General features: G+C 41.2%; 1 protein-coding gene across 1 annotated transcript; it reads right to left on the reverse strand.

The window, feature by feature from the left end:
• Window positions 1-28482: 28482 nt before the first annotated feature.
• Window positions 28483-52486, reverse strand: LOC126092266 (UPF0389 protein CG9231). Its single transcript, XM_049907784.1, has 4 exons — window positions 52308-52486; window positions 46756-46909; window positions 37591-37684; window positions 28483-29594 (listed from the first exon to the last, which is right to left on the reverse strand). The coding sequence occupies exons 2-4, from the start codon at window positions 46907-46909 to the stop codon at window positions 29402-29404; spliced, it is 441 nt and encodes a 146-aa protein (XP_049763741.1). The 5' UTR covers window positions 52308-52486; the 3' UTR covers window positions 28483-29401.
• Between the last annotated feature and the right edge of the window lie 19603 nt (window positions 52487-72089).

Below are 72089 nucleotides of genomic sequence, written 5' to 3' on the forward strand. Positions count from 1 at the left end.
CACTGAACGCTCCGGTGAGCTCAAAAGAAGCAACACACCGCGAAAGACAAGGCGAAAAATACGCCGATAGAAATGAAAAGGTGATCAATGACATTAAACGTTTTAAACTCTTGGAAAAACACTAATCCAGAGCAAAGAATTGTGGTCGTGAATATCTGAACTCAGACCTGTCAATCAAGAAAATGTGGGAGATGTACAACAGAAACGCAGGTACACTACATCTTTTACGGAAGCATTTTCAGCAAACATTTTAACATTGGATTTGGTTCACCTGCTGCAGGCAAGTGTTCTACGTGTGCGAGTTAGGAGTCTCGAATAAGTGTAGAAAAGGATCCGAATGAAAAGAAGAAACTAGAAGCGGAGCTCGTCGTTCATAAAAAAAGAGCCGCTGTTTTTTTATGGAAGGTTGGAAGAAGACGGAGTATTCACTATAAGCTATGATTGCCAAAAGAACGCGCCTCTTCCAAAATTGCCTAATCAAGCCACTTATTTCTCAAGGCAGATGTATCTGTGTAACTTCACAGTTTGCTTCGGCATTTTTCGTGCTCCACAGACTCCGCAAAATGTCTACTCTTTGTGACTTGAGAGCGCCTAAGCAAAGGAGTCAAACCAGATAGCATCTGGTGTGCACAACACAAGGTGCGAATTAAATCTTGACAGCATTCAAAAGGTTCGTTTGTTCGCTGACGGCTGTGGAAATCTTAACAAGAGTAAAACCGTGATTGCAATGATAATGCGCTGGTTTTTAAACAGGACGCATCGTGCCGTGCAAAAGATTGAAATGTTGTTCCTCATTGAAGGCCATGTTTTTCTGTCCCCCGCTAGAGTGTTCGGAATTTTGGAAAAAAAACTCCAAAAAACTGGAAGTTATCGAAAACCCTGACGGGTATATTGAAAGCATGAGAAAAAGCGCGAAGATTGTTCGCTTAGGAGACGATTCAAATGGTTCAAATGGCTCTGAGCACTGTGGGACTCAACTGCTGATGTCATAAGTCCCCTAGAATTTAGAACTACTAAAACCTAACTAACCTAAGGACATCACACACATCCATGCCCGAGGTAGGATTCGAACCTGCGACCGTAGCGGTCGCGCGGTTCCAGACTGTAGCGCCTAGAACCGCTCGGCCACTCAGGCCGGCTAGGAGACGATTTGCGCTGTAAGAGATCGAAAGCAATGGCAGATCATGCCCTTAAAGAAATATATATATGGCATTTTGCATTTCAAAAGATTAAAATTATATGCGTAACAAAAATAAAGAACAAAAAGATTAGTCTTGTACAAGGGCAACGGTTTTATAGAGTCACTAACTAAAAAGCATCCTTTGAAATGGGGAGTCGTTGAAAATTACTGAAAGGCCTGCTCTTGTCCTGAAAGGTGCAGTATTGAAAACTGCTAAAATAAAGAATGTTAAGTCGGCCGCCGTGGCCGAGCGGCTCTAGACGCTTCAGTCCGGAACCGCGCTGCTGCTACGGTCGCAGGTTCGAATCCTGCCTCGGGCATGGATGTTTGTGATGTCCTTAGGTTAGTTAGGTTTAAGTAGTTCTAAGTCTAGGGGTCTGATGATCTCAGATGTAAAGTCCCATAGTGTTTAGAGCCATTTGAACCATTTTAAAGAATGTAAAAGCTTTGCTACGAAAGCATTATTGTGATAACTGGGAACAACACGAAAACCTTAAAGTTTGTGTTTTAGTCTTTCAAGGTCAAGAAGAAGTACAGGTACCTAACGAAAGAGAGGAGGAGATTTCGAGTTAATGTTTGGTGCTTTTCTTGGACCTTTTTTACGTTTAGTAAGGAGCTTCGCTAAAAATATTACTTATTTAACCTTTACTATTTCTTTAATTACTTATTCACCTATTTATTTAATTATTTATTTATTTTATTTAAAACATTTGCATAGCTACAGTACTAGAGCACAAATAAAAGCAATGTTACAAGGTATGAAACTTCCTGGCAGATTAAAACTGTGTGCCCGACCGAGACTCGAACTCGGGACCTTTGCCTTTCGCGGGCAAGTGCTCTACCAACTGAGCTACCGAAGCACGACTCACGCCCAGTACTCACAGCTTTACTTCTGCCAGTACCTCGTCTCCTACCTTCCAAACTTTACAGAAGCTCTCCTGCGAACCATGCAGAACTAGCACTCCTGAAAGAAAGGATATTGCGGAGACATGGCTTAGCCACAGCCTGGGGGATGTTTCCAGAATGTTACAAGGATTTGCAAACAAGAACGGTTTTGCAGAACCTGCTAAAATTGTACGGTTGCAAAACTTACTATACGGAAATTTTATCTCAGAATATTAAAGAGACAGTCAATCTGAGATTATACACATTTCTACACCTGAAGAACGAGTTTTTTCCCAATTTTAAAAAATAGAAGATTTTGTTTATCTCGTAGAAAATACGCTGTCCACGTTTTTCGTGATTTGCTCGGTTTAGCTTATGATTCGTCTAGCTGGTTTTGTAACATATTCATGTTCATTAAGTTTCACTGGCAGGCTGTCAATGGCATCAGAAATCGATGGGTTAGATTCAGACTGTGGAGGTTGCTAATGACTAGGCGCAAGACTGCAAGTACAGCGACGTGTGTGAACAGGGGCTGGAGGATGATACTCCCGCCCCCTCCCCCCCCCCCCCCCCTTTTCTCCACCGAACCAACGCGGCTTCCTTTGGTGCTGACCGGCCGACAGACACTCGTAGTATTTCCAACGGTATGCCAGTCTGCATAGTCAAACAAAATGGTTCAAATGGCTCTGAGCACTATGGGACTCAACATCTTAGGTCATAAGTCCCCTAGAACTTAGAACTACTTAAACCTAACTAACCTAAGGACATCACACACACCCATGCCCGAGGCAGGATTCGAACCTGCGACCGTAGCAGTCCCGCGGTTCCGGACTGCAGCGCCAGAACCGCTAGACCACCGCGGCCGGCAAAATGACATAGTCAAACCAAGTGACACAAGCCATGAGTGCGTCCACGCTACAACATAAGAGTTTGATAAGTGCTGTAAATTTCCATGAAAGAATGGAGCATTTTTGTTGCGTCTTCATGTTTGTTAGCTTGATTATTCGAACGATCGTGTAAAGAATTTCAACAGTGTACAGCCCATTGTTGACAGCCGACCGAATTGGCCAGAGTATCGACTGCGATTGAAAATGAAGAAAACCGAGTTTCATGCTGTTTATAACATTTTCATTTGAAGGGTTGGACTCCAGCACAAATCAATACAGAATTAGATGAAGTTACGCGAACTGTACCCTATCACTGAAGACCGTTTACTTATGGATTAATGAGTTTAAACTTGGTCGGACAAGCATAGAAGACGAAGCACGCTCTGGTAATCCAACTGAGATCACCACGAAACCAATTGAGGTCACCATCAAGTAAACCATTGACAAAATCCATGATGTGGTAACGCAAGACCGCCGAATAAAAATTTATGAGATTGTTGAGACTGTAGGCATATCAACTGAACAAGTGCATAATATCCCGCATGGAGAATTTGCTATGAAGAAGCTGTGTGAGGCGCGTGCCGCAATTCCTCATAGCTGACCATAAGTGCATTTCCAGACAATGTCTGGCGATATTTGGCCCGTTTCACACTAGGACACTGGTAATGGTCGTCAGCGACCGTCACCGACAGAGCTACATTCGTTTGAACTGAAGCATTCACACCGGGACAGTACACCGCCTCACCGAGCAACTGTAACCCAGCAGTGACTCACCCTCGCCACATGTGACCGACACGGTTACTATGTTCACAGCAGTCACCGCCGGACATGCATTAGTTTGAATTGGAGTGTTCACACTGGGACACAGACCACAGACCCAGCGCTGCAGATTTGCCAACAGACAGTGCCGCGAAACATTCATTATATATTATACTGCACACACTGTAGCCGTGAGTTTAGATTTCATTAACACCAAAGATTTTATAAGTGAAGTAGAAAGTCGTCCCACTATTTGGGACGTCAAAAGCGATGACTTTAGCAACAAAGTGGTGGCTACGAGGGTAGTAACCTTCAAGCACATTTGCATCCCTCGCCCCCTTTTCTTCTGTGTCTTAAGGCGTTCCGCTTTATGGTCCAAAAAATTGAGTTAAAATATTATTCTTAATTACAATTATTTACGCATATGTGGCTACTACAATAATGAATTTTATTTATTATTTATTTATTATAATATTATTGAGGTACAAGATCTTGACACACTATAATTTTAATTGTAAGTTCCAATCGGTTCAGTGAATACAATAATGTGACTTCTTACAGTTAACACAGTAATAATTGCACAATGCACACCACAAATACAATGCCAGATGAACAATCAGGCCTACCCACATTAACGTTACGTAACATTTCTAGCAATTACATTTTTTGCTGCTGCCAAGCCACTTCACCTTCAGGGGTAACGAAGTAGTTTGTAAAGTCATCACTGATACTGTTCGCAATATTTCCAACACGGACTAAATGAGGTGACATATCCTGCAACCCCTGAATAGTTAACGTATCCTCAAACGACATAAAGAGTATAAAACAATTCTTTCTCCAGCCTATCATGTTGCAGTGGATGTACGTGTAATAAACGTTTTGTCTTCATTCTCCTCCTTCTCCTCCTTAGAAGTACCAACAAAAGCTCCTCCTCGTTCGAGTCCATTTCAGTAACCAACTAATCAGTTGGCAATACCTGCGGTGTCGGACACTGGTGGTCCAGGAGTGTTCGCCACAATTACGGGTGACCGTCACTGGCGACCGTCACCAATGTCCTAGTGTGAAACGGGCCTTTAATCTCAATCTGCAAGACTTTCTGAGCCGATTTGTGACCGTTGATGAAACCTGGAACCATCATTACACACCAGAGTCAAAACGATAGTCAAAACAATGGAGAAAGAAGGCAAGCTGGTAAGGTGATGGTCACTGATTTTGAGATTTACTTCGTAAAAGGCAGAACAATAATTGGACCCTGTTATGTTTCATTGTTGGATCGTTTCAAACTTGCGTTGACTGAAAAAAGACCAAGGTTAGCACGCAAAAAGTGCTTTTTCACCACGATAATGCACCTACTCACACATCAGCGATAACAATGACGAAAGTGCGTGAATTGGTTCCTCATCCGCTCTATTCAACAGTTTTAACCCCAGCTGACTTCTTACTGTTCCCAAACTTGAAACTTTGGCTTGTGAGAATTTACATCAAATGAGGAAAAGAGAGTTGCAGTTAAAGAGTATTTTGCAAAGTTTGACAAAACCTATTTTTCCCGTCGAATGAAAATGCTGGAGGATAGCTGGACCACCTGTATATCCACTAAAGGAGACTATGTCGAGAAGTAATATGAGTTGTTTATGGAACAAACATTTTTTCTTGCTTTTTTACCATACCTCGTACTTTGGCAGCTGACAAGGCAGACTGGTACAGTGGGGTGTATCGTGGACGCGCCATAACTGAAGCGAAATGGCTAGTGGTCCACCCAGAAGCCAGAGAAGCTGACACTTGAATGACTTACTTGAAAACGGATGCCACTTCAAACTCCTACATAGGAGTGTCTCTGAAAAGTATGGGAAATAAGACAGAGGCACTGAGAGACTGTAGATTCAGTTCGAATCGGGAAGGACGCACGGATGATTCAATTAATCTCGATTTGGAGTGTGGTCAGAAGAACAAGATCGATCTGATAAGAAATTTTTTAAAGCGCACACTGTTTCCAGGGTGTAGGATGATACTGGAAACAACATTTAGGGTGTAACTGTGCCTCATTCTCTGCTATGTCCTCTTCTCCAGGTATATGCAGAACGACCTGTGTGGAGTCTAAAAGTGGGGACAGAGGTATCGCATAACTGAAGCTTTGAATTGGGTCATTAAGCCTGCTTATTTAGCTTGGTTGCTAACATCATTACCCTGACGTGAGTGGGTCTGGGTGTATGTTCCAGTCTGGAATAAAATTTTAATCCGTTAGTAAATTTCAGCTATCTGGTAACTCACCAAAAATTGTTCCTTGAATTTCGGAACCGTAGCGTCTGCTGCATAAATCACAGACAGGTCACAAGGCAAACAAAATATTCATGTTTCAGACAAATCTTTTTGAATCATTGTTCGATTAAATAATAATAATTATAATGTTATGAATAATAATAATAACGGTAATAATGGAAATTGAAGGACTGTCTACACATCAGAGGGACCCAAGAGAGATATGACAGGAACGATCATTCGCAGGAAAAATTTCGAGTAAACATGGGTCCTAAGATTCATACCTGTGTTATGAGCACTTCTTCGTCTTCAATACTTTGAAACAAATCACTTTTTCCATAAGTTCTTTGCTTTCCATATTTTGAGAGGTGGTATTATGGACCAAAACAAGGAACAAATGTCCAGTAAGAATAGGCTCTAAAGTGCATATCTGAAGACATGCAAGTACTTGTTCATGTTTGCTGCATCTTCTACTGATCAAGTGCTCGTACCTCTCTTGCTTATGCATTTTAGAGACCATGCTGACTAGACTTCTTTTTCTTGTTTGATATGTACTAACTCCTCCCATAATATGGAGAGCGAAGAGCTTTCAATAGAAAAGATTTGTTTCAAAATGTCGAAGTTGAAGAAGTACTCATAGCTCTTAAGGCGTGCGTTTTAGAGCCCATGTTTACTGTTATATCCTAGCCAGTAATGCCAACCGAGCCCGCTGCCAAAAGGTTGGCAGCATCAAAGTCCGGACGCCGTCCGCATAAGCAGCGACAGCGATACAGGAAATCGCCGCAAGTCTGCGCGCGCCACCGCTGGCTTCTGGCTTCTTAAGCGCTGGAGTCGCGAGCGCTAGGACAGTTCTGTATTCGCCGCTCAGTTGTATACTCGCCACCGATTTGTGTACTTGCTAGTCAGTTGTGTGTTCATCGCAGCAGAGTTGTTGTTTGTCGTCAGCCGACGCTGACCTAGCCGCTCCGACTCGAACTAGACAGATTTCTGTAGACACGGAGTTCACTACTGTGTTTCTGTATCTTCGTTAATAAAGATAAGTACCGACTTTTATTTAATCAGAGTGTTTGGGTTTTCATCTTTCTGTTCACTGTTCCAGCGGACCGGTCGGCCCGCTATTAAAAGTGTGGCAGTGACTTCGTTAGCCGTTTCCACAGCGAAGGGTTTGTCGCTACGAACGCCGCCACAAAATTTACTACACTTTTTGCTTCGAATGGTAGTTCCTATCATATCTTTCAAAACTGACCATTCCTCGTGGGACACCCTGAAAGCAAGGCCATTTGAAATGACAGTATCGGCTAGGAACTAATAGCAATAACGGCGACATTCCTGCTCTTGGCAGGCACTAGGGACCCTCACACACTGAATATTTACTGCGCATTGCACAATAATACTGACCGTCTGAGAGCGGTATTGACGATTTACGCAAAGTACTAAAGGAGACTGCAGGCTCGCACAATATATCGTACCGTGCAAAGGTGATAATGTGCAGCCCACGACAGTTACTGCCGAGACTTCGTAATGTGGGTTCATGTAAACAACTGATAAAGCGACGCCATATGAATACATAAGGAAGACAGATGTAATGAATCATCTACTCAAGTATGTTCAGGGGAGCAGTTTGATTACATGTTTAATATTTATTCAGTAACTAGCTGAGTATCCAGCGTTGCCCGGGTATATCTTTATTCCAGTCTTCTATTAGCTCGTCTCCTCCTTCCCTCTCCCTCTCTCCCTCTCTCTCTCTCTGTGTTCATCTCAAACAACCCCGCTCTCTGTCCATCTCCTCCTCCCCCCTACCTTTCTCCATCTCCTCCTCCTCCTATCTGAGCTTATCTCCTTCTCCCCCTCACTCTGTCAATCTGTCCCTGCACCCTTTGTCCATGCTCCTTCCCTCCATCCGTCTCCTTTCCTCCTTCTAATTCCATCTCCTCCTCCGCCTCTCTTTGTCAGTCTCCTCCTGCTCTCTCTCTCTGTCCATCTTCTCCTGCCCCATATCTTTCTCCTCCTTCTCCTACCTGAGCCTGTCTTCTGCTTACCCCTTGTTTCTATCCATCTCCTCGTCCTCCCTTCTCTCTCCACGTTATCACACTCTCCCCAATAGGAGGCTGGTGCTTCTTACCCCTACACTATTTCATTACACATTCTAACTAACATGTGTACCAAATTTCGCTGAGACGGTTCCAGGGGATTAGGATGAACCTTTCACGAGTAGCTTAGCTCGCATATGGAGATGTCAAATATACACACATCAAAAAAAGTTTTGCATCACATCAGTTCCGAGGGTTCCGGAACCTGTACAGAAAATTGGAACAGAGATCAACATAAACATCATTTCTGCCATTTTTATTGTTCATTAAAACCACGCACTACATGTTGTACCACCATATGCGACACTCATCGATGAAGAGAACGTGAAGGTAATCCTGAGCGGTCCATTCGGCATGTTGTTGGGCCCATTTGTACCGCGCTGAATGGTGTCGTGGTTACAAAGATTATAACTCCTCCATGTCCGAACTAAATCGCTTTGGTTCACTCCGAGACACCTGGACACTTCCATTGTTGAGAGCCCTTCCTGGCAGAAAGTAACAATGCGGACGCGGTCGAACCGCGGTATTGACCGTCTAGGTATACTTAAACTACAGACAACACGAGCTGTGTACTTCCTTCCTCGTGGGATGACTGTATCTGGTCGGCTGTCGGACCCCCTCCGTCTAACAGGCGCTGCTCATGCTTGGTTGTTTACATCTTTGGGCGGGTTTAGTGACGTTTCGGAGTGAACCAAAGGGATGTTGTTCGGACATGGAGGAGATACAGAGAGACAGGAACTGTCGATGACATGCCTCGCTCAGGCCGCCCAAGGGCTACTACTGCAGTGAATGACCGCTGCCTACGGATTATGGCTCGGAGGAACCCTGACAGCAACGCCACCATGTTGAATAATGGTTTTCGTGCAGCCACAGGACATCGTGTTACGACTCAAACTGTGCGCAACTTCACTCCTCTCGCCCATGGCGAAGTCCACCTTTGCAACCACGACACCATGCAACGCAATGCAGATGGGCCCAAAAACATGCCGAATGGACTGCTCAGAATTGACATCACGTTCTCTTCACCGATGAGTGTCGCAGATGTCTTCACCCAGACAATCGACAGAGACGTATTTGGAGGCAACCTGTTCAGGCTGAACGCCTTAGACACACTGTCCAGCGAGTGCAGCAAGGTGGAGGTTCCCTGCTGTTTTGGGGTGGCATTATGTGGGGCTGACGTTCGCCGCTGGTGGTCATGGAAGGTACCATGACGGCTGTACGATCCTCCGACCCATAGTGCAATCATATCCGCAGAATGTTGGCAAGGCATTCGTCTTCATGGACAACAATTAGCACCCCCATCGTGCACATCTTGTGAATGACTTCCTTCAGGATAACGACATCGCTCGACTAGAGTGGCCACCATGTTCTCCAGCCATGAACCCTATCGAACATGCTTGGGATAGATTAAAAAGGGCTATTTATGGACGTCGTTACCCACCAACCGCTCTGAGGTATCTGTGCCGAATCGCCATTGAGGAGTGAGACAATCTGGACCAACAGTGCCCTGATGAACTTGTGGACAGTATGCCACGACGATTATAGGCACACATTAATGCAAGAGGACGTGCCACTGGGTATTACAGGTACCGGTGTGTACACTAGTCTGGACCATCACCTCTGAGGGTCTCGCTGTATGGTGGTACAATATGCAATGTGCGGTTTTCATGAGCAATGAAAAGGGCGGAAATGATGTTTATGTTGATCTCTGTTCCAATTTTTTGCATGGGTTTCGGAATCCTCGGAACCGAGGTGTTGCAAATCTTTTTTTGATGTGTGTAATAATAATTGTAATAGCAACAGTAGAAAATAAAGACACAAAACTGAGATTTGACGCCGGCTGGAATGGCCGAGCGGTTTTGGGCGCTTCAGTCTGGAACCGCGCGACCGCTACGGCCATTAAAACTGCTACACCAAGAAGAAATGCATATGATAAATGCGTATTCATTGGGCAAATATATTATACTAGAACTGACATGTGATTACATTTTCACGCAATTTGGGTGCATAGATCCTGAGAAATCAGTACCCAGAACAACCACCTCTAGCCGCAATAACGGCCTTGATACGCCTGGGCATTGAGTCAAAACACAGCTTGGATGACGTGTACAGGTACAACTGCCAATGCAGCTTCAACACGATGCCACAATTCATCAAGAATAGTGACTGGCATATTGTGACGAGCCAGTTGCTCGGCCACCACTGACCAGACGTTTTCAATTGGTGAGAGATCTAGAGAATGTGCTGGCCAGGGCAGCAATCGAACATTTTCTGTATCCAGAAAGGCCCGTACAGGACCTGCAACATGCGGCCGTGCATTATCCTGCTGAAATGTAGGGTTTCGTAGGGATCGAATGAAGGGTAGAGCCACGGGTTGTAACACATCTGAAATGTAACGTCCACTGTTCAAAGCGCCGTCAATGCGAACAAGAGGTGACCGAGACGTGTAACCAATGGCACCCCATACCATCACGCCGGGTGATACTCCAGTATGGCGATGACGAATACACGCTTCCAACGTGCGTTCACCGCAATGTCGCCAAACACGGATGCGACCATCATGACGCTGTAAACAGAACCTGGATCCATCCGAAAAAATGACGTTTTGCCATTCGTGCACCCAGGTTCGTCGTTGAGTACACCATCGCAGGCGCTCCTATCTGTGATGCAGCGTCAAGGGTAACCGCAGCCATGGTCTCCGAGCTGATAGTCCATGCTGCTGCAAACGTCGTCGAACTGTTCGTGCAGATTGTTGTCTTGCAAACTTCCCCATCTGTTGACTCAGGTTTCGAGACGTGGCTGCACGATCTGTTACAGCTATGCGGATAAGATGCCTGTCATCTCGACTGCTAGTGGTACGAGGTCATTGGCATCCAGCACGGTGTTCCGTATTACCCTCTTGAACCCACTGATTCCATATTCTGCTAACAGTCATTGGATCTCGACCAACGCGAGCAGCACTGTCGCGATAAACCGCAATCGCGATAGGCTACAATCCGACCTTTATGAAAGTCGGAAACGTGATGGTCGGCATTTCTCCTCCTTGAACGAGGCATCACAACAACGTTTCACCAGGCAACGCCGGTCAACTGCTCTTTGTGTATGGGAAATCGGTTGGAAACTTACCTCATGTCAGTACGTTGTAGGTGTCGCCACCGGCGCCAGCCTTGTGTGAATGCTCTGAAAAGCTAATCATTTGCAAATTACAGCATCTTCTTCCTGTCGGTTAAACTTCGCGTCTGTAGTCATCTTCGTGGTGTAGCAATTTTAATGGCCATTAGTGTATTAGTATGAATATGTTTGCACACACTGTTAAAATCGGCCCTCGAAGAAAGAAATGATCCGGGAAGCGCTATTCATTCCGAGGCCCGGTTTTTCTGTTGGATATAGATGCGTGCACGCTTCTGAGAAAAGGGGTCCTCAAGGCCACGACGGAGTGTGCGCATCGACGCGCTGCATGTTGGCTGGCTTTCGCAGGCGGCAAGCGGCCGTCTGCCGACAAAGAGCTGCCGAACACAGTTCCCGGTAGAGTGGCCACGGGCGGTCAGGCAGTCCTCCTGCCGTCATAAATTTCGCCGTCCTTTCTGTCACGTAACAAGAAAACAACTTTTTCGTCCTTTGTCGGGATTAGTTCGGCTAGTTCGAGAATACTGCCACATGCTGATTATACGGCGGCAAATATTTGTATTTAAATCTTCGTATTGACTAACTGAGGACAAGCCACTGCTTCAGTCCCTCTTCTTTCTTCGTTGATTCCTGCTTTTTCAGTTCTTTATCATCTTGTCTCCATATTGTGTTTCCCTTTCTTTCGTCCTTGTTGTTCCTGCTTTCATATTTTTCTGCCTTAATCAACTTAGAACTTTATTCTTAAAACATTTCTTTCTGTTACTTCCCATTCTTCAATATTGTTGGTTTCTGCTTCTTTTCTTATTTCCATAATCAATGCTATTCTTAACTGCTTTTTCCATAATTATATTTGCCTCGTTAGCCTGTTCTCTTTCATTTAGTACAGGTTTCCAAAGAACAGTTACCCTCGCTCTGTTACTAGTTCCGATACTTTTCTGCGTATTTCGCTGGATCCCCTCATTACTTCACATTTTCCAGTTATTTGTTGCTTGCATGACACCCATTTTTATAATAACCTGCCTTTGAAGTACTTTCTATTTCGTGCAGGAAGTATGAAATAGTTGCTTCAGATGTAACACAAACATTCTAGTTTTCACCTGATACGCAGACTTTTACACCACCTTATCATTCCGCTTTGTGCTGAGGCAACAGAGTGATCTGTAGAGTAACGAGGGTTGCCGGGTCTCCGTAAATGCAGTTTGCCAATCTCGTTGGGACAAAACCATTTCTTCTGGACCATACCACTAAGTCCCAGAAGTCTCTGCCAGCTAGGATGCACTGGAAATAGAACACTGTGAGTACTTTATGAATGACGGTATGTAATTTTTTTTTCTTGCAAACTTGGCGGGTTGGGAACCAGTAGCACAATGAAAATATCGGCAGACGGTATTCGTATATTCTGGCAGACGAAACTTTTGCCCACTTGTGTTAGTGACATCAAATCATTTTGGACGCTAATATTTAAAATGGCATAAATACACTCCTGGAAATGGAAAAAAGAACACATTGACACCGGTGTGTCAGACCCACCATACTTGCTCCGGACACTGCGAGAGGGCTGTACAAGCAATGATCACACGCACGGCACAGCGGACACACCAGGAACCGCGGTGTTGGCCGTCGAATGGCGCTAGCTGCGCAGCATTTGTGCACCGCCGCCGTCAGTGTCAGCCAGTTTGCCGTGGCATACGGAGCTCCATCGCAGTCTTTAACACTGGTAGCATGCCGCGACAGCGTGGACGTGAACCGTATGTGCAGTTGACGGACTTTGAGCGAGGGCGTATAGTGGGCATGCGGGAGGCCGGGTGGACGTACCGCCGAATTGCTCAACACGTGGGGCGTGAGGTCTCCACAGTACATCGATGTTGTCGCCAGTGGTCGGCGGAAGGTGCACGTGCCCGTCGACCTGGGACCGGACCGCAGCGACGCACGGATGCACGCCAAGACCGTAGGATCCTACGCAGTGCCGTAGGGGACCGCACCGCCACTTCCCAGCAAATTAGGGACACTGTTGCTCCTGGGGTATCGGCGAGGACCATTCGCAACCGTCTCCATGAAGCTGGGCTACGGTCCCGCACACCGTTAGGCCGTCTTCCGCTCATGCCCCAACATCGTGCAGCCCGCCTCCAGTGGTGTCGCGACAGGCGTGAATGGAGGGACGAATGGAGACGTGTCGTCTTCAGCGATGAGAGTCGCTTCTGCCTTGGTGCCAATGATGGTCGTATGCGTGTTTGGCGCCGTGCAGGTGAGCGCCACAATCAGGACTGCATACGACCGAGGCACACATGGCCAACACCTGGCATCATGGTGTGGGGAGCGATCTCCTACACTGGCCGTACACCACTGGTGATCGTCGAGGGGACACTGAATAGTGCACGGTACATCCAAACCGTCATCGAACCCATCGTTCTACCATTCCTAGACCGGCAAGGTAACTTGCTGTTCCAACAGGACAATGCACGTCCGCATGTATCCCGTGCCACCCAACGTGCTCTAGAAGGTGTAAGTCAACTACCCTGGCCAGCAAGATCTCCGGATCTGTCCCCCATTGAGCATGTTTGGGACTGGATGAAGCGTCGTCTCACGCGGTCTGCACATCCAGCACGAACGCTGGTCCAACTGAGGCGCCAGGTGGAAATGGCATGGCAAGCCGTTCCACAGGACTACATCCAGCATCTCTACGATCGTCTCCATGGGAGAATAGCAGCCTGCATTGCTGCGAAAGGTGGATATACACTGTACTAGTGCCGACATTGTGCATGCTCTGTTGCCTGTGCCTATGTGCCTTTGGTTCTGTCAGTGTGATCATGTGATGTATCTGACCCCAGGAATGTGTCAATAAAGTTTCCCCTTCCTGGGACAATGAATTCACGGTGTTCTTATTTCAATTTCCAGGAGTGTATTTCTTTTTAATTGGGGTCATCACTCTTCTGACCGGTTTGATGCAGCCCGCCAGCCTCTTCGGATCCATTCCAGTTTCTGTCCCCCTCTAGGGTTTTTTTTGCTCTACTGTTCCCTCAAGTACCATGGAAGTTGTCATCTTGGAAAAAAGGTTTTTTTTTTTGTCAGTAATCCGCATTGTACCTGCACGATATTTTGATCGCGTAACTCGAAATCTTCATAAGGTGCTCTCTCAGGCAAGCACTCCGCGGATTACCGGCAGAAAACCCGATTTTCCAAGCTGACAACGCCTCACTGGGAAAACCTGAAGACTTACACCATGGACGTTATTCCCTGCTGTCTTAACATCTCCTGTCATCTTGCCAATATTTTTGTCAGTGTTTTCTATATGTTTCTTCCTTCAATGATTCTTCGGAGAACTTCTTCACTTCTTATCAGTCCACATAATTTTCAGTAGCCTTCTATAGCATCACATCTCAAATGTTTCGGTTCTCTTCTTTTTCGGTTGTCCCACAGTCCCTGACCCACTACCATACAATGTTGTGCTACAAAGGTACATTCTAAGAAATTTCTCCCCTTGATTAAGGCCAATGTTTGATACTAGCAGACTTCTCTTGGCCTGCAATTTGGTCCTTGCATTTGCTTCAAACAACGAAGACCTTTTTCGCTGTCCTCTTGGCGTCTTCCTATACACATTTTCAAAGACGATACCAACCGCTTTTGCAACGCAACCGCAGTCCCACATGTCGACAATGTTGCCGCTAGCTGCCCTAGATAAATAAGGCATGCTTTCAATAGGTGCTCTTTCTGTAATTAATTTCCTTATATTTATGTGGCTGTTGACTCAACTTGTAAGTAATACTTGAGGGCATCTCTCGCTGCAATGTCGGAAGTAATGAGAGCTCGGAAGTCACGTTAATAAACTCGAACCGTAGCGATTCCAGCTAGTCGTCGGCAAAAGATACTTTTAATTGTGACAGCATTACCCAGATAGCCCGACGATACAAAGCGGCGAAACACATCAAAGAGAGCTGCAGAGACACGTGCAGTTTCCTGAATGGTCGTGTGCCAGTTGTGACGTCACAGTGATTATGTTATATCAGAGAAAGCGGCTGACCACCATACGTATATGAAGGCCGCCGTCAGCTGTTACTTTGACGGTGGCGCCGTGGACGAAGCGATGCCGTTGCAAGTAACTGTCAAGTCATTAACACTGGAATGCCCTGAGTTCAACAAGCCGCCTCGCAGGAGAGGCACTACTAGATACCTTTAATGTGAACGAGATAATCAGAGGCCACAAGAAATGGAAGACTCGGAAAAATTTTTACGCGAACAAAAGAGCGTAGTACTAATTTAGAAAAGTTAATCAGACATAAAGAACAGCCACGATGGCGTAGCCGATTCCATTTGTCCGGATCAGCCACTTTCGAACTGTCATTGGCACCGGATATCTACAGACGTTGGAGCGTTAGATGGGCGCCTCTGTATGTTCGTTGAAAAGGGGACGTCAGGAGAGGTGTCAGCTGTTGGTTGCCTACTTCCTGTCCCTTAAATGATCACTTGTGCAAAAAAATAAATAAGATGTGCATCTAAAATAGCGCTCATAGAGACATACAGTAGTACAGCAGTTACAGTGTAATGAGCGCGTATGGAGGGTGGTCGCGAACCCCACCGACAAAATTATGGAGATTGTTCAGAGATATTTTCTACTTTGGTATAAGAGATCCACGATCTCCAGTGGCTAGCTGTAGGATAACAGCATTGCCTTTGGACGGCGGTAGATTACTCCCGGTGGACCTGTTCCATGACCAGCCCTGTCACATGATCCGACGAATTTCTCCTTCCTGGGACATGTGAAGAGCCAAGTTTACGAGAATCTTATAGCTTGGATTGCTGCATCCACAGAAGTAGCACGTCTAGGTTTCGGGATTCTTGAGCTTGTAAGATAGTCGATGGTGTGTCGCTGTACACTCAGCCGTGACGACGGTTGTCGACATTTTCAAGAATACCTGTAAGGGAACAGTTCGGAATTTATTACGTACTGTACTTTACACTGACAGAACAGACTGGACGCACTATGATAAAAACATGTATTTTCTTCTGAGGGATGTTGTATTCAGGCCGATTCACACTGGACGTCAACGGAACATCTACGTCTACGTGACTACTTTGCAATTCACACTTAAGTGCCTGGCAGAAGGTCCTTCGAACCATCTTCGGAATATATCTCTACCGTTCCAATCTCTAACGGCGTGTGGGAAAAACGAACACTTAAATCGTTCCGTGCGAGCTCTGATTTCTCTTATTTTATTACGATGACCATTTCCCTGGTAGGTGAGTGACAAAAAATAGTTTCGCATTCGGAGGAGAAGGTTGCTGATTGATATTTCGTGAAAAGATCTCGTCCTAACGAAAAACGCCTTTTGTTTTAATGATTGGCACCCAACTCGCTTATCATATCCACGACATTCTCTCCCCTATATCGCAATAATACAAAACGAGCCGCCTTTCTTTGAACTTCCTCGATGTCCTTTCTCAATCTCATCCGGTAATGATCCCGTACCGTACAGCAGTACTCTATCACAGGGCCGACAAGCATAGTGCAGGCAGTCTCTTTAGAAGACCTGTTGTAACGGAAGGGAAGCGACCTCACCCTCAAATAGAGGTGTGTTCACGTTGGAGGGAACGTCAACACAACTTCATTACGGTTACTCCAATATCACATGGTGAAACTGAGGCTGTAGAACATTCGTGACAAGCGGTCTAAGGCGCTGCAGTCATGGACTGTGCGGCTGGTCCCGGCAGAGGTTTGAGTCCTCCCTCGGGCATGGGTGTGTGTGTTTGTCCTTAGGATAATTTAGGTTAATTAGTGTGTAAGCTTAGGGACTGACGACCTTAGCAGTTAAGTCCCATAAGATTTCACACAATCTTAATCTTAATTTAACATTCGTGACAAAACAGTCGGCTATAATGACATAGTTAACGTTATAATTTCAAAATTAACGATCTAGTAATGATAAAGTTTGTTACTGACGACAGTAAATTTCAAAATGGATAGACAAAGTTATATGGTAAGCTACTGAGAAGTGAGGCAATACGAGAACTTTCGTTCAAGCTCTTCAAAAACACTCACAGTAATTTGCTAGAGAAGCAGTACGTAGGAAGTTTTTATGTTATTCAATGTGATATTTTTTCAAAGTACGAAATAAGTTTCTCCTTCGACTAAGCTGACATTTTCACTGTCAAGGAAAGGTTATTTAATGAAAATTGTTTCGACATGTTCTTATTTATGCATAGGGTTAGTATTTTCTCCATCCAGGCATCGAGAAAACTAAACCAATTTTTGGGTTTCAGACATGCGCCCTTTTTTTGTGGGAGAATACTCTTAGAAAATATATTCAAATCGTTCTGGAACATTTGCAATGTGTAACGAAAACAAAACAAACAACAAATTAAAGGCTAAGAATACACAAAAGCAATAAATTCCCATTAATATAACAAGAGAGACAGTGGCGACAATAGATTAACTTCTGACCGTCAACCCGCCAAGTCAAAGTCAAAACTTCTTCCCCGAGAACCCTTGACACAGATGCCCCGTGCCGTGGCGACCTGTGTGAATGCCGCCATTTTAAATGCGTTATGCACTGTTTTGACGTTCTGTTACGTTCTGTCAAGTATGACTCGACCTTTAGTATTTGTTTTTGTTGTTCGTTTCGGTGTCTGCCTATTAATTTGGGGAACAAACCGAATAAATCATAACTACATTATTTGTAATAAGATGGAGACCACGGGTCCTTTATTCCAAAATATTCAGAAAATATCCCTGAAAAACCTAAGAGATTTTACGTAGGAGCTCGGTTCGACCAACACATCAGGATTGCATGTTTGTGTCACGTTTGACGTTCATAGTAGTTGCCGATTGTACGAAGTGAGGAACTTAACGACAGAGGTAGTAGATAGTGAGAGTTGCGCGTTCCTGTTTACAGGGATGGAAATTCGGCAGGAATAGTGTGCTGTGGCTATGTGGTCATGTTAACTACTCGGTAGCTCAGCCAAGAAATTGTAACATGACTGGTAAATATCACTTCTCGATCCTGTATGAGTTCAGTAACATTTTATTTTTTAAAAACATCAGACGGTACTAACTGCTGTGTGGTTGTTGAAATTCTCACGCGGAGTTGCGGAGTCTACATCTACATGGATACTCTGCAAATCACACTTAAGTACCTGGAAGAGAGTTCATCGAACCACCTTCATAACAATTCTCTAAATTCCAATCTCGAACAGTGACAGGAAAACATGGAGACCTATATCTTTCCGTGCGAGCTCTGATTTCCCTTATTAAAAAAAAAATGGCTCTGAGCACTATGGGACTTATCATCTTAGGTCATCAGTCCCCTAGAACTTAGAACTACTTAAACCTAACTAACCTAAGGACATCACACACATCCATGCCCGAGGCAGGATTCGAACCTGCGACCGTAGCAGCCCCGCGGTTCCGGACTGCAGCGCTAGAACCGCACGGCCACCGCGGCCGGCTTTCCCTTATTATATCACGATGATCGTTTCTGCTATGTAAATCGGCATCAACAAAATACACTCCTGGAAATGGAAAAAAGAACACATTGACACCGGTGTGTCAGACCCACCATACTTGCTCCGGACTCTGCGAGAGGGCTGTACAAGCAATGATCACACGCACGGCATAGCGGACACACCAGGAGCCGCGGTGTTGGCCGTCGAATGGCGCTAGCTCCGCAGCATTTGTGCACCGCCGCCGTCAGTGTCAGCCAGTTTGCCGTGGCATACGGAGCTCCATCGCAGTCTTTAACACTGGTAGCATGCGGCGACAGCGTGGACGTGAACCGTATGTGCAGTTGACGGACTTTGAGCGAGGGCGTATAGTGGGCATGCGGGAGGCCGGGTGGACGTACCGCCGAATTGCTCAACACGTGGGGCGTGAGGTCTCCACAGTACATCGATGTTGTCGCCAGTGGTCGGCGGAAGGTGCACGTGCCCGTCGACCTGGGACCGGACCGCAGCGACGCACGGATGCACGCCAAGACCGTAGGATCCTACGCAGTGCCGTAGGGGACCGCACCGCCACTTCCCAGCAAATTAGGGACACTGTTGCTCCTGGGGTATCGGCGAGGACCATTCGCAACCGTCTCCATGAAGCTGGGCTACGGTCCCGCACACCGTTAGGCCGTCTTCCGCTCACGCCCCAACATCGTGCAGCCCGCCTCCAGTGGTGTCGCGACAGGCGTGAATGGAGGGACGAATGGAGACGTGTCGTCTTCAGCGATGAGAGTCGCTTCTGCATTGGTGCCAATGATGGTCGTATGCGTGTTTGGCGCCGTGCAGGTGAGCGCCACAATCAGAAAAATGGCGCGAAATTTGAATTTTGACGGGAAAATTGACAATTGGGCTATGTTCACTAACCTAACTTAAACCCCACTGCTGTCCCCACCCTCCAAAAAAAATTGATGCCAAATTCAAATTCCAACATGATAATGCTTGCAGAACGGAACTTGTCTTTACTGTTATTTATTATTATTCATTATCATATATTATTATTCATTATTATTTATTATTATTATCATTGGTCTACCGCCACTAGAAAATTGCGCCAAGTTCAAATTCCAACACAATAATGTCTTGAAAACTGTACTTCTATTTATTATTATTATCATTTATTATTATTTATTCAAGGTGTCCGATTTTCTCTGCGAGAAAGCCATTTTCCTTACACCCATAACAAAAATCTATCACAAGTTCAAGTCCCAACACCATAATCGATCACACGTACGAACTTTCTCCGTCACATATCTTTTTTCACTGCTAACCTATCAAAATCGTGTCACATAATAAAGTGCACTTATAGTAACCTAAGCCATATTCTTTGATTTTGCAGGGGGAAAAAGGACTGAAGTTTTTATTTCAAGCAGTACGGTCATCACTTGTTCTCCAACTCAAGCAGTATACCTCTTCGAGATCGCAGCAACACCCAGTGCAGTCGCCACGAGGCCCCCACTCCAACTGCATTAATTCGTTTGGTCGCCAGTAGAGGAGGCTCTCCCAGGCGCCACCGCTCACCGGTAGCCCGCGCACGGCTGCCCCTGACCGGCTGGGGTCGACTTGTTCGTGTGTCGGCCGGCGCCGCGCACTCCCCTACTCCAGCGCCCTTTCGAGTCACAGCTCCCCGGCCCGCGCTAGCCGCTGGACCCTGTAAACATGTTTTCGCCGGACACTTTGGAACCCGCCGATGCTGACGTCACACAACCACCCGTCCATTCGCGATCCACCACGTGGTCGACATAGAACGCACTGCCACATTTTTGGCGCCAAATTTGTTTTGCTGGGCAGGTTGGAGCCTGTCCATGCCTACCTCACGACGGTCGGTCGGCCGCTCAGATAGGGTGACCATATTTTCTTCAGACAAAAGTGGGACTTCCATACATTTTCTTGGCCAAAAAGTGAGACAATTTTTATTTCTCGTTAAATATCACTTTTAATGCTAACATTTCTTCTTCCTCTGCAAATATAGCCTTCACTGATATTTGTGTATGTGTGTGTGTGTACAAAACCAAACAAAGAATGGAAACAGAATGAGATTTTTACTCTGCAGCGGAGTGTGCGCTGAGATGAAACTTCCTGGCACATTAAAACTGTGTGCCCGACCGAGACTCGAACTCGGGACCTTTGCAGTGCACACTCCGCTGCAGAGTGAAAATCTCATTCTGCAAACATTCCCCAGGCTGCGGCTAAGCCGTGTCTCTGCAGTATCCTTTCTTTCAGGAGTGCTAGTCCTGCAAGTTTCCCAGGAGAGCTTCTGTAAAGTTTGGAAGGTAGGAGACGAGATACTGACAGAAGTAAAGCTGTGAGGACCGGGCGTGTGTCGTGCTTCGGTAGATCAGATGGTAGAGCACTTGCCCGCGAAAGGCAAAGGTCCCGAGTTCGAGTCTCGGTCGAGCACACAGTTTTATTCTGCCAGGAAGTTTCAAAGACTGGAAAGAAGTACATTTCAAGTTTTCAGAAATTTACTTATTAAGAAATGTCGAAACAAGGCCCCAGGAGTAGACAACATTCCATTAGAACTACTGACAGCCTTGGGAGAGCCAGTCCTGACAAAACTCTACGATCTGGTGAGCAAGATGTATGAGACAGGTGAAATTCCCTCAGACTTAAAGAAGAATATAATAATTCCAATCCCAAAGAAAGCAGGTGTTGACAGATGTGAACATTACCAAACTATCAGTTTAATAAGTCACAGCTGCAAAATACTAACGCGAATTCTTTACAGACGAATGGAAAAACTGGTAGAAGCCGACCTCGGGGAAGATCAGTTTGGATTCCGTAGAAATGTTGGAACACGTGAGGCAATACTGACCCTACGACTTATCTTAGAAAATAGATTAAGGAAAGGCAAACCTACGTTTCTAGCATTTGTAGACTTAATGAAAGGGAAGCAGTTCTTGGGAAGGGAGTGAGATAGAGTTGTAGCCTCTCCCCGATGCTATTCAATATGTATATTGAGCAAGCAGTAAAGGAAACAAAAGAAAAGTTTGGAGTAGGTATTAAAATCCAAGGAGAAGAAATAAAAACTTTGAGGTTCACCGATGATATTGTAATTCTGTCAGAGACAGCAAAGAACTTGGAAGAGCAGTTAAACAGAGCAGGATAGAGTAGCATGGAGAGCTGCATCAAACCAGTCTCAGGACTGAAGACCACAGCAACAACAACAATTTACATGTTGCCTTTGTATGCCAAATGGCACGTTTCTCGGCACGAGCACCACCTGCCCTGTTTTCAGAGTAACTATGCTCGCCGATTACACTCTGTTGGTTGTAAGCTCTGCAAGATCCATGAGTTATTTTATATTAACGTGACAAACCCTAATTCTAGGGCTATATTTTATTTTTGACACATGGATCTATGCCGACAATTGTAAAAACAGCGATAGTACATTAGTCCTTACTAATGTAAAATCGTAAGTACCAGTTGTCGCTATCATACTTCTGTAAATCAAGAGTTCTCTAATTTGTCTTAAAACTTATTCTTGGCTTATAAGTTTCATACTTTTCTAATGTAAGCTATAATATTTATTGCCCTTAGTTTACCTTCTGAAGAAGACAAATTTATATTTGTTGAAACCTAGGTAATGAATTTCTTCATCCATTGCAACTGGTCAGCTGTTTATAATTTTAAAACTAGAGTTATGTGAGTCACATGAAAGATCTAGTAAGTGTGTGTGAGAGAGAGGAATAGTCAATTAAAATTTTGTACTCTAATTGAAGAGCCTGGAGCAAGATCCAGACTTCCAAACACACACACACACACACACACACACACACACACACACACAAAAGAATCACAAAATAATTATACATTGAAAAAGCAAGGGTTATCTACTTGCACTAGCACATCGAACTACACATCTTACTGGACTTCTCTGTTTATTCACACAACCAATGGAGCTGTCTTGTTTGATGCCCTGGTAAACTCTTTACTATGGAGAATGCAATAACCAGCGCTATTTACCTGAGTTATCACAGTACGATATTTGTTATACACCAGACTTAGAGTGAGAGTAAATACTGTTGCAATGCAACAAAATTTATATACACCAATGAAATGAGGTTCACAGGAAGTTCATCATTATTCAGCACCAACATTATCACTGGGTGTATCATCACTCCCAGTTCAAACTATCCACTTGGAGAACCACAGTGAGGTGGAAAACATTATGAAGCTGTATCTTTAACATCTTTTGCCTTATTTGCATTGACTTTTAAGATACTTAAAATTCCCCCAGAAATACATAAACTAAAGGAAAATATGAAGGACCTTTATGTGCTGTTCCGAGAAACAAAATTGCAGTACTTCTTAACAAAGTACAAAAGCACCGGAAAGACATACAGGGAATCCCTGAAGAGACTGAAAGCACTTCATTATGCTGAACAGATAAGAAAAACTAGTAATATTAGCAAAACAGCCTGGCATATTGTAAACAAAGAATGTGAACATAGAGAAAAACCAGGCTGCAGCAACATTGCATTAGAAGCAAATGGAATACTGTTGAATGAACCAAAGTCAGTATGTGAGGCCTTCTTTAAACTTTTTAGTAAGGCATGCAGAGAAGAAAAAGATGAATCAGTCCTGAAAATAAACACAGTTAAAATGAGTAATTCAAGGATTGTAACAGAGTTTGAGGTCATGAATATAATCTCAAAACTCAAAGTAAAATCATCTAGTGGCTGGGATGACTTATCGTCCACACTACTTAAAGAATGCAAAAATGAGTTAATAAAATCAATAACACATCTAATTAACAGTTCAATTGGCCAGGGGATCTTTCCAGAGCTTTTAAAAATCACTGAGATACAACCAGGGCTATCACAGACATAAATAACTACAGGCCAATCTCTTTGACTTCAGCACTTGGCAAGCTGCTTGAAAGAATAATTCTAGATCAAATGGAATCCTTCTTCTGTAAATACAAACTATTAAACAAAACACAACATGGGTTTCAAAAAGGACAATCTACAATAACAGCATTAGCAACTTTTTTCCATGAACTACTGAACAGGCTGGATGAAGGAAACAAAGTTATAGGACTTTCGTAGATCTGTCTAAAGCATTCGATTCTGTGAATCATGCAGTACTTTTATCCAAGTTAGAAAATTATGGGATAAGAGTAGCAGCTCTAAAATTACTAAGTTCTTATCTCCGTGATAGAAGACAGTGCACAAAACTAAATTATAAGAATGAAAGTAAGATCCAAACAGTTAAGTCAGCATACAGAACTCTCAATTGTGGAGTTCCCCAAGGAAGTATACTTGGACCATTCTTGTTTATAGTATATATTAATGATATAACACAGCCACAAAACTCCAAACTAGTGAAATATGCTGATGATACATCTTTTATTAGCTGGGGCTGTACAGAGCGGGCAGCATTCCAAAGCAACAAAGAGAACTTTGAAATGATCACAGAATATTTAACAGCGAATGAGCTTACACTGAATAAGGACAAGACTTTAGTAATAAAGTTCTTGCTACATATTAATAATACTCATACTCAATCACTTTCTACAGTTGAAACTTCTGACAAGCATAAGTTTTAGGCATATTGATTGATCAATATCTCACTTGGAAAGAGTATATCGGCTCCACCTGTAAAAAGGTTTCTAGTAATATTTACTTACTGAAACGTCTTGCAAATATAATAGCTCCCCTTGTCCTTAAACAAGTGTATTATTGGTTAATACACTCATATCTGCAATATGGGATCGAGGTTTGGGGTGGGGCACCCACTGTCTATATGGATCGCATTTTCAGGCTTCAAAAGAGAGCAGTTAGGATCATTGCTAATATAAGCAATCACCAGTCATGTAGGGACTATTTCAAAAATAATAAATTACTGACTGTGTACTCATTGTATGTATTTAAGACCATAATGTTTGTAAAAGAGAACGAGGAAAATAGTGTAAAGAACAGTGACCCCCATAATTACAATACTGTGTACTCATTGTATGTATTTAAGACCATAATGTTTATAAAAGAGAACGAGGAAAATAGTGTAAAGAACAGTGACCCCCATAATTACAGTAATCGAGCTAAAAGTGACTATCATAGGATACGGACTAACAAGAAAGCTACAGACCACAGTCCATATGTAACTGGGAGACAATTCTATAATAAGTTGCCAAAAAATATAAAGCAACTCCAAAGCAATCTTTTCAAGGGCAAGTTGAAAAATTTGTTAATATAAAGATGTTTATACACATTAAAAGAATTCTGAGCTGCCATACTGTTAGTTTATTCTTTTACATACTGTAGTATATTAGTGGTGGTATTATGACTAATTGATGTATATAATCATTATATGTATGGAGTGATATATAATGTGCTAATGTGTTTATAACATTATTGCATGGAATGATGTACAATGTGCTACTTGATGTATACAGGGTGTTACAAAAAGGTACGGCCAAACTTTCAGGAAACATTCCTCACACACAAATAAAGAAAAGATGTTATGTGGGCATGTGTCCGGAAACGCTTAATTTCCATGTTAGAGCTCAATTTAGTTTCGTCCACCTATGCTCAATGGAGCACGTTATCATGATTTCATACAGGATACTCTACCTGTGCTGCTAGAACATGTGCCTTTACAAGTACGACACAACATGTGGTTCATGCACGATGGAGCTCCTGCACATTTCAGTCGAAGTGTTCGTACGCTTCTCAACAACAGATTCGGTGACTGATGGATTGGTAGAGGCGGACCAATTCCATGGCCTCCATGCTCTCCTGACCTCAACCCTCTTGACTTTCATTTATGGGGGCATTTGAAAGCTCTTGTCTACGTATCCCCGGTACCAAATGTAGAGACTCTTCGTGCTCGTATTGTGGACGGCTGTGTTACAATACGCCATTCTCCAGGGCTGCATCAGCGCATCACGGATTCCATGCGACGGAGGGTGGATGCATGTATCCTCGCTAACGGAGGACTTTTTGAACATTTCCTGTAACAAAGTGTTTGAAGTCACGCTGGTACGTTCTGTTGCTGTGTGTTTCCATTCCATGATTAATGTGATCTGAAGAGAAGTAATAAAATGAGTTCTAACATGGAAAGTAAGCGTTTCCGGACACATGTCCGCATAACATATTTTCTTTCTTTGTGTGTGCGGAATGTTTCGTGAAAGTTTGGCTGTACCTTTTTGTAACACCCTGTATATTCATTCTTGGAATGACATATTTTTATAATTGGACAAACAATGATGATGTCCAAGACTGTTAAGTTAACATGGACAAATAAACATCATTATTATTATTATTATTATTATTATTTCCTTTCTCAGACGTTATGTCTGGTTAAAAATGGAAAGTGACGCGGACCTTGATCAAGCGTGACTTCCTTTTAACTGTACCAGGGCACGATAATCTTGCGGCAAATATATATCTCTCACTTCTGTTTTTCCTTCTCAATTACGCCTAAGGTCTGGTAATAGGGGAGGAAGATGTACCCAGGCTCTGGATACTGCTGTATTATTTTTTCAAATCTCTGAAGTCTTTTGACAAGTGTGCACAGAAAATGAAAAATACCAACATTCTTATTCTGTATCAAACAGTTAGCAGGAAAGACTGTGATGCTTTGTACAAAATGATTAAGTGTGAGAGCCACCTCATTTTGACACTTCCTAGCAACAGTTGCATCGTACATACAAAAGAATTATTTGCCTGTCTTTCCAGAGCGAATACAAAAATATACAACCACAACTGCCTTTTATAAAATGTATCTCCACTTGGTACTAATGGCTGTGGCAAAAACAAAAGAGGGCACTTCAATGTTTTCATTTTACTTAGCCTACTTTGTTTTCTCTTGAAGACCTCCGTAAAATTCCTCACTTTTCCGCGTATGCTCTCTAGTTCAGTCTCGAGTTTCTTGACAGCAGCAGAATCTTTTTCCCCCTTGATCTGATCATCCAAATGGTCACATCTGGCACATGTCAGTTTTTGGCACCCCGAAGGATTGGTTGTGGCACAGAGAAAATGACAGCAATTAAAAAATCATGCGACACTAATGGATGAAATTTTCTCCTTTCTGCATATTTTCTTACGCAGTCGCTTCATACTTTTCCATGTATAGTTTATGCATTTTTGGCAAATTTAATTTTGGTGAGAGATAGCATTTCTTTCATGAACGTACTAAGAGCTTGCTTTGGGGAAGCTAGTTGTCTGGTCATAAGCAGTTTGTGGAATATTGTCAGGTACTTTATTTGGCCTATTGTGTTCCTCACAGCTGACCACAGGAAACAGGCTTGTGTCCTGTAAGTTTTTGATTATTCGTCGAGACCTTCCTTGACCCACACCACGCCTGGAACGGAAAGCCCTGTTACACACATTATCCTATACTTCCATGTGAAATATCAATTTTGTCCACTGCTGGCTTTAGGCCTACGTCTTTGTATACAGTAATACTTATTAGTCTGCCTAAATATATATCCTGTTTCTCCCTCTTCTCTACTGCGCTGTGTTTTAATATTATCTGCCACTTTAGTGAAATATTTCCCTTTGCACTTACAGTCAGGCCCTGTAAGATGTGCATCTATACCCACACCAGTTGGACTTGAGTGTTGATGACTACATGCTCAGGGTCTTTTTCACATATTCCTCTTCCATCATGCTTCCCTTCTGTGGCACTTCTTTCTTTTAGTAGAAGGCATGATGTTGGGTGGGCTAGCATTTGACGTTCCTGGAACTGCTTTGATGATGTCACCATCTTGACGAACACCGTCTATGTCTTCTACTTCACTGTCACTCCATATTTAACGTATTTCTCTCAACACTATGTTATGCACTGCTTACTGATCTAACACAACTACATGTTGACCTTGTGCTGTCAACAGCTGCGCAATGCTCAGTGGTCAAATACTGAACTACTTTTAGACTCTTGCGCACCAAAACAGCAGAGCAGTACAGTTCTTGCACCAGCAGATAGTGCTTGTTTTATGTTTTAAGATCTCTCTCTCTCTCTCTCTCTCTCTCTCTCTCTCTCTCTCTCTCTCACACACACACACACACACACACACACACACACACACACACACACACACACACACACACAGAGAGAGAGAGAGAGAGAGAGAGAGAGAGAGAGAGAGAGAGAGAGAGAGAGAGACTCCATTTCATTCTCATTTCTATGTATATTGTTGCCTACATGTACGGCACACAAGCATCACATGAGGAAACTAAGTACAGTGGGGAACTTTCCACAGACACTGTAGGCTGGTAGTGGTGTGTAGTTTGATTGTGTATTTATGTTATGAATAATAAATACCTTTGCTATTAAAATTACTTCACCTACATACTTATTAGCATTTCCTCCCGTCTCCGAATTGGTGAATAACCAATTTGTGTACCAAGTTTAAATATCTTCTGCATTACAATAAAAATGGAAGGCAGTAATACCACCTTATGACTGCCATCTTTCACAGGCCAATGAAATTTTATCTGTTTGAAGTTGAGTTATTGCACCATGAGAGATCTTATAAGCTACATCTCTCTCCCCCTTTTCAATTCAGTTGTTAATTTATGTTGCCCAGGTCCAAAATTTGTGTGTGTGTGTGTGTGTACATGGTTGAAATATTCATCATATTCTCAAAATAGGTTAAGGAGTTAAATCACTCAAACAGGTACATGAAACTACAGCAACTCGAATACTTAAGCGTATGCAGTTTAAAATATTCATTTCCTTGCACTTTATTGTGCCAAATAAAGTATTGTTTTCTGTGATTAACAAGACATTTTTTTTAAAAAAAGGCAACAATATTTTCTGCATTAATATGGAATACAAAAGGTGATTAACAGAAATACAGATAAAATAACTCAACTTTTTTATGAAAATCACACACTTTATTTCAAACAACAGTTTATAAATTAGGACCAACTTTGTTCATATAATCAAGTGATCGAAAATAACATTACTATTAAATTAACACGCCGGAAATTGTCCACCACTGAATTCCGTGCCAGCACATATCCATATCAAACACTTAAAACATTCCATATCAATCATACCATTTCCACAGATTCACGTTGCCTCAATCATTTAACCTGAATTTTTTTTTTCAGAGAACGAGACTCTGACACTGGTTTGGTAAACGTCTACACACAATACTGTTATCAATACATGCAATGTTTCTGCATGAAGACCATACTTTTAACAGAGAGAAGTTTATGCTGTTTGAGTATTCAGTTGAAAGTATATATCTGCAAAAAAATTATTAAAAAGAAAAGGGGAGGGAATATTTTGCAGCACTTTCACATTAAATAAGTAGTTAGTTATATTTTTAAAAAAGCAAAGTATCCCCTTTTCTTATTTAAAATGTTTTCTCGTACACTGACAGTTCTTGTAGTGCTGTACAATATTTAAAGAAGTTCAGAATGGCATTACACATATTGCAATCTCAGTTTTATGTAGAAAGCTTTGCTAGTGGTTGTATAAACTCTTATTTTACCTGTGGCATGCTTCTACAGGCACATCTATGTGGCAATGACATCATGCTACCTGTATCAGAGTAGACTCTGCTACAAATTTATACTAAAGAGAGTAGCATGCAAACACACAGCTAATAACATTAATACAATTTTTAAGCAGATCACAGTTTCCAAACAATTCTAATAAACACAGAAATTAAAAGAAAATATATCTTTATGACTACTGCTCACAGCAACGTTCTGCTGAAATTAAAAAACATGATCTCCAATTTGAGACCAATAACAGATTTATTAGGACTGAGGGGAATATCCTCACTTAGCAGTCTTCTCTTCTTCGTTTACTTTTTTGTGCCAATCCAAATTCATTTTCTTCACGGATTCACCTCTCTTTGCAGCCTCCTTGCCAGAAAAGGCAAATATCACACAACCAAGAACTGTCAGTCCAATCATGTAATTGGCTGCACGGATGCGAATCCTGTTTCTGGCTCTCTCAATCACATCCATCCTGTAAAAATGTTGCAGAAATCATAAAAGTGAATTCTTCTATGAAACATAAAATTTGTTTTTATTGTGTCAAGGTTTTAGCCACTTTTCTGCCATGAAGATATACAAACCTAGGAAAAACAGATAGTCAACACAACAATGACCAATCAATAAGGTACTTAAAAATGTAAGTTTCACATGTGTTGTTTGAACAATAGCAATCTAACCAATATTGACACATTGTAACAGCAGTCCAAAACCAAGCTCATCAATGAAGTACAATGCTTAGCATTGAAAGCATTTTTATTATGAATGTCAACATAAAGTTAGAAGAGAACTCTTAGATGGAGAGTGCTACTATTTATACAGGCATATTCCATAATATACATACAAACAAAAGAAATAGTGAGAATCTTCCAGAAATGAAATATTAAATATCAAACAACTGCTGGCAGTTGGATTTGTACCGCTGACCCACAGTATGTCAGTAGCGACACTAAGCCCTATGCCACACAGCTTGAAGCAATATAATACGCTGTTTGTCGTAGAGATAAGAAGAAGAAGAAGAAGAAGAAGGTGTTTACACGAAACTATGAGAGTAATAAGGGCAAAAGAAGAGCTTGTTGATACACTACAAAAGAAAGTAAATGGGTGGAGAAACAAAGGTAATTCATGATGGATAATCCAAGATGAAAGTTTTACTTAACATACACTGCTTCAGTTTTCACAATATAATAGAAGTTGTGAAGAAATTTACATTAACAATAATAATAATAATAATAATAATAATAATAAATTCATGGCTGTAATTTTCAGCAACTGTAGTATTGTTTTTTCAGAATAATTTCAGTAATCAGTTGCAAGTAAATTTTCATTATCTTTACCAGCTTAGATGAAATATCATATTCAGAAGCTTAGTTAGCAAACATTCAATATGTTCTTCACGGAAGGATAATGCCATGGTATGTTCAGAAATTTACATATTATATGTGATTATTTTAAATACTGCTTCAATTATGGTAAATTGTCAAACTGCTCTAAACAATCACATACAATATGCAAATTTTTGAACATACTATGGCATTATCCTCCTGTGAATAAGATATTGACTGTCTGCTAAACTAAGCTTATGAATAAGACAAGTTAATTTGTCGAAATCAGTAAAGATAATAAAAATTCATTTGCAGCTGATGACTGAAGTTTATTCTCAAAAGGATCTCTGGGCGGGGGCTACGCAAGAGGACGTCATTATCAGGAGAAAGAAAACTGGCGTTCTACGGATCAGAGCGTGGAATGGCAGATCCCTTAATCGGGCAGGTAGGTTAGAAAATTTGAAAAGGGAAATGGATAGGTTAAAGTCAAATATAGTGGGAATTAGTGACGTTCGGTGGAGGGAGGAACAAGACTTCTGGTCAGGTGACTACAGGGCTATAAACACAAAATCAAATAGGGGTAATGCAGGAGTAGGTTTTAGAATACGCAAAAAAAAAAAAAAAAAAGTGCAGGTAAGCTACTACAAACAGCATAGTGAGTGCATTATTGTGGCCAAGATAGACATGCAGCCCACACCTACTACACTAGTACAAGTTTATATGCCAACTAGCTCTGCAGATGAAGAAATATATGACGAGATAAAAGAAATTATTCAGGTAGTGAAGGGAGACGAAAATTTAATAGTCATGGGTCATTGGAATTCGGCAGTAGGAAAAGGAAGAGAAAGAAACGTAGTAGGTGAATATGGATTGGGGCTAAGAAATGAAAGAGGAAGCCGCCTGGTAGAATTTTGCACAGAGCACAACATAATCATAGATAACACTTGGTTTAAGAATCATGAAAGAAGGTTGTATACATGGAAGAAGCCTGGAGATACTGACAGGTTTCAGATAGATTATATAATGGTAAGACAGAGATTTAGGAACCAGGTATTAAATTGTAAGACATTTCCAGGGGCAGATGTGGACTCTGACCACAATTTATTGGTTATGATCTGTAGATTAAAACTGAAGAAACTGCAAAAAGGTGGGAATTTAAGGAGATGGGACCTAGATAAACTGAAAGAACCAGAGGTTGTACAGAGGTTCAGGGAGAGCATAAGGGAACAATTGACAAGAATGGGGGAAAGAAATACAGTAGAAGAAGAATGGGTAGCTTTGAGGAATGAAATAGTGAAGGCAGCAGAGGATAAAGTAGGTAAAAAGATGAGGGCTAGTAGAAATCCTTGGGTAAAAGAAGAGATACTGAATTTAATTTATGAAAGGAAAAAATACAAAAATGCAGTAAGTGAAGCAGGCAAAAAGGAATACAAACGTCTCAAAAATGAGATCAACAGGAAGTGCAAAATGGCTAAGCAGGGATGGCTAGAGGACAAATGCAAGGATGTAGAGGCTTATCTCACTAGGGGTAAGATAGATACTGCCTACAGGAAAATTAAAGAGACCTTTGGAGAAAAGAGAACCACTTGTATGAATATCAAGAGCTCAGATGGAAACCCAGTTCTAAGCAAAGAAGGGAAAGCAGAAAGGTGGAAGGAGTATATAGAGGGTCTATACAAGGGCGATGTACTTGAGGACAATATTATAGAAATGGAAGAGAACGTAGATGACGATGAAATGGGAGATACGATACTTCGTGAAGAGTTTGACAGAGTGCTGAAAGTCCAGAGTCGAAACAAGGCCCCAGGAGTAGACAACATTCCCTTAGAACTACTGACAGCCTTGGGAGAGCCAGTCCTGACAAAACTCTACCATCTGGCAAGCAAAATGTATGAGACAGGCGAAATACCCTCAGACTTCAAGAAGAATATAATAATTCCAATCCCAAAGAAAGCAGGTTTGACAGAAGTGAAAATTACTGAACCATCAGTTTAATAAGTCACAGCTGCAAAATACTAACGTGAATTCTTTACAGACGAGTGAAAAAACTGGTAGAAGCCGACCTCGGGGAAGATCTGTTTGGATTCCGTAGAAATGTTGGAACACATGAGGCAATACTGACCCTACAACTTATCTTAGAAGAAAGATCAAGGAAAGGCAAACCTAAGTTTCTAGCATTTGTAGACTTAAGAGAAAGCTTTTGACAATGTTGACTGGAATACCCTCTTTCGAATTCTGAAGGTGGAAGGGGTAAAATACAGGGAGCTAAATGCTATTTATAATTTGTACAGAAACCAGATGGCAGTTATAAGAGTCGAGGGACATGAAAGGGAAGCAGTGGTTGGGAAAGGAGTGAGACAGGGTTGTAGCCTCTCTCCAATGCTATTCAATCTGTATATTGAGCAAGCAGTAAAGGAAACAAAAGAAAAGTTCGAAGTAGAAATTAAAATCCATGGAGAAGAAATAAAAACTTTGAGGTTCGCCAATGACACTGTAATTCTGTCAGAGACAACAAAGGACTTGGAAGAGCAGTTGAACGGAATGGACAGTGTCTTGAAAGTAGGGTATAAGATGAACATCAACAAAAGCAAAACAAGGATAATGGAATGTAGATGAATTAAGTCGGATGATGATGAGGGAATTAGATTAGGAAATGAGACACTTAAAGTAGTAAAGGAGTTTTGCTATTTGGGAAGCAAAATAACTGATGATGGTCGAAGTAGAGAGGATATAAAATTTAGACTGGCAATGGCAAGGAAAGCGTTTCTGAAGAAGAGATATTTGTTAATATCGAGTATAGATTTAAGTGTCAGGAAGTCATTTCTGAAAGTATTTGTATGGAGTGTAGCCATGTATGGAAGTGAAACATGGACGATAAATAGTTTAGAGAAGAAGAGAATAGAAGCTTTTGAAATGTGGTGCTACAGAAGAATGCTGAAGATTAGATGGGTAGATCACATAACAAATGAGGAGGTATTGAACAGAATTGGGGAGAAGAGGAGTTTGTCGCACAACTTGATTAGAAGAAGGGATCGGTTGGTAGGACATGTTCTGAGGCATCAAGGGATCACCAATTTAGTATTGGAGGGTAGCGTAGAGGGTAAAAATCATAGAGGGAGACCAAGAGATGAATACACTAAGCAGATTCAGAAGGATGTAGGCTGCAGTAGGTACGGGGACATGAAGAAGCTTGCACAGGATAGAGTAGCATGGAGAGCTGCATCAAACCAGCCTCAGGACTGCAGGACTGAAGACCATAACAACAACATTAGAAGTGTATCACAGTTATAGTGTACCACTGTGTATATCTACACTTTTTCACACAATTTGAAGTAAGTAAGGAAGTATAGGCAACACAAATTAGCAACATTTTAATATCAGCAATTATGGAGAGGACTCTCATGTTGACAATAAACCACCTTCCAAAGTGACAGGCAATGGGTTCTTTTCAACATCATCCTGTGTAATAGATAGTGAAACTTTGAAGCATTAACCCACACCTTTTCTCCAGCCATTCACTACCGTATTTCCTTGAATTTAAGCCACACTTTTTTTTTCCTTTTTTTTTTCTTTTAAATCCAAAAAACCGCCTGCAGCTTAGAGTTGAGTGCAAACTAAGCGGAAGTTCTGAAAAATGTTGGTAGGTGCCGCCACAACTAACTTCTGCCGTCGAATACATGTAGCACAACACAGGCATGCTTTGCAGGCACGAAGATAAATAATAAATACTGGTGCCAAAACCTCTGCGTCAGCAAAAAAAAGAGAGAGAGAGAGAGAGAGAGAGAGAGAGAGAGAGAGAGAGAGAGAGAAAAGGGGGTGGGAGACGAACTATTTTCTCCGCCCCAAGTTTCGACCACTGCATTTTCATACCTTATCTAACGAAGTAAATACAAATTCCGCATTATTCATATTCGAATGTAGCAGCATTTCAATGTACTATGAAAATCAGACTGGCAAGACTATTTGGGATGTTTGTCAATATGGCCAACTCTACATTTTGAATTTTTTCCTACCTGTGAGAAGAGATGGTTGCTAATAGGAACTTTTATGAATTGTGAATCACATGCAGTATTCTCTTCACCATGAGAATAATATGAATATTTTGCCATGTATTCTTTCTTGTTTGCTGCTATCTCATTTAAATCCTGTCTGCCTAATAAACTACGAAACTAGAGTGAGACAACAGCAAACGCGGAAGAATATACATTTTATGTTATGTTTATATTCATATTATTCTTATGCCTAATAGTGATACAGTCGGAAATGAAGCACGGCTTGACTAGATTTTAAATCTAAGATGACTAATTTCTGTGCAGAATGTAATGTACTAATAAGGCGTCTGCGAAGAAATTCAAACGGAGAAAATTTTTCGCTAAACTCTCGTTCAGAACATCTCCTATCATACGCAGTCTATTATTTGGTTCTTGTTGATCATTATCAAAGAAAGCAGCAGTGTAAGTAACAACAAATAGCAGCCTCTTGCCATTGTTTCGCTAATGAGACGATTCCTCTCTTTTTCTTAAAGACTGTAAACAGCGGTAGCGCACACAAAAGCAAGCCACGCCACGAGCGGCGACAGGCCGTAAACACTCATTATCAGAATGCGACAAACAATGCATGACACAGTATAATAATCCATTTTCAGCTTAGAGTGACGTAAACACCTATAACAAAGAGAACGGCACTTATCACATCAAAGAAAAATAAGCAATCAATTCAAACCAGACAAAGCACATGAAAAAGGTAGGGTACCCATATAAATACAGACAGAGCGCCTGACGCATAGCAGTGGCTACCTGGCAAAGCTTAACTGCTAAACTTACGACTCGAACCAAACTACTGTAGTTGTATCGTCATTCATTTGACCTAAATTGTGTCTCATATTACAATGGGCCAACTTTGTTTCGATTTGGAGGTGCGGCCTAAAACTTTTCTCTCCCCTTGAATTTCCAGTCTCAAATTTCAGGTGCGGCTTAGATTCGGGAAATTTTTTTTTCCCTTGATTTCGAGTCTTATTTTTCAGGTGCGGCTAGATTCAAGTAAATACGGTATGTATGTAAGTTGGTCCGAAGTGATAACCTCAAACAGCCATCAGGTTCTACTGCCAGAAATTCAGCTGATGCTTGTTTAAAGTTATCGCCTCACAGTTACTTACAAATGTGATGAACACCTGTAGAAACAGTGTGGGTTAATGCTTCCATTTTTCATTATGTATTAAATGCCTGAAAACGGCCACACAGCTGAATTCATAGAACACTGTAAACTACAAAGAAAAAAGGATATTTCATTGAAGTAATGACAGCTAGTGTGGTACACTATTCGAGTCAGAATTTTTTTTTAGCTTTAGATACTGATGCAACTAAAATCTAAATATCTGTGTTTTATAATCTGACTTTACATTAGAATCATTCAAAGACTATCTGGCAGTTTATACATATGAACAAAAAACAACTGAAGCAAACTTACCCATACTATCACTTTAGGGGAATTGGGAAGGACTGTGGAGAAGATGGGCCTCATTTCTGGGTCAATCATAAGTAGTCTAATCACTAGCATAGGGTATGGTTAACTTGTTCCAGTCGAGAGTATTATTTGTTAATCCATTGCCCACCCGATCTACAGAATATCCTGGTACAATCTTATGCTACACTATTCCCACGGGTCATACTGTGTGGAAGACAAGTGCAAGATCCCTCCTATGCACCGCATCCAGCACATCCTATTCCAGCCCTGTCACAGGCGTATCCTACCCTATCCTACCCTCCAAGAGGCAGGGTCACCTGCGAAGGCACATTTATCACGCACCAGCTCTGCTGTAAATTCTGTACAGCATTTTATGCGAGTATGACCACCAATCAGCCATTCACCTACGTAACTGGGTCTAGGAACACTAATGAAATTGGATATTAATAATGCAATCATGAATAATACACTACAAAATAGACAAGAAAGCAGAAACCAATAAGGAAAAGTAGACTGCCGTATTTTGCGCATTTGTAAAGAATGAAAGACATGAGGCGAAAAAATTTTTTTTGAGAACCTTTGGGAAAGCATATAAACAAAAAGCACCTTCAGAGGAGTTAAAAAATATCTAAAAAATTACAAAATAGAAGGGAAAGTAGCACAAGAAAATATTCTCATAAAGTGGTAAAAATAGATGTATTCTAAGTTGAAAATAAGAAAGTGAGAATTAAGTGTTCTAAAGAAAGAAAAAAAAATGAGACAATATAACAATGAAAGAGTATTCGAGGACAAGAAAACAATAAATGAAAGTGATTTCATATTAGCGCATTATGTTTACACGGTTGTTATGAGGTGACTGAAATAGTGCTGATTCAAGACATGGGAAATATGTATAACAATCCAAGAAATTCAAGGACTAACACACTACAAATTTTTACTACACACGTCATGGAAATCACTTAAAAGTCCAAACATAATGGCATTTGAAAAAACCAATGTCTGCACATCACCAGAGGGAGTGCTCCATGAGTTGCTGTCAATGATCTGGTTACAATTAAAATGTAGAGCTCTCTTCCTTCCCATTTTAGTCACAGCCAACAGAAACCTTAGGTTTGACAATGTGATCTATGTGCAAAGTGAACTCATCGCTTAGTGATACTGAAACACACCGAAATTGGTAACTGATGCATTGCACCACTTCCCATGGTGGATTCATAGTAATTTTTTAGTGTTTTATTACCTTCACATTTTTAACTGGACAAAACAGTAACGTAAGTTGTCTATGTTATTAAAATTTCAATAACTCAGTTAAAATCAGGTCTTTTGCTGTTTTACTCCTTGCATGGCATTTCTGCAACTAATTTTATGAAAATCAGTATTTAGTGATTGGTTGTTATCTTGTTTGTATTAATTATGCCAACAGTGACAACTAAAAATCCACGCATTTATTAAATGCTGAATGAGAGTGGCTGTTCTGAAATTCTTTAAAATACAGTTTCTGTCACATGGAATAATGTTTTCATTTAATATAAGACCCATCCAGAAGTTGAAACTGTATTTTATGCGGAAGATAAACAGTTATTTTTAAAACTTAATTGTTACCAGTACAAAGGTGAGCATTTTATCAATCAATGTAAATTGTCAATAGTTCTTTTATTACTACAGTACTTTACTTATACTTACGATACACTGTCGGGAACATCTGCTATTGATTTGTATTTTCCTGTCCAGACTAGAAACCTTTTCTCCAAGTTGTCCAATTTACGGTAATTACCCACTGAAAAAGCAACAGATCATTTAATTAGCATGTAAGCTGAAAAAACCAACGGTCAGCATGATAAAGTGAAAGGATATAATCTCATCACTCCAGGTGAAGCTACCATTCGGATATTTTCTTCAAAAAATCATTGGTGTACAATACATTTATTACATAAATGAGCAAATTTTAATGAAATGATGAAGAAATTTAGTTTTGTCTCATCAGTGACGACACTTATTCTTAGTAGCTTTTCAAACAACGTTGATTACTACACCATCTTTGTGCATAAACTTCTCAGTGTGTTTTGTCTTAAATCACCAACTCAATATGAAACAAATTACCAACACCACAACCACAATACTAGAAGGAAAGATTATCTCCACATCGAGCAAAAGCATTTCCTTCTTGTACGAAAGAGGGAAAATTCAGTGATAAATAGTATCAAAGACACAGGAAGTAATAAATCTTTATTTAAATTGACCTGACTGATAGTCCATTTTAGCTAAAATCAAGATCAAGGCCAGCAGCAGTTGTGGTGCTTATCTATTGCTCACAGGTTGGCAATGCGTCAGTTTTGTGTTGCCAGTGGAATGATTGTTTGAAATGACCAATGAGGTGAGGAGTGAGGCAATGTATTTCTAGCACCAAAATTTAAACCATTTGCCAGTTTTTGGTATATTAGTGAGAGTCAACAGAAATATTTTATAATGACAGTGACACTACAAAGTGGACTAAGTTAAGTGATTCAGGTCCGTTTGACATCTTCCATTTATGCCTGTCTCATGTATTAATTGCAGAGACATGAAAACTTATCAAACATGGTAGTGAAATGGCTACAAAGTTAATCTGTGAGAGCACACTGAGTAACTGGATCAATGTTTTTTTAACACTGGGAGAAGGTAGGTAGATCAATTTTTATTCACAATGAAGTTTCACATCTGATATATTAACGAACATTGATCCACATCCCTTCTCCCATAATTTTATTAAAAAACATTGGTCCACTACTCAGCGTGCTCGCACAGATCGATTGCATAGCAACAAAGAGCAGGGAAATATTTCACAGCTTTTTCAAATATATCATGGGTTGTGACATTGTCCTTTGTTTGCAGACACTAGTACAGTTTACACAGTTTAAATAGATGTGACTCAAACAAGGAGCACTTAAATTTATAATCCTCATTGACAGCAAAATTTCACACTTTCTTCCGAATGTACTACTTTGAAACACATCATCTATCTGCTGCTCTCTCATTGGCTGTATAACACAAACAGCTGACATGCCTTCTTTTGGATCCACCATACCTCACGGCAAGCACTGACAACATTCCTGCACGAAACACGTAAGTATGCCACTGGCCCTATTCTAGACTTTTACTGCCAATTTTACTTTGTGGAAAACCTTCAAACTAATGTTCTTCAAAGAAGTGGAAATTCCTGTTAACTATCTGTGACAATACATAGACGTAGATGATAAACCTAAAGATTGTGTAATAAGCACAATGTTTTTAGGGATGAATACTTTATCAGTTAATATGGACTGAGCACTCAAGGATACTGGAATAAAGAATGTTAACAGCATATCATGCTCTCTGAGTGTCATCACAGTAGGTAACAGCCAATGTCTTGTGGTGACATACTATTCCTACGTACACTATTCTTAGCTGTGGGATTCTGTTCTGGGAACTGAAGGCCAGAAAAATAGACAGAATTTTTAAATTTCAGAAGAGGGCCATAAGAATATTATCTAGAAGTAGTAGGCATGCTCACTATAAAGAGATTTAGAAAACTGGACATGCTTACTGTACCAAGTGACTACATCTCTCAAGCTGTGGTGCACAACAGGGATAACATTCTACTAATAGTTCTACGCCTAACCATGGTACAAGAGCCAGTATGGATTTACTTTTACCAAGGAAAAACAAACAAAAAGCTCAAAGCAGTATTTTCTATCAGGAAATAAAATTATATAATAAACTGTCCAAGGAAATGAAAGTTGTTACTAGTATACTGCTGTTCAACGAGGCAGCTGAAACATTCTTCACAACTAATGCATGCTACATAACTAAAGGTTACTTGGAGGACTCAGAGTAGTGAGTAATAATGAAATGAGTTACTACGAGGGTGAGTCAAATGAAAACCTTAAATTTGTAATAACAAATCGAAATTTCACGGCGTTCTCCTGTAAGTTGGCAAGCATGCTACAAACAGCGTGCAGAATGACCTGTAGGTGGCAGCATAGTGCAGATGCACACATACTGTCGCAGTATCAGTATAAAGATGGCCGCCCCACTTGCAACTTGCACCAGGAAAGAACAGCGTTCTGTTATTCGGTTTTTGCATAGTGAAGGTGTGAAACCTATTGAAATTCATTGACGAATGAAGATTCAGTACAGTGATGCATGTTTGTCAGAGCAGCAAGTCTACGAATGGAGTAGGAAGTTCGCAAATGGTGTGACTTCAGTGGAAGATGCTCCTTGTCCAGGTGACTCCACAGAACACTGCAGCAGTTGAAGCCATAGTGAAGGAAAACCAACAAATGACACTGAATGACATTGCAGCATGTTTACAGATTAGTCATGGGTCAACACACCACATTGTGCATGATGTGCTCCAGTTTCACAAAGTGTCTGCAAGATGGGTGCCATGGCAGCTGACTCCTGAAATGTGAGAACGACGCGTTGATGCTTGTGAAGAACTTCTTTGGCACTTTGAACGAGAAGGTGATGGCTTCCTTGCAAGAATCGTTACTGGGGACAACACCTGGGTTCACTTTCACCAACCAGAAACGAATAGAGCAAGCAAGGAATGGTGCCATTCCTCATCACCAAAACCAAAGAAGTTTCGAACAGAACCATTGTTGGGGAAGGTTATGCTGACACTCTTTTGGGACGAAAAAGGCGTCATTTTGGAGCATTACATGCCTAGAGGGACCATTGTCACCAGTGCATCATACACAGATCTCCTAAAAAATCATCTGCGGCCTGCAATCAAATCAAGGCGACGTGGATTGCTTGTCAGCACATGTCCAATTGCAACATGACAATGCACAGCCCCACACTGCCCGTACAACAGCTGTAACAATCAGACGTGCATTCTGAGTGTCTTCCTCATCCACCTTACTCATCAGACCTTGCCCCAAGTGATTTCCATATGTTTGGACCACTCAAAGATGCAATAGGAGGAAAGAAGTTCCTTTTTGAAGAAGAGGTACGCCATGCGGCGCACGAGTGGTTGCGCCGACTACCAAAAGAATTATTTTCTAAAGGAATTTATGCACTTTGTAAGTGCTGGAGGACTTGCATTGGGTGGGGGAGATTATGTTAAAAAGTGATACAGCTTTGTAGCACTTCTGCACTATAAATAATATTTTTTAAAAATATTGAAGGTTTTCATTTGACTCACCCTCATACAACACCCTGTTAACATTTCAATAAATGATCACTCTTCACTTAAAACTTCCAGGCTGATAGGCCTTCCTCGTAAACATGTTCCGCTATGGCCGATTTATCCGTGTGTCCCAAACGGCAATTCCTCTTATGTTCAACAAGATGGCTGTTCACACTTCTCGTTGTGGTACCAATATAAACCTGTCCACAACTACAAGGAATTTTATATACTCCCAATGTAGCCAAAGGGTGTCGTGCATCTTTTGCTGATCTTAAATATTCTTTTATTTTCCTGGTGGGTCTGAAAATAGTTTCCACCCCATACTTGTTTAAAACTTTCTTCCCAATGCTATCTGTTATGTTACTAATGAACGGAAGAAAAACTTTGCCCACTGGGCAACTGTTGTTTGTCGTTGCTCCTGATTCTCTGCCTAGAGCAAAGTGCTCGATCTATATCCTTGCTAGAATAGCCATTCTTCACGAAAGTTCAATCTCATCTTTTAAATAAAGAGGTTCACAAATTTTGTACGCCCTGTCTACCAAGCTTTTCATTACACCTCTTTTTTTGTCTACGGTGGTGGTTTGAATCTTTATGAGATAACAATCAGTATGTGTGGCCTTTCTATACCTTATGGCCCAATATTCCGTCCCGTTGTTTAATCACAAACACATTCAGGAAATTCAATTGCCCATTCTTTCCGTCTCCATAGGAAATTGGATTAAAAATTCCTTGTAGTTGTGGACAGGTTTACATCGGTACCACAAAGAAAAGTGTGAACACCCATCTTGTTGCACATCAGAGAAATTGCCGCCTGGGTCACACGGATAAATCAGCCGTAGCAGAACATGTTTACCAGGAAGGTGATCATGAAATAAAATTCATGAGAGACGAGTGTCACATCAAAAATCTCACATTATTATGCACACATGTATAGAGAGGCTATCAAGATTGATAAACACCGTAAAAATTTTAACAGGAAAGACAAAGGTGTTAAACTGGATAAAATTTTGATGTCAGCATTGCACCGCAAGCTTGACAATCTATTACTTTCAACTGAGAATGTTAGTATTACCAGAGACAATTTCTTAGATGACACCAAGTGATCGACAGTGGTGCCCTCTGTACTGCCTATATAATTAGCGCTTCCTCGAGTTCTCTTCGCAGTTTGCCGCTGTACCTCTGAGGATGTCTCCCGCAGTCGGAGACAAAACGTCAGGGGAGAGTTTTATAGTTTGACCACGGCCTATCAGCCCGGAAGTTTTAAGTGAAGACAATACCAGCTGTGAAATCCTACATTGTATGATAAAATGATCACTGTTTCCTACTCTGGCAAGAAAGTCAAGTGTCAGGATCTGAACTGCATGGTAGTAATGACTTGCTGATGCAGTCTTTTCAGTTGGACAGATGAGAGGAGAAGAAGGAAACATGGGGCATACTCTAATGTTGTTGGCCCAGGAACTGGTTGTCCAAACAGGCTGGAGTTATCGCAAGGGGCATAACAGCATCTTCATGGCCCAGAAGTCATTAGCAGATATCATTACTGTGTGTGGTAATGAAAATCAAAATTATGTTTTCATTTTATTAGTTATCAGGAGATATGTTTGTGTAAATCAAATAACATCGCATAACAGGCACCAACTGAATGAGGCAATGCATCTTAAGACAGTGACTTCACACTCAGGAGGGTGGGATTCATTCTGTCTGGCCATCCTGATTTGGGTTTTCCTACACCACTTCAGGCAAAAGCCAGGATGGTTCCTTCATTAAGGTCACAGCTGACCACTTGTCCTAGCCTTCGAGCATACTTTAGTATTTTGTGCTATTTATTTTTATTATAATATTACCACGACAACTTCTATATTACTCTGATGAAATAAATAAATCAATAAACAACAACAACATTATTTTAATCCAACAGAAAATACTACAAACACGACACTGTAAACTTAATTATCATTTCTGCAGCATTATTAAAATTATTATTATTTCTTTACTTTCTCAGACGTTCAGTCTGGTTAAAAATGGAAAGTGACGCGGACCTTGATCAAGCGTCACTTCCTTTTAACTGTACGGTATATGTTATATTGCATTTAGGAATTTTCGGGTAATTGAACATGTATCAATAATTACGGATTTCTGTAATTGTATATGTAAGTTTGGATGTAGCTGTATTGCGTTGATGTACTGGTGGATATTGTGTGGTATGACTCCTGTAGTTGATAGTATAATTGGTATAATGTCAACTTTATCCTGATACCACATGTCCTTGACTTCCTCAGCCAGTTGGATGTATTTTTCAATTTTTTCCCCTGTTTTCTTTTGTATATTTGTTGTATTGGGTATGGATATTTCATTTAGTTGTGTTAATTTCTTCTTTTTATAGGTTAGTATGATGTCAGGTTTGTTATGTGGTGTTGTTTTATCTGTTATAATGGTCCTGTTCCAGTATAATTTGTATTCATCATTCTCCAGTACATTTTATGGTGCATACTTGTATGTGGGAACGTGTTGTTTTATAAGTTTATGTTGTAAGGCAAGCTGTTGATGTATTATTTTTGCTACATTGTCATGTCTTCTGGGGTATTCTGTATTTGCTAGTATTGTACATCCGCTTGTGATGTGATCTACTGTTTCTATTTGTTGTTTGCAAAGTCTGCATTTATCTGTTGTGGTATTGGGATCTTTAATAACATGCTTGCTGTAATATCTGGTGTTTATTGTTTGATCCTGTATTGCGATCATGAATCCTTCCGTCTCACTGTATATATTGCCGTTTCTTAGCCATGTGTTGGATGCGTCTTGATCTATGTGTGGCTGTGTTAGATGATACGGGTGCTTGCCGTGTAGTGTTTTCTTTTTCCAATTTACTTTCTTTGTATCTGTTGATGTTATGTGATCTAAAGGGTTGTAGAAGTGGTTATGAAATTGCAATGGTGTAGCTGATGTATTTATATGAGTGATTGCTTTGTGTATTTTGCTAGTTTCTGCTCGTTCTAGAAAGAATTTTCTTAAATTGTCTACCTGTCCATAATGTAGGTTTTTTATATCTATAAATCCCCTTCCACCTTCCTTTCTGCTTAATGTGAATCTTTCTGTTGCTGAATGTATGTGATGTATTCTATATTTGTGGCATTGTGATCGTGTAAGTGTATTGAGTGCTTCTAGGTCTGTGTCACTCCATTTCACTACTCCAAATGAGTAGGTCAATACTGGTATAGCATAAGTATTTATAGCTTTTGTCTTGTTTCTTGCTGTCAATTCTGTTTTCAGTATTTTTGTTAGTCTTTGTCTATATTTTTCTTTTAGTTCTTCTTTAATATTTGTATTATCTATTCCTATTTTTTGTCTGTATCCTAGGTATTTATAGGCATCTGTTTTTCCCATCGCTTCTATGCAGTCGCTGTGGTTATCCAATATGTAATCTTCTTGTTTAGTGTGTTTGCCCTTGACTATGCTATTTTTCTTACATTTGTCTGTTCCAAAAGCCATATTTATATCATTGCTGAATACTTCTGTTATCTTTAGTAATTGGTTGAGTTGTTGATTTGTTGCTGCCAGTAGTTTTAGATCATCCATGTATAGCAAATGTGTGATTTTGTGTGGGTATGTTCCAGTAATATTGTATCCATAATTTGTATTATTTAGCATGTTGGATAGTGGGTTCAGAGCAAGACAGAACCAGAAAGGACTTAATGAGTCTCCTTGGTATATTCCACGCTTAATCTGTATTGGCTGTGATGTGATGTTATCTGAATTTGTTTGGATATTAAGTGTGGTTTTCCAATTTTTCATTACTGTGTTTAGAAACTGTATCAATTTAGGATCTACTTTGTATATTTCCAAAATCTGTAGTAACCATGAGTGGGGTACACTATCAAAGGCTTTTTGGTAATCAATGTATGCGTAGTGTAGGGACCTTTGTTTAGTTTTAGCTTGATATGTCACCTCTGTATCTATTATCAGTTGCTCTTTACATCCTCGTGCTCCTTTGCAGCAGCCTTTTTGTTCTTCATTTATAATTTTGTTCTGTGTTGTATGTGTCATTAATTTCTGTGTGATGACTGAAGTTAATATTTTGTATATTGTTGGTAGGCATGTTATGGTGCGATATTTAGCTGGGTTTGCTGTGTCTGCTTGATCTTTAGGTTTCAGATAGGTTATTCCATGTGTAAGTATCAGGGAATGTGTATGGGTCTGCAATGTAACTGTTAAATAACTTAGTTAGATGTGAATGTGTTGAGGTGAACTTCTTTAGCCAGTAATTTGCTATTTTATCATTTCCAGGGGCTTTCCAATTGTGTGTAGAATTAATTGCTCGGGTGACTTCATGTTGCAAAATTATCACTTCAGGCATTTGTGGTATCATCTTGTATGTGTCTGTTTCTGCTTGTATCCACCGTGCATGCCTGTTATGTTGTACCGGGTTTGACCATATGCTGCTCCAGAAGTGTTCCATGTCTGTTATGTTTGGTGGATTGTCTATTTTAATGTGTGTGTTATCCATTGTTTGGTAAAATCTCTTTTGGTTTGTGTTGAATGTTTGGTTTTGTTTCCTTCTATTTTCACTTTTTTTGTATCTTCTAAGTCGTTTGGCCAATGCTTGCAATTTCTGCTTTTTTTCATCTAATTGCTCTATTGCTTCTTGTTGTGAGATTTTACCTAACCTTTTTCGTTTTTTGTCTGATATTTCATTTCTTATAAATTGTGTTAACTGTCCGATGTCTCTTCTCAGTTTTTCTATTCTGATCTGTAACCTGTGTTGCCATGCTGGTTTTGTGGGTTTCTTCTGTGTGTTGGTTTGTTCTGATCTCTGCCTAGTGTGTATATTTAGTGTAGTGAGTGCTCCTATATAAACCAGTAGTTGCAACTCTTCCATAGTTGTGTTTTCATTTATTTTGTTGTGTATGATTGTGTTGATAGTTTTTATTGTTGTTTCGACTTGTGGGTTATTTGGCGGTCTATGCAAGAATGGTCTAATGTCTGTATTTGTGTCTTTGTATTCTATATATGTCAGCTGAAATTTCTCTTCTATATCTAACACGTGTCTCTCTTCGTGTTCTATTTGTGCTTGTTCTGGTGGCTGTCTTAAGATTTCGTTTTCCTCTGATTGTTTAATTGATGCGTGTTGGTCTTTGTTTGTTTGCTCTGGGATGTTTGAGTCCATTACTGTGTTTTCTTCCTCTTCTGATTGCACATTATTTTGTTCCAGTATTTGTTGTACTTGTTGTTTGATGTTTTCTAATTCTGACTGGGGTATCCTGTTATTTTTGATTATTACACGGATCTGATCAGCTAGTCGTTGTTCTGTTAAAAATTTTAATTCCGGGTATCTGGTAATAAATGTTGTGTATATTATTATTATTATTATTATTATTGCACTAATTAGTACTGTGTTACACTTATTGACTCATTCCACATACAAGAGACTTGCCTGTACACACAGATTTATCGAAGATGTAAACCATAAATATCACACTGTGTAAAGATTAATGGAGTAGCTCCCAGTGTCAATGAGTGGGTACGGACCTACAGTCTGCACCACAAGTAATATCCAATATTTCAATGAAATCATTAACTAAGATCTGGGTGGATGCTTTTGAATTACATTCATGTATTTTTTTTTCCCCCAACACCTATATACTGTGACCTGCCACTAACTTCCATCAGTATTCAGTACAGAACACATTAATCTCTCATACCACGGCCTGAAGTGAATGCTGCTTCTGCTTTTGGGGCACTGGTGGCTGTCTCTTGCACAGCAGCTGTTGTCTTGGTTGCTGCAAACTGAGTGTTATGAGTGGTGACCGCTACGTGCTGCTGTCTCTGCAGCAGACTTTTTATTTGTGGAAACATCTGAAAACAGAATAAAAATCACATTACTATGCTGAAATGTGTAAGCACCCCTTCTCTCTCTCTCTCTCTCTCTCTCTCTCTCTCTCTCCCTCTCCCTCCCTCCCTCTCTCTCCACTAGAAACATTAAGATTATTGATCAAGACGAACCAATGTGTCAGTAGGCTAATTAAAAAAACTTATTTGACATGCTTCACCTGCTATGCTATGGGGAATAAGGCATACCAAAAACCAACACTTACAGCTATGAAAAATAAAACCAAAACCACACACCTAAAAAATCTAAAAATCAAACATCCCTACACCCATTAAAACACATTCTATACACCATAAATACACAAAACATCACAACTCGAGAAGAAAAAAAGAAAAATACATACCACCAACAAATTCCAGCACTCCAACCCAACCCCCCCCCCCCCAAACTTACTTGCACGCACGCACGCACGCACACACAAAAATCATGACGTCACACACCACAACACACTTCCGTCATGGGACAAAGCTGACGGGTGGGATCAGACACCGCCATTGACCCGATGTGTGTGAAATCGGATGCTTCCATTGGCCTTGGGCTACAGTATGGTGGAACAAAGTAGAGACTGGTCTGCTTAGCTTAATGGATGGAATTAGCTGGAATGGAGCCTGTGCTGGACATGACCCCATCACGCTTGTGGGTAAAAGCGGAGATGGCAGCAGGAGTATACAGGCTAAAAACTAGATGTACGAGGTGCATTCAAGTTGTAAGGCCTCCGATTTTTTTTCTAATTAACTACTCACCCGAAATCAATGAAACTGGCGTTACTTCTCGACGTAATCGCCCTGCAGACGTACACATTTTTCACAACGCTGACACCATGATTCCATGGCAGCGGCGAAGGCTTCTTTAGGAGTCTGTTTTGACCACTGGAAAATCGCTGAGGCAATAGCAGCACGGCTGGTGAATGTGCGGCCACGGAGAGTGTCTTTCATTGTTGGAAAAAGCCAAAAGTCACTAGGAGCCAGGTCAGGTGAGTAGGGAGCATGAGGAATCACTTCAAAGTTGTTATCACGAAGAAACTGTTGCGTAACGTTAGCTCGATGTGCGGGTGCGTTGTCCTGCCGAAATTTTTTTGATGGCGGTGAATCTGTGTGCTTCCATTGAGCTGACTGGCGCTTTGTTTCTGGATTGAAAAATGGCATCCACGTCTCATCCATTGTCACAACCGACGAAAAGAAAGTCCCATTCATGCTGTCGTTGCGCGTCAACATTGTTTGGCAACATGCCACATGGGCAGCCATGTGGTCGTCCGTCAGCATTCGTGGCACCCACCTGGATGACACTTTTCGCATTTTCAGGTCGTCATGCAGGATTGTGTGCACAGAACCCACAGAAATGCCAACTCTGGAGGTGATCTGTTCAACAGTCATTCGGCGATCCCCCAAAACAATTCTCTCCACTTTCTCGATCATGTCGTCAGACCGGCTTGTGTGAGCTCGAGGTTGTTTCGGTTTGTTGTCACACGATGTTCTGCCTTCATTAAACTGTCGCACCCACGAATGCACTTTCGACACATCCATAACTCCATCACCACATGTCTCCTTCAACTGTCGATGAATTTCAATTGGTTTCACACCACGCAAATTCAGAAAACGAATGATTGCACGCTGTTCAAGTAAGGAAAATGTCGCCATTTTAAGTATTTAAAACAGTTCTCATTCTTGCCGCTGGCAGTAAAATTCCATCTGCCGTACGGTGCTGCCATCTCTGGGACGTACTGACAATGAACGCGGCCTCATTTTAAAACAATGTGCATGTTTCTATCTCTTTTCCAGTCTGGAGAAAAAAAAAAATCAGAGGCCTTAGAACTTGAATGCACCTCGTAGATGGGTACCTTTAGGATATCCAGAATCCCACAACAAAATAGGGAATGTGAAAAACAGGAATGGCTAGGGAAACACCGGCTGGCTATACCTTAACTTCCAGCTGCTTCAATAAACATTTCAGTGTAACAATTGGATGTAGGGATCAGTGGAAAAACAAACCACGACACCAAGCAGAAGAGAGAGTACGATTTACTGGCGAGTCAAAAACAAAGATGTTTGAGCCAGGATTCATGGGGTCCAGGCTAAACCAGAGTGTGTCATCTTTCTACAGAAGCTGGTCACAGTATTCCAGGTAGAAATATCTGCCATCAATGTGTGTGTGGCTGGAGAGAGTTTGCATGGGCGCTACAACAACAGTAGCATCTACACTTATTCAGACAGCCAAGCAGCTCCTCCAATCTCTGTCAGCCCATGTGATGAGATCAAAAATTGTTGCAAAGTAAAGCCCTTTTGACACCATGGGTTGCTCTTTAAGAAACTGAAGGCTTACAACATTGAGGACTCATCTATGCAATTACTGACCACAACATGACAAATTGCAAACAGTGTACTAAATTTACATGTAAAATAGATAATAAGGTAATAGGTTGCCAGTCTTTTCGAGATACAGTAATCCAGGGATCGATCCTTGGTCCCTTTCTCTTTTAGTGGTTTATGCCAATGGCATGACAACCCTTCAACTCAAAGACTTGGAGATATCACACTCAGCTGCAACTAAGGGCAAGATGAAAGTAACTAAATATTTTCTACAAAATGGTCTAAAGACCATCAGTAAAACTCAGCTACTTACATTTAAACAATTAGTTCCCACGTGGCTGAAATAAACAATACTTGTGATATTACATCAACAGAAACAGATAACATTAAATTTCTTGGCATTGAACTGGACAAAAATTTCCATTTGGGAAACAACATTTCTTCCGTATGTGAGAAAATCAGCAGCTGTTTGCATCTGATAACTAAGTTGGTAAAAATAGTCCCAACTCAAATACTAAAAATTATTTACTGTGGAAAAGTTTACCCATTTTTTAATTATGGTGTTGGACTGTGGGGTTGTGTAGCAGACCTGCACCTGAATGGAATATTAGCATTACAGAAAAGAGCCATTGGTTAATGCATGGACTAAAATCCAGACAGTCCTGTCATGAAACCTTTGTCCAACAAAAATATGTAACCATATACTCCTTGTATTTGTATAAACTTAATATACATTTTCTGAATAGTAAAAACAAACTAAATAAGTGCACTGATGCACATAATTATCATACAGAAGTACGGATAATTACTTCACACAGAGCACAAAATTAAAAATAACCGATAATAGTCCTTATATTAAATGGGCACATATGGTTCAACAAGCTGCCATGGACATGCTTTGAAAACTTGCGAACCAAACTGTTCCACAGGGAGATAAACACCTTAGTAGCCTAAATAAATATTTATATTTACTCAATGAATTCTAATCTACTTGCCCTCTGTTGTAAGACGTAATATAATTCAAGTATTAAGAGAAACGTACGTAGCACTACTGTGATGCTGAGGGTATTAGATTAGGAAATGAGACACTTAAAGTACTAAAGGAGTTTTGCTATTTGGGGAGCAAAATAACTGATGATGGTCAAAGTAGAGAGGATATAAAATATAGACTGGCAATGGGAAGGAAAGCGTTTCTGAAGAAGCAAAATTTGTTAACATTGAGTATTGATTTAAGTGTCAGGAAGTCGTTTCTGAAAGTATTTGTATGGAGTGTAGCCATGTATGGAAGTGAAACATGGGACGATAAATAGTTTAGACAAGAAGAGAATAGAAGCTTTCGAAATGTGGTGCTACAGAAGAATGCTGAAGATTAGATAGGTAGATCACATAACTAATGAGGAGGTATTGAATAGGATTGGGGAGAAGAGGAGTTTGTGGCACAACTTGACTAGAAGAAGGGATCAGTTGGTAGGACATGTTCTGAGACATCAAGGGATCACCAATTTAGTATTGGAGGGCAGCGTGGAGGGTAAAAATCGTAGAGGGAGACCAAGAGATGAATACACCAAGCAGATTCAGAAGGATGTAGGTTGCAGTAGGTACTGGGAGATGAAGAAGCTTGCACAGGATAGAGTAGCGTGGAGAGCTGCATCAAACCAGTCTCAGGACTGAATACCACAACCACAACAACAACAACAACAACAACAACAACAACAACAACAACAACAACAACAACAACAACAACAACAGGTATTACTTTAATGTACCTTTGTATGGCATTTGCAAAACACATCAGTTTGCTGGTCTACATGCAAAAAATGTAAATAAATAAATATGAAAGCAACAGGGTAAATCTGCTGTGAGACCCTGGTTACTCAGGAACCAGTGACAATGAACAATCCAATAGCCTGCCCAGGATAGGTGTGACAACTCCATTTATTGCATTGGATCCTATCCTAACCATCACGAAGGACTGGTTAAATCATAACTATGAAACTGGATCAAAAGGCAACACGGAATATGATCCATAAACAAGTGAAGCTAATGATGCCGATGCCCATGCCGTGCTTTAAGAGAAGTTCCTTAACCCAGGGCTTGAACATAAGATATACTAAACTCACGATAGGGCTAATGACAGGCCATGTGAACTTTTACAACAATCCTACATATGAGGTGTATAGAGAAAGGAGACCCTAAGTGTAGTCTTGCATCAGGTGATAAACAGCACCATACACCCTCTCCCAATGTGAAGCTTTAGAGATCAAATAACCTGAGCTGGTATGAACACACAATTAGTTAAATTAACCAAAAAGCTCAGCCCTGCCTGGTTTGCATTCTCTCCCACTGTGTTGTCCTAAAAAAAGGGATTGCACACATACTCGATACCTTTCTTTTGCATAATCATCTGGGGCAATGCAACTAAGATAAAAAAGTGTTTGTTCTACAGAAACATGAAGTAACAATGTCATGTAAAATTGATAACACAACTACTTGTGGGAATGTCTTCAGAACCTCTTCACATACCTACAGTTTCTCACATAACTTGCCAATACAATACATGATCTTTGTGGTTGACATCAAGAATGAATCTAGCATAACCTGTGAAATTCGCAATCACAATCAGAATTAGCGGACGACAATAACAACATTACTAAAGAGACACTTTAACTACTTTGTGGACACTTCCTGCATACAATGCTTGACAACTTACTGAGCTGACTAGCAACCATTATTTTATTGTTTCAACATTAAGAGCTCGATGCGGTAATGAACTTTTTCCCATAATTAATTATAAAATGTAGGAGGCCCAAGAGAATGAATCTGCTACAAAAACGTTAACCAACTGACACATCCCATAATTGTCGGCACCTACTAAAAACACTGTTTATAACGGCAAACTTAACTCCCTGGTCCACCAACTAAAGACACAGCTGGAGGGTACTAAGAAAATCGACAAATATTTGTGCAACGCGATATGTATTCCAATTAGTGAATGACAGCTGTGCTCACGCTCTTCCAATTCATGACAACTGTTACAAAAAGGGCATAATAAAAATACCTTATGCTGTTGGAATTTCGTTCTGTTGTATCATACACGAGCACAATTTCACTGTTAATACTATGACCGAGTAATACGTGAAATTTTGTACACAGATCAACCCTAGCACTGCGGCTACTACGCGTAACTGAACGGCGCTGGTATATATACCTCACTCCAGTTAAACTCTTTGACCTTGATAGCAACCTTCTCATGTCTACGTAGTCAAAACATTTGGATCAATTGTGAAACTTTGTCACAAAATATGTCACGAAACAAATAAGAGTGCTAAGACAAAACTCATGTTTTAATTTTCAAGGTGTACTAAGAACAATTTAATAGCAATGTGCATTGTCAAAGTATTTCAGTAGACTAATGTGTTCACATTTACGTCATGTGTGTTCCTGCCTCTGTCATGCGGGAGCCCCTGTCATGCTTAGTCGAGGTGAAGCGGCAAGAGAGGTCGGAAAGGAAGCGTTCCGCAAAGTTCGTGACAATTCAATTACTACAACACCAAAAAAAAGTAGTTTACAGTCGCCAATAAGTTTTAGTCTGTCAAAATTTTCTTTCCCGTGTGTTGTTGTAAATAAAACTAGTGTAAGAAAATCAGTACAAACTACCATTTTTCTGAGCTAGTACAACAGTTCCCCAAACCAGTTGTAAAATTAACACTAAAAGATGAGAAACGAATTACGTATTTGTGCCAGTGCTGTAGGTATGTCTGATATTCCATTTTTATAACGTTGATATCCCTATACAAACGCCAATTGTGCGAATTTGCAATGTGGACCTTCGTAATAATCGGAAAACGTACCGAAGAACTAATCCTATTTCCAAAAGTGAGATTTTATCGGCTGAATGCTTCCTATTGTTAACAACCTATTAAACAGACGAGGAATACGTGAAGTTATTACAAAGGTGAATGATGCCTGTAAGGTGTACTGGTAGTGTAATATGACGTGAATGCTACACTAAATCAGTGAGTGAAACGAATGTTAAAAACGTATTTTTTTCCAGTTTTAGCTGTCGTAAAATATTACAGAGCGTAATCAACCAAAAGAGCAGCTTCTCGCGCAGAGAGACTGTTCTTCCGCAATTTCTCGAAGCGAAAACATAAAACTGACTCTGAGATAGTAAGCCTGCCGGTATTTTAGAAGTTTGGAAATTACCACATAAAGAAAGTACCAGTAGACGAGAGACAGGGAGAAAGAGGTTTGAAGTATAGACAAAAAAATGAAGTAAAAGCAACAAATTATTTGGTAAGACGATAACAAAACTGTTACAATATCAGCAGTGAGCGTTATTCATGGGCGCCCATAGGATAGTTCGTCGGATGGGCTACCAGGATGGGGTGGTGGCTTTGCATTATTTTTAATATTTTGGAAGACGATTGGCGATGTTTCTCGCACTGCAGTGCGCAGCCCAGTAGAACAGTAGGCAGAATTTCTGTCCAATTAGAACTGTTATGGGCCTTGATTGCAGACTTCAGTTCTATGTAGTCGCTCAATTTTGCCATAGCATTGAGGATGATATGGCGTTATGTGCTGAATTTTCATTCCACATACTATGCCAAAATTATTAAACAATTGCGATCTAAACTGTGCTCCTTGGTCACTGATTACCTGCGATGGTACACCAAATCTTGCAATCCAGTGCTGGTAGAAGGCTGTTGCCACTTTTTCAGCTGAACTATCTTCAAGTGATATGACTTCCATCCAAGATGTGAAACGGTCAATACAAGTTAAACAATAAGTCAGGCCATTAGAAGGAGGAAAAGGTCCGATGAGGTCAATGTGTACAACACTGAAACGTTCATCAGGTTCTTCAAACTTCTCTAGCGGTGATTTTGTGTGGCGAGTGACCTTGGTTTTCTGTCAACTGACACAGGATTTAGTCCACTGTCGCACATCACTTTTGATGTTTGACCAAATGGCTCTGCTACTCAACAGTTTCACTGTTGTCTTTATGTCAGGATGAGCTAAACCATGAAAATGAAGAAATATTTGATAACGAAAAGGTTGAGGAATATAAGGTCTGATATTTGCAGTGGATGTGTCACACCACAATGTTTCCCCTGATGGAAGTTGATATGACTTTAAGTTTAAGGAGTTGTTCCCTGTTCGGAGTTGCTGTAGTTCTTGATCTTGTTACTGGTTTTTGCCAATTCATCATAGTCCAGTATTACTACTTCATCAACTCTGGATAGGGCACCTGCAACAATATTGTCATGGCCACTGACATGACGAATATCGGTCGAAAATTGTGAAATGTACTGCAACAGTCTCATCTGTGGAGGAGATGCCTTATCATTGTTTTACTTGAAAGCAAATGTGAGTGGCTTATGATCAGTGAAGATTATGAAGTCTCTTCCTTCCAGTAAATGCTTAAACTTTTTTACAGAAAGGTAAATTCCCAATAATTCTCGGTCATAGGTACTGTAACCCTTCTGTGATTTACTCAGTTTCTGTGAAAAGAATGCAACAGGTCTCCAATTTCCATTTTCCAGTTGCTGGAGCACAGAACCAACAGCAATATCTGATGCGTCTGTACATAATGCTAGGGGTAACTCCGAGTTAGGAAAAGCCAATAATGCAGCTTTTACTATACCTTGATTAGATTTCTCAAACATTTTCTTTGCTTCTTCAGTCCACTGAATTTGTCTATTATCCTTCTTTCTTGCTCCCTTAAGATAGTCATGCAAAACAGCTTGAGTCTATGCCGCATCTTTAAGGTAGCGACGGTAGTAGTCGACGATGCCAAGAAATCTGCTGAGCTCATGCAGTTTGTCAGGTAACTTATACTCTAAAATTGCTTGCACTTTCTCAGGTAGTGGACGGGATCCCTCTGATGTTATCCAGTACCCTAGGAATCCAATTTCATTTACTCCAAAGGTTGATTTTGATTCGAAGTCCATAATTAGACAATCGCTCCAGGACTAGTTTCAGGTGTGTTCGGTGTTCTTCAATACTGGATGAGGCGATTAAAATGTCATCGAGGTAAGGTAACACAAAATGTAGCCAAAACACAACTTCGTTAATGAATCGCTGGAATGTTGAAGGTGCATTCCGCAGGCCAAAGCTCATGACATTAAATTCATACAGTCCAAATGGTGTTATTACAGCTGTTTTGTGCTTATCTTCTTCTGCAATAGGTATTTGATAATAGGCCTTAAAGAGATCGATTTTAGAAAATGTTTTTGCCTTGAAGAATACAATGGAAATCTATTCTAGGTACAGGATAACGGCCTGGAATTGTTCTTTCATTTAACCGTCTATAATCTCCACACGGACGTATTGAGCCATCCTTCTTAGGTACAATATGGAGAGGACTTGCCCATGCAGATTTAGACGGTCTAATGATGCCATTGTCTAACATGAATTTAAATTCTTGTTTTGCCATCGCCATGCGCTTTGGGTCTAATTGTCTTGCCCTAGAAAACACAAGCGGACCTTCAGTGGTAATATAGTGTTTGACATCATGTCTAATTTCGCTAGGTACCAAATTAGGTTTAGCTATGTCTGGATACTTTAACAGTAGACCTGTAAGTTTTGGCTCATGGTGCTCTGGACGTTTTCCTCTGAGATTGACATAACTTTATCCTCAGCATTGAGCTTGGTTACATTATCTATTAACCTTTTATTAAGGACATCTACTAATAATTGAAATTTATTCAAAAAATCAGCACCCAATATAGCTTTATTGATCTTCGCAACTATAAATGGCCATTGAAATTGACGTCGCAGTCCCAGATCAATAGCACGAAGTTCGATTCCGTATGTAGGAATTTCGGTACCATTTGCAGCATACAATTTATATGGCGACTCACCATTAACATTTGCGTGAGCGGGAATTACAGAAACATCCGCTCCACTGTCGACTAAAAATTGCAATCCCGTTTTTTTGTCGGTGACAAATAAGCGTGTTTTGAGGCAATGGACTTGGGCAGCAGCTGGGTCGCGTTTCCCTTTTCAGTCCAGCTACATGGAGGTATGCATTTTTCAGGCTTGCAGCTCTGCCCAAAGCGAAAATGGTAATAACAGTACTTGCCTTTGGGATTGTTTATTATTTCGAGACTTACTACGACTTCTTTTACATTGACGCTCACAGCTTCTGTTAGGAGACCTGCCTCGATAACCAGTTGACAGCGCGGCCATTTGTTGCTCTAGCCCCGAAATTCTTGTCATCAAGTCACTCATTGTTATCGGAACATCCTGTTTCTACAAGCACCACTTTTTGTGACGAACAATTCGTTACGGGGATTTATTTCTGTTATTCTATCAGCCATTATAGCCACCTTTTCGAGTCCCTCGTCACTGACAATTAAAATGTTCCTTCTAGAACCCGGAAGTTTTTCTAGCCAAAGTGTCTTTAGGACTTTTTCTGACACATCTACACTTGCCAAGGCTTGCATTTTGCGTAATAACTGACTAGGTTTTTGGTCTCCCAAATCAATTCCAGTAACTAATCTCTTAATACGCGTATCTTCACTTTCTTTGAAAATATTCAGTAGACGTTCCTTAGCCAACGAATATTTATTCGCATCAGTGCCGCAAATAATGTCCCAAATATTCTCGATGTATTTTGGTTCTAATTGTGACACTAAGTGATTAAATTTAGTTTCTTCTGTGACAATTTTGCAAATGCTGAACTGTGCTTCTACTTGATTGAACTACATTTCGGGTTTTTTACTCCAAAAAGGCGGAATTTTGATGCTAACCTTGTTTGCTTCCAGGAGATCTTCGGAAACGCTCCCGTTTGTCGCCATATCTTCTTATTATCACGTCGGGGTCACCAAATATAACTGCTGTAACGTAATATTTGCAGCATTTCCCAAAAGATGTTGCTTGACGATATTTAGTCTAATTTCAAATCACCAAGAACACACGCCACTTCACCTGCTTAAGACTTCTTTATTGACTTTACTTAGCAGCTATCCCAGAATCATCATATCTTTGCTACCAAAGAATTAACAAAAAAAAAATTTAAAGATATTACATCATGTTATCAGTAATGAACTATAACTATTAACGGTCTTGGCAACTTCACAAAATATAAAAATTCCATTTAGATTTCATCACTGTTGCCTTTACAAGTTCTAGTTCGCCCTTGCCCAAGGGTGTAGGCACCCTTGGCGTTATTTCTGTGGATACTACTTATGAACCAAAGCGAAGAGCATGGAATTTGTAAATGTGAATAGTTCATTGGCAAAGCACTTCTGCATCTCACATCATCTGGTAGGTTTTACGTTAGCATGCCAGCTGCAAAATGTTAACAGTAAATTGTACTTCGAAATCAGTAAACTAATGTAATGTGGTCAACTATATATTTTCACGTTTAATTATGTCACACAGTTGTGTGTATCAGTGTGATAAAGTGTTTCAGTTTCAAATTTTTGCGTTTGATTCCTGGCGTGAGTATATGTGACACTGTTGACGGTCATCCGTCCATCGGAAGAGGACGTTATATTTGGCACCTCCCTCGGAGATTTCTGAGTGGAGGCCCCTCTCATTTTCATTCATTTCTAAAATGATCCAAAACAACGCAAATAAATCCGTTGAGAGCCCTTACGCTAACCACACACGACCAATACCCTCACTTGACACAAGCCGCTGTGTAGAGAAGAATGAGCCAGTGGTGTTCCACGAACACCCATGAAATCAACCCATAACGATCACCGTCAACATTTGGGCCCGTGCTATGTAAAACAATGCGACTAACAAGACAAAGGGTACTTCCCATATTAGGGTTAATATCTGTTCCATTCGTATGTGGAGCACAGGAAGACTAACCTCTTAAATGGCTGTGCGCGTGCTGTTCTTAGTGTAATATCATAAAGCGAATGCGGATTCGCAGGCAGTGGCGGGTGATTCGCTTGTGGGCACCATCACTGACTTGTACCTTTAGACACCTACTCTGTTGCCTCGCCTCGTTGCTTCAACATGGGGTCATGCTGCAGGACTTGTTCAAAAGACATTCTGTAACAGCGCCGATTGCCTTTCCGTAACTTCGTTGATGATCCCTCTCACCTGCATTGGCTCGACCGAAAAGTGTTGTTCCTTGTGGCTAACTCTCCCTCTATCACCCATAAACCGATTTTCCACTTCCAGTATATTATTGGTCATCATCTCGCGCCATTGTTTAATTGTCTCTAAATCGGTTCTTGCTACGTCCATTTCCCACTTGCTGTCTTCAATGTACGTGGCAAGCTTCGTGTATTGTGCTTAGATCTTTCCACGTACGTGCGTAGCGATTGAGACAGCTGTAACATAAGCTTTTGGTATGCTACAGAATCAAATCCGGCAGAAGTCGTGTTGTTGCGGGCGTGGTTTTCATGTCTGTGGGTTCATCTACATCTACAACTACATGATTACTCTGCAATTCACATTTAAGTGCTTGGCAGAGGGTTCATCGAACCACAATCGTACTATCTCCCTACCATTCCACTCCCGAACAGCGCGCGGGAAAAACGAACACCTAAACCTTTCTGTTCGAGCTCTGATTTCTCTTATTTTATTTTGATGATCATTCCTACCTATGTAGGTTGGGCTCAACAAAATATTTTCGCATTCGGAAGAGAAATTTGGTGACTGAAATTTCGTAAATAGATCTCGCCGCGACGAAAAACGTCTTTGCTTTAATGACTTCCATCCCAACTCGTTTATCATATCTGCCACATTCTCTCCCCTATTACGTGATAATACAAAACGAGCTGCCCTTTTTTGCACCCTTTCGATGTCCTCCGTCAATCCCACCTGGTAAGGATCCCACACCGCGCAGCAATATTCTAACAGAGGACGAACGAGGGTAGTGTAAGCTGTCTCTTTAGTGGACTTGTTGCATCTTCTAAGTGTCCTGCCAATGAAACGCAACCTTTGGCTCGCCTTCCCCACAATATTATCTATGTGGTCTTTCCAACTGAAGTTGTTCGTAATTTTAACACCCAGGTACTTAGTTGAATTGACAGCCTTGAGAACTGTACTATTTATCGAGTAATCGAATTCCAACGGATTTCTTTTGGAACTCATGTGGATCACCTCACACTTTTCGTTATTTAGCGTCAACTGCCACCTGCCACACCATACAGCAATCTTTTCTAAATCGCTTTGCAACTGACACTGGTCTTTGGATGACCTTACTAGACGGTAAATTACAGCATCGTCTGCGAACAACCTAAGAGAACCGCTCAGATTGTCACCAAGGTCATCCATATAGATCAGTAACAGCAGAGGTCCCAGGACGCTTCCCTGGGGGACACCTGATATCACTTCAGTCTCATGTGTTACCTGAGTTGTTTGATGTCTGGTTTGTGGGGCGCAAGTGCGCGGTCATCAGCGCCCGTACAAAGTCCCAGTTTTTTCACAGCACAATTTTTTCACAGTCCAATCTAGCCACTGTCACGAATGATGAGGATGATGAAATGATGAGGACAAAACAAATACCCAGTCCCCGGGCAGAGAAAATCCCCAACCCAGCAGGGAATCGAACCCGGAACCACATGATCCAGAGGTAGCAATGCTAGCTACTAGACGACGAGCTTCGGACTACCTGAGTTGTGCACACGGGGGAATATTGGCCCGCGTTAGTGCTGTTTGTTAGTATGTGGTAGCTCATGGCCCATGTGGACAGCGCCTTAAGTTAAGGTCGGGGAGGGGGCTTCAACTATCCTACCGCCCGAGTGCTCGCTCCTCCATTAACAGAACACATTGGTTCTCTGAAACAATTTTGGATTCGCTTACGCGGTCGTAATTCAACGCACTAACATTCTGTTTGCGATCCATTTCAAATAACTTTTTCATATGGGCTCTCGCACATCTATACATAGCACACCACAAGGAGTAACAACCGAAAAATCTCCACCGAATTCTAAGAAGCAACTCTATTCTCCCTAATAACTGGTGACAAACACTCGTTATCTTACATACGGTACATATGCATATTATTGAAAGACAAAATTATTACCCGTCCAAAACACATGACCTACTGCAAAACTATGACGCTATTGTATACGACTCTGAAATTGCAATACTGTAAATTCATGCAACACAGAAATTACATTTTTCCTGTAAGAAAAAGTTACACATAAAAAATTTCCTAGCATGTCAGTTCTTTGGTGGGTCGAACTTTCGCCCCATAACAGAGAATTTCCGTAGCTGCGAGATTCGTGTTCAACAAGTACACTATCTAAATTCACTGCCTATCCCTGAGTGCCAACTTGTCTGAAATGCAAGGACCAGAGCTATTAAGAGAATCTATCACTGGCTTCTATCACAAAGAAAAATGCGTAACCGAAATCCAACTACTAGACCTCAGATCGCCCGATTAGGAATTGAACTTTTTTCCGAATTTGTGTTTTATTCATCTCATGATTTACATTCGCAATCCATTTGGCTTGCGTACAGGAGACACGTCAAAAATTTATAATACGGTTACAATGATTTTTGCACTAATAAATAATAGCACTACAATAAATAATAACATTATAAGGATATTTCTTGGAATATGTAACACATTGTATCCAGCTCAGATTTCCTGTTTGTCCTGCATGCATTCGATCACTGAGTAATAACATTTCAGAGTCAGTACCTGATGTAGCTTTATTTTAAGTATATCTAAATTCATCTGCATTAACTTGTTCCCTTTTAATTTATTACAAATCTCCACTCCCATGTATTGAGGTCACTGGGCATACAATCTGAGGCGATGGGCGCGGAGCACAAAATTTTCTTTGTTTCTAGTATCATGTGAATGGACAAAATGGTTTCCCTCAAATAATTCATGTCTGTTGTACGAAAATATAATAATCTCATATACCGGTATGTATAGTGATGGCAGAGTTAATATTTTAAGCTTTCTAAATAACAGACGACAGGGTTCTTTATGATTTGCAGTGCACATATTTCGAAACATTTATTCTATGTTTTTAGTATCCGCACTATGTTTGTCGAGTTACCCTGACAAATCATACCATTGGTTGTCACTGACTGTCTCCCAGTAACTTTTCCTTAGAGGCTGCTTGTGGTTAGTGATCAAAGGACACAGAATGACGTGCTGTTATCCACATTGGGAAAAAGTTTTAATGAGCTAAACTGATGACCAGAACACATTTACTCACATAGGGGAATGTACTCCTGAACATGAACATGCACCACGTTTAAAAATTCTAGCACTATGGTTCTGTAAGGAGGAAGTGTATTCATAATAATTATCCAGCAGCGATTGGACTGGGTCAGGAGCGCAACATGGACACACATACACTCACAAGGAAAGTCTCAGACATTCACAGAATTAACGAAAACAGTATTCACAATTTGCGAACCAAAGTTGAGATGTCAAAACCGGCTTCCGCGTCGCAACGAAAAGTAAACATGAACCTAATGAGGATCACGTTGCATGGAGTGAATCGTGTCCAGGTAAAGTACAAGTTCTTTCCCATCTGAATTTATTGAAATGATACCAAATTTAACACAAGTGAAAAAACCTTAACGCTCCTCACAAATGACTTTAAAGTAACGGAAAGTTCCTAACTTGAGAAGCCTGAGCAAGTTCCTGTGTAAAATGTCGCTTAAGTGCGAGCACCACACATTCTCCACGATCATAGCAACACTGATGTGACTCTACTCGTCACTGACCGGGTGACTTCTGTCTGAAATCCAATCTGCCTTGCCTCTAACAAGGGAACCTCCCCATCGTACCCCCCTCAGATTTAGTTATATGTTGGCACAGTGGATAGGCCTTGAAAAACTGAACACAGACCAATCGAGAAAACAGGAAGAAGTTGTGTGGAACTATGAAAAAAAAAAAAAAGCAAAATATACAAACTGAGTAGTCCATCCGCAAGACAGACAACATCAAGGAGAATGTGAGCTCAGGAGCGCCGTGGTCCTGTAGTTAGCGTGAGCAACTGCGGGACGAGGGGTCCTTGGTTCAAGTCTTCCCTCGAGTACGGCACGGTAGCTCAGCGTGTTCGGTCAGAGGGTTAGCAGCCCTCTGTAATAAAAAAAACTGAGCTAATCGATCAACAACGACCTTAAACGGATGTCTTACGACGTCCGCCCCGAGCAGATGCAACGAACAAATGCGAACAAAATGAGAGAGAGAGAAAAAAAAAAGCGTGTTCGGTCAGAGAGCCGGGTGGCCTCTGTAATAAAAAACTGAGTGGAGGGATCAACCACCGAACTTGAACAGAATGTCTTGCGACGTCCGCAACGACCAAACACAGCGATCAATAACGAACAAAATGAAAAAAGAAAGAAAAAAAGTGAAAAGTTTATTTTCTTTATTTTCGCAAAGCTATGATCTGTCCGTTCGTTCATTGACGTCTCTGTTCACTGTAATAAGTTTAGTGTCTGTGTTTTGCGACCCCACCACAAAACAGTGCGATTAGTAGACGAAAGGACGTGCCTCTCCAATGGGAACCGAAAACATTTGATCGTAAGGTCATAGGTCAACCGATTCCTCCACAGGAAAACACGTCTGATATATTCTATACGACACTGGTGACGGCATGTGTGTCACATGACAGGGATATGTTGTCGACCCACCTAACATGTACACTTGGCGAATGGGTAAAAAGATTCTTCTACCATGCCCGATTTAGGTTTTCTTGTGGATGTGATAATCACTCCCAAAAAAGTGATGAAAACCTAAGAGTTTGTCACATAAACTGCAACAAATGAATGCAACAGTTTCACAGTCGCACAGTTTTCCCTGTGCTCTGTCAAAATATATGTTTTTAACGTTTTCCTGCATGTGTCCAAGCAAATCTGAACATGTCCTCGAATTTTGGAGAGCGAAGTTGATTATATAAAAAATTAAATTTTTCGCTCGAGGGAAGACTTGAACCTCTAGTTCCGCAGGTGCTCACGCTAACCACGGAACCACGGCGCTCCTAAGCTCACATTCTCCTTGATGTTGCCTATCTTGCGCATGGACTACTCAGTTTGTATATTTTGCTTATTTTTTTCATAGTTCCACACAACCTCTACCTGTTTTCTCGATTGATCTGTGTTCAGTTTTTCAAGGCCTATCCACTGTGCCAACTTATAACTAAATCTGAGAGGGGTGCGATGGGGAGGTTCCCTTGTATGTACTGAGAGTGAAAAACTAAACTTGGAAGGTGCGAGCTGACCAATCCACAACACGTATCCGTTAAGTGGCGCTAGGCATCTCCTCCAATCAGGAGGCAGGAGAGACCACACCTGTATACATATTCTCAAAATTTTCCGTCAGTTTATCGTCTAAAAACTGAATGTAAACATCCCTGTCGTGCTATCTGACAGAGCCAGTCTTGAGAGTCTTTGCTAAGAAAACCTGTGCAGATAACGATCCCAATCCCACCATAGTGGAGCCTTCGAACCGGCTTCGAAATTTTAACTGCCATTCCCAGGCTTCTGCCACAAAGCTACATCAAGAAAATAAACCTGAATATACCAGTTTACATGTATTTGTAATTATATCCACACTCATTCATTCTAGCGATCACACCTATATAGGACAGGTACATGGTGTGCTGAATGTGAAAAGTAATAAGAATGAAAATAAAAACATTCAATTTTCGGTTCGGAGTGTGGTCTTCTCCCCCTGGCATGAAAAAAAAAAAAAAAAAAAAAAAAAAAAAAAAAAAAAAAGAAAACGTGAGCAGAGAGACAGCACTCTGCAGAGATTGGTAAGTTCACAAAATTATAAAACCACAGATTTTTATAATAGGTGGATGAAATTCAAAATTATATGAAAGACGGACTGATTGTCTCCTTTCAGAATCTCTTTCTCTGTGGTTGAATGGTGTTTTTCTTCTCTATGAAGCTGCCTCAACATGCGAGCCACAGAACGTTTCTCACAGTTGTTCTCTAGAATTAGGACACACCACAAAACATGGTTAGATGCGCACAAGGAAGTATAAACTCTTTCCGAAAATCCGAAAAATTAAAATTGGAATTCACATTAAAACTTTTTTCAGCTCTTCGAAATGTGCCTTGACACTCTTGTGTTCGCATTAATTTTGTACCTTCTTTCAACAACTGCGTAAGTGATTGCGATATATCAATGAACCCCCTCACTAATCTTCTATAACAGTTCGAGAATCTCAAAAGCGATTGTAGTTGGCTTTGGAGCTGGGAGTCTTGTACCACTTGTATCAGTCTACAATCTACACTACTGGCCATTAAAATTGCTACACCAAGAAGAGACGCAGATGATAAACGGGTATTCATTGGACAAATATATTATACTAGAACTGACATGTTATTATATTTTCACGCAATTTGGGTGTACAGATCCTGAGAAATCAGTACCCAGAACAATCACCTTTGGCCGTAATAACGGCCTTGATGCGCCTGGGTATTGAGCCAAACAGAGCTTGGATGGCGTGTACAGGTACAGCTAGCTGCCCATGCAGCTTCAACACTATACCACAGTTTATCAAGAGTAGTGACTGGCGTATTGTGACAAGCCAGTTGCTCAGCCACCATTGACCAGACGTTTTCAATTGATGAGACAACTTGATAATGTGCTGGCCAGGGCAGCAGTCGAACATTTTCTGTATCCAGAAAGGCCCGTACAGGACCTGCAACATGTGGTCGTGCATTATCCTGCTGAAATGTAGGGTTTCGCAGGTATCGAATGAAGGGTAGAGCCACGGGTCGTAAAACATCTGAAATGTAACGTCCACTGTTCAAAGTGCCGTCAGTGCAAACAAGAGGTGACAGAGACGTGTAACCAATGGCACCCCATACCATCACGCCGGGTGATACGCCAGTATGCCGATGACGAATACACGCTTCCAATGTGCGTTCACCGCGATGGTGCCAAACACGGATGCGACCATCATGATGCTGTAAACAGAACCTGGATTCATCCGAAAAAATGACGTTTTGCCATTCGTGCACCCAGGTTCGTCGTTGAGTACACCGTCGCAGGCGCTCCTGTCTGTGATGCAGCGTCAAGGGTAACCGCAGCCGTAGTCTCCGAGCTGATAGTCCATGCTGCTGCAAACGTCGTCGAACTGTTCGTGCAGATGGTTGTTGTCTTGCAAACGTCCCCCATCTGTTGACTCAGGGATCGAGACGTGGCTGCACTATCCGTTACAGCCATGTGGATAAGATGCCTGTCATTTCGACTGCTAGTGATACCAGGCCGTTGGGATCCAGCACGGCATTCCGTACTACCCTCCTGAACCCACCGATTCCATATTCTGCTAAGTCATTGGATCTCGACCAACGCTAGCAGCAATGTCGCGATACGATAAACCGCAATCGCGATCGGCTACAATCCGATCTTTATCGAAGGCGGAAATGGTACGCATTTCTCCTCCTTACACGAGGCTTCACAACAACGTTTCACCAGGCAACGCCGGTCAGCTGCTGTTTGTGTATGAGAAATCGTTTGGAAACTTTCCTCGTGTCAGCACGTTGTAGGTGTCGCCACCGGCGCCAACCTTGTATGAATACTCTGAAAAGCTAATCATTTGCATATCACAGCATCTTCTTCCTGTCGGTTAAATTTCGCGTCTGTAGCACGTCATCTTCGTGGTGTAGCAATTTTAATGGCTAGTAGTGTATTCTCTTTCCTTCCTCGCTGATTACATGAACTAAGTAACCCCCTTCCTCTAAAGCAAAATGACATTTTTCTGTACTTAACGTCACGTGCTCAGTCTGGAACTTTACAAATGTCTCTCTCAGCTACTGACTGTGTTCCTCCACGCCCTTTGAGAATACAGTTATACCAGGCAGGTGGACTAGACACTGCTGAGACTTCAGTCCCTTCAATACCCTTCCAACAATGGCTGAAACGTCGCAGGAGCATTCTTCAAACGAATCGTCATCCTCCAGTACTGATAGTGGGTTCAGGGTACTGAAAATGTTGCCTTCCCACCACTAGGGAAGAGTTTAGGTGCCCTGAGTCACAGCTAGCTGAGCGCTACGGACGTGTATACAAGCAGAGCTGCATTTCCGCGCTGCTCTTCTAGTAGCTGTTCAGTGGTCTGTGTAGTTCAAGAGTGCATATAGCTTTGTTGCTGTGTTTGCTCTTTGCAGAATTCGACTTAGAGTCCTGTATTTTCGTCAGTTTTCTTGTTTTCTACTTGAGAAACGTTACGTCGCTGTGGTTGCACAGATAAAGAAATCCTGGATATGCTCACTAAGAGCGATAGTGAGTGTGAACTATCTGATGTTGCTAACAGTGATGAGTCTTCAACAGAATATCGAAGCTGTAGTCCTCAGCCCTTTACATCAGAGGGGAGAGCAAGAATTAGTCAGCAGTTCCTCTGAAACCGAGGAATCAGAAAGTGACAGTGAAACGGTTCAGAAAAGTGCGCGCTTAAGTGACGCATTTGACTGGAAAGAAAACGATTTTCAGCCGCGAAACCATTACTTCGATGACTCGAGTTCAGGACACAAATGTCAATTAGATACTGACCCAAGCATTCTTTCGTGTTTTGTGATATTTATGTCTCAAGAACTGTTACAATTTATTGCAGACGAAACAAATCGTTTTTACGTTTACACCAGAGAAAATACTACAGAATCAGTGAATTCTCAACTGTGGAAAGACACTGGATTTGAGGAAATGTATAGCTTTGTTGCTGTTTGCCTTCTAATGGCGCAACTTAAGAAGTTGAAATTAAGTGATTATAGGTCCAGGGACACACTTTTGAACACACCAGTTTTCAACGAAATTATGTCCCGAGATCGTTTTTGTCTACTTCTGAATATGTTACAACTCTGCGAGTACTGGAGGCGACAGTCTATTTAAAATTAGGACGATTGTTGACTAAGTTCGTAAGACGTTTCGGAATTCATTTCGCCCACATCACAAGCTTTGTATAGATGAAAGTCTCTTGCTGTTCAAAGGAACTATTATCTTTTAAGCAATTTATTCCAATCAAACGAAGACTATTGGAACAACTCGTGTTCTGCGACAATGTACCGTTATCCAAGATGGCGGCGATGACGTCATCCAAGATGGCGTATTTTGACGGGAAAGTGCTACGGCCCCCTCGCCCTGAGAAATGGTGGGAAGTTCAAATTCCAACATGATAATGCGTCACACCTAGGAAAATGGCGTGAAAAATGGACTTGTCTTTATTACGTAACCAATTTCAAGCATGTATGTTCACCACTGGGTCTGGACTCCAACTGGTTTAGTTCATATCGTCGCCACCAGAGAACGCCACCGTGACATCATCCAAGATGGTGGATTTTGGCGGGAAGATACACCACTTGGGCTACCTCCACTAACCTAACACCCCTTCCTCCCAGAAAATGGCAGGAAGTTCAAATTCCAGTACGATAATGGCGCGGAAAAGGAACTTGTCCTTATTATTTAACCAGTTTCAAGCAGATGTGGTCGCCCCTGGGCCTTGACTGCAAATGGTTTAGTTCAAATCGGTGCCAGCAGAGGGTGCTCTCCAGACGTCAGGTGATGACGCAAGTACCGTCATTCAAGATGGCTGCACCCGATGTAACCACCACGATCTCCAGAATTTAACTGACTTAGTTCATATCATGCCCACCAGAGGGCGCTACCGTGAAGTCGCGTGATGACGCAAGATCGTCTGCTCTCCCTCGCGCGCGTGCTGTATAACCGGACACGCACCGCGCCACCCGCCGCGGCCGTCCGACCGCTTACGTCACACACCCTCGGCTGCCACCTCTATACACGCGCCGGACATAGTCTTCTGTAAATATGCTAACTAAAGGTCCAGTAAGTCTAATATAGATATGTAGTGTTTAAGACTGGTTTTCAGCACATCGACAAATTTGTCTCTTAGATCCAGTGGAAATTTGGTTTTGAGTATTCTTACAATGTCCCTGTTCAAAATGCGTTTGTCCCTGTTTAGTGTCTTATTGAAGTATTATGCAAAGTGTTTGCGGAAACTTCCTTATCTACTGTTTAAGGGTTCTGAACAGAAGACTTTCTTATGGAGTCTTTCTTGGTCACAGCCAGACCAATATTTCGACAAGAACGACCTCTGGAACTGTTCATAATTTTGACAACTTTCTGTGGTCTCAGTTGCACAAAGGATGGCTTCTCTTGAGTGAAATCTGTGTTTTAAGTGGATCTTCTAGCAATCTGTTTACAACTTTGGCAACACGCCCTTAAGCCAGACGGAGTGACCGAACGGATCTAGGCGCTGCAGTCTGGAACCGCGCGACCGCTACGGTCGCAGGTTCGAATCCTGCCTCGGGCATGGATTTGTGTGATGTCCTTAGGTTAGTTAGGTTTAAGTAGTTCTAAGTTCTACGGAACTGATGACCTCCGCTGTTAGTCCCATAGTGCTCAGAGGCATTTGAACCATTTTGAACACGCCCTTAAAGGACTTAGTGAAAACAATGAGATGAATACTTTTTTTGTCTGGTGTAAACACCTGAAACAAGAGACTTCTCCGGTTTTGAGCACAAAATGCAAAGATGATTGAAACCATGAACGGAAACTCATATAACTGAATTTACTATCTGCAAGTAAATGATAATATTGTTGAGTGAGAACATTCCAGAAATATGACATTACTAAGATGAAACAATAAAGAACTGCTGTGCAATTTCGTGTGCTCATGACGTGAAGTCAGCATTCTTGTACAAATTAATTTTCGCTGTTGTTAAAGCTAATTACCATGTTGTTGTTGTTGTTGTCTTCATTCCTGAGACTGGTTTGATGCAGCTCTCCATGCTACTCCATCCTGTGCAAGCTGCTTCATCTCCCAGTACGTACTGCAGCCTACATCCTTCTGAATCTGCCTAGTGTATTCATCTCTAGGTCTCCCTCTACGATTTTTACCCTCCACGCTGCCTTCCAACACTAAAGTGGTGATCCCTTGATGCCTCAGAACATGTCCTACCAACCGATCCCTTCTTCTAGTCAAGTTGTGCCACAAACTCCTCTTCTCCACAATTCTATTCAATACCTTCTCATTAGTTATGTGATCTACCCATCTAATCTTCAGCATTCTTCTGCTGCACCACATTTCGAAAGTTTCTATTCTTTTCTTGTCCAAACTATTTCACTTCCATACATGGCTACACTCCATACAAATACTTTCAGATACGACTTCCTGACACTTAAATCTATACTCAATGTTAAGAAATTTCTCTTCTTCAGAAATGCTTTCCTTGCCATTGAAAGTCTACATTTTATATCCCCTCTACTTCGACCATCATCAGTTATTTTGCTCCCCAAATAGCAAATCTCCTTTACTACTTTAAATGTTTCATTTCCTAATTTAATTTCTCCAGCATCACCCGATTTAATTCGACTGCATGCCATTATACTCGTTTTCCTTCTATTGATGTTCATCTTATACCCTCCTTTCATGACACTGTCCATTCCGTTCAACTGCTCTTCCAAGTCCTTTGCTGTCTCTGACAGAATTACAATGTCATCGGCGAACTTTAATGTTTTTGTTTCTTCTCCATGGATTTTAATACCTACTCCGAATTTTTCTTTTGTTTCCTTTACTGCTTGCTCAATATACAGATTGAATAACATTGAGCAGAGGCTACAACCCTGTCTCACTCCCTCCCCAACCACTGCTTCACTTTCAGGTCCCTCGACTCTTATAACTGCCATCTGGTTTCTGTACAAATTGTAAATAGCCTTTCGCTCCCTGTATTTTACCCCTGCCACCTTTAGAATTTGAAAGAGAGTAGTCCAGTCAACATTGTCAAAAGCTTTCTCTAAGTCTACAAATGCTAGAAACGTAGGTTTGCCTTTTCTTAATCTAGCTTCTAAGATAAGTCGTAGGGTCAGTATTGCCTCCGTGTTCCAATATTTCTACGCAATCCAAACTGATCTTCCCCGAGGTCGGCTTCTACCAGTTTTTCCATTCGTCTGTAAAGAATTCGCGTTAGTGTTTTGCAGATGTGGCTTATTAAACCGATAGTTCGGTAATTTTCACATCTGTCAACACCTGCTTTCTTTGGGATGAGAATTATTATATTCTTCTTGAAGTCTGAGGGTATTTCGCCTGTCTCATACATCTTGCTCACCAGATGGTAGAGATTTATCAGGACTGGCTCTCCCGAGGCTATCAGTAGTTCTAATGGAATGTTGTCTACTCCCAGGGCCTTGTTTGGACTTAGATCTTTCAGTGCTCTGTCAAACTCTTCACGCAGTATCATATCTTCCATTTCATCTTCATCTACATCCACTTCCATTTCCATAATATTGTCCTCAAGTACATCGCCCTTGTATACACACTCTATAGACTCCCTCCACCTTTGTGATTTCCCTTCTTTGCTTAGAACTGGGTTTCCATCTGATCTCTTGATATTCATGCAAGTGGTTCTCTTTTCTCCAAAGATCTCTTTAATTTTCCTGTAGGCAGTAGCTATCTTAGCCCTAGTGAGATAAGCCTCTATATCCTTACATTTGTCCTCTAGCCACGCCTGCTTAGCCATTTTGCACTTCCTGTTGATCTCATTTTTGAGACGTTTGTATTCCTTTTTGCCTGCTTCATTTACTGCATTTTTATATTTTCTCCTTTCGCCAGTTCAGTATCTCTTCTGTTACCCAAGGATTTCTACTACCCCTCGTCTTTTTACCTACTTGATCCTCTGCTGCCTTCACTACTTCATCTCTCAGAGCTACCCATTCTTCTTCTACTGTATTTCTTTCCCTCATTACTGTCAATTGTTCCCTTATGCTCTCCCTGAAAATCTGTACAACCTCTGGTTCTTTCAGTTTATCCAGGTCCTACCTCCTTAAATTTCCACGTTTTTGCAGTTTCTTCAGTTTTAATCTACAGTTCATAACCAATAGATTCTGATCAGAGTCTACATCAGCCCCTGGAAATGTCTTACAATTTAAAACCTGGTTCCTAAATCTCTTTCTTATCATCATATATTCTATCTGAAACCTGTCAGTATCTCCAGGTTTCTTCCATGTATACAATCGTCTTTTACGATTCTTGAACCAAGTGTTCGCAATGATTAAGTTATGCTCTGTGCAGAATTCTGCCAGGCGGCTTCCTCTTTCATTTCTTCCTTCCAATCCATATTCACCTACTACGTTTCCTTCTCTTCCTTTTCCTACTATCGAATTCCAGTCACCCATGACTATTAAATTTTCGTCTCGCTTCACTACCTGAATAATTTCTTTTATCTCATCATACATTTCATCAATTTCTTCATCATCTACAGAGCTAGTTGGCATATAAACTTGTACTATTGTAGTAGGTGTGGGTTTCGTGGCTGTCTTGGCCACAATAATGCGTTCACTATGCTGTTTGTAGTGCTACCTGCACTCCTGTTTTTTTTATTCATTATTAAACCTACCTCTATCTGATTTTGTATTTATAACCCTGTATTCACCTGACGAAAAGTCTTGTTCCTCCTGCCACCGAACTTCACATTTCCCACTATATCTAACTTTACCTATCCATTACCCTTTTTAAATTTTCTAACGTACCTGCCCGATTAAGGGATCTGACATTCCACGCTCCGATCCGTAGAACGCCAGTTTTCTTTCTCCTGATAACGACGTCCTCTTGAGTAGTCCTCTCCCGGAGATACGAATGGAGGACTATTTTACCTCCGGAATATTTTACCCAAGAGGATGCCATCATCATTTAACTATACAGTAAAGCTGCATGCCCTCGGGAATAATTATGGCTGTAGTTTCCCCTTGATTTCAGCCGTTCACAGTACCAGTACAGCAAGGCCGTTTTGGGTAGTGTTACAAGGCCAGATCAGTCAATCATACAGACTGTTGCCCCTGCGACTACTGAAAAGGCTGCTGCCCCTCTTCAGGAACCACACGTTTGTCTGGCCTCTCAACAGATACCCTTCCGTTGTGGTTGCACCTACGGTA

This window comes from Schistocerca cancellata, chromosome 1 (assembly GCF_023864275.1).
Source record: "Schistocerca cancellata isolate TAMUIC-IGC-003103 chromosome 1, iqSchCanc2.1, whole genome shotgun sequence".
NCBI lineage: Eukaryota > Metazoa > Arthropoda > Insecta > Orthoptera > Acrididae > Schistocerca > Schistocerca cancellata.

What these genes read in the sequence shown, in the direction of transcription:
- LOC126092266 (XM_049907784.1), bottom strand. Translation starts at nt 46,909, where the DNA reads ATGTTTCCACAAATAAAAAGTCTGCTGCAGAGACAGCAGCACGTAGCG. An exon ending in AGCATTCACTTCAGGCCGTG is followed by an intron (nt 37,685 to 46,755) that starts GTATGAGAGATT and finishes TTGCTTTTTCAG; the next exon opens with TGGGTAATTACCGTAAATTG. An exon ending in GATGTTCCCGACAGTGTATC is followed by an intron (nt 29,595 to 37,590) that starts GTAAGTATAAGT and finishes ACATTTTTACAG; the next exon opens with GATGGATGTGATTGAGAGAG.